At 33.5% G+C, this 72,089-nt stretch overlaps 2 protein-coding genes across 4 annotated transcripts in view; both read right to left on the reverse strand.

Moving 5' to 3' along the window:
* The window catches only part of LOC141380734 (uncharacterized), an 18,542-nt gene extending 12,776 nt beyond the window's left edge, over positions 1 to 5,766 (reverse strand). The window contains exons 1-2 of one of the 2 annotated variants that reach the window (XM_087309855.1): positions 5,486 to 5,766; positions 2,445 to 2,509 (exon numbers count right to left, since the gene is read on the reverse strand). In XM_087309855.1, coding sequence (XP_087165981.1) covers positions 2,445 to 2,509; positions 5,486 to 5,706 — 286 coding nt within the window. In that variant the 5' untranslated portion in view covers positions 5,707 to 5,766. The remainder of the gene's footprint in view (positions 1 to 2,444; positions 2,510 to 5,485) is intronic. The other variant, XM_087309856.1, reaches the window with a different exon arrangement.
* Positions 5,767 to 10,823: 5,057 nt separating this feature from the next.
* snx7 (sorting nexin 7) lies at positions 10,824 to 58,272 on the reverse strand. Of its 2 annotated transcripts, XM_087308445.1 has the most exons (10): positions 58,046 to 58,272; positions 51,148 to 51,339; positions 50,951 to 51,061; positions 50,304 to 50,468; positions 46,126 to 46,324; positions 43,959 to 44,158; positions 41,169 to 41,255; positions 38,392 to 38,493; positions 27,936 to 28,088; positions 11,170 to 11,719 (listed from the first exon to the last, which is right to left on the reverse strand). In XM_087308445.1, exons 1-10 carry the CDS (start codon positions 58,166 to 58,168, stop codon positions 11,642 to 11,644), a joined length of 1,410 nt encoding a protein of 469 aa, XP_087164571.1. In that variant the 5' UTR covers positions 58,169 to 58,272; the 3' UTR covers positions 11,170 to 11,641. The 2 variants fall into 2 exon arrangements, with proteins under 2 accessions (NP_001002229.2, XP_087164571.1); NM_001002229.2 differs by lacking the exon at positions 38,392 to 38,493 and having other exon boundaries at positions 10,824 to 11,719.
* Between the last annotated feature and the right edge of the window lie 13,817 nt (positions 58,273 to 72,089).

Consider the following 72,089-nt stretch of genomic DNA (forward strand, 5'->3'; position numbering starts at 1 on the left):
CAGGCACACATGCATTCATTAAGAACCTAGCCACGTTTACAAGCAACCATGCAGTTTGTTAGCAGTGCTATTCAACCTATTCTTCGCGTACGAGAGGGCGCATCCATTTGAATCATTTTCGCTCGAGACTTACAGTCTCATTCACTTCCATTCTTTTGAAAATAAGGCAATCAGTTTCCAAACTTTTTTTTTTTTTTAGTAAACTATTTTAAGTGAACTGAAGTGCTTGGTGTTGCAAACTGGTATTTTCTTATTATGATTCTGCTTTGTCTTTATAATCATGCAAACACTTGTTTGTAGAGTAAGCAGTTTGGCTGTTTTCTGCCGTTTATTATTCCTATTTCTCCCATAGGCAGCTGAATTGGAAGTTCTAAAACAATCACAAAACGAGCGTTCAATATGGCCCAATTGGACTGACTCTTCACTCATTATGTCATTATTTTAACTATATTTATTGTGTTATTGATAGGATAGAGTGCAGAATATATTTACGTATTCATCAAAGGGCTCCTCTCAGGCACATGGACAGTGTCTGTAAACTCTGTGAAGCAGGCACCCCATAAAAATATTTAATCCCCAAAACTATGCCATTATCATCATTTGTCCTACATTTGTGCTGATGTGTGCCGCAAAAAAAATTAACTTTTGTGCAGGTTTGGGGTCTGATATTAAGCATTATTTCGTTGACCGTGTGACAATACTTTTCACCCCATGTTGCTCAAATCACTCCAAATCAGCAGAGTTAATTTGTGCTCGATGTGCGTTGGTTTGTGCCATTAGAACAATAAAATCTACTTTTCTACACTATCTATTTGTCTAGTGGAGAGGGAAGTCAAGAGTTCTCTCCTTAGACTGCTGCCCCTGCGACCCGGCCCCGGATAAGTGGATAAAAATGATATGAAGTTTTAATTATTTTTTTTTAATTACTAACATGCTCCGTTAAAAACATTGTAAAACTCTTTGTTGAGGTGCAGCTGATCACAGAGAGTTGGAACAGATCTTTTAAATCCCAGTCTCTTTGCAAATCCTGTTCTGTGGACATGTTTATAAGCATTACTATGGAGACATGTTAATGCGCGCATGTCAATCAATTCAGTGGGAGGGGTTTGGATCCTATTTTATTGTCAGAAAATTTTTAAAAGATTTATATCACACTATTATATCTACACATACTTTCTGTCCAAACAGCTTCCAAAAGTAGATTTTCCATGATTGGTGTTCTTTAACATCCATTACATGGCAACTTTTTAAAGGTTACCAAAAGTAATGAAATAAATTGCTAAACTACCAAATCTTGGTATCGAATTCAGAATTTTAGTGTAAATAGTCTCTTTTACAATACAAAAATGGTGTAAAAGTGTGCATAAGTATGTGTAATCTGGGTCGCACCCAATTTTATTTTAGGTGGATTTTATGTTATGATTCTTTAAGCAAGCAGATGAAGTAACTCTAACTTTAAAGATAATCATGATGCTGTAACAAAATGCTGTTAGCTGTAACGTCATTCAAAGCTGTTCAAAATCTGCATTAATGAACCACCTTCAGCACAGAATCAAAAGTATAGTAGCAATAAGCTCATACAAACAGCAATAACCAGTCAAGTCAAAGAGAGAAAGAGAGGTTAAAAAACATTTTGCAAATGAAGCATGCGGCCTCGTGTAAATAAACCTCTACATGCTGAGTGACTGGCAGGAAGTCATATATTTCAGTCTCGATAGTCGATACACACTGTGAGCTGACTTTCAGGCCTGCTGGGTAGTGAAGCACACTCTAGCAGATGAATGTTTTGCACTGCACCTAATAGACACTTCCACATCTCCACAAGGAGTTTCTCATAGCAGCAGGTGAAAGAACTGTATAATTAGACACCAGTCACAAACCAAAAAACACCAGCATAGCTTGTTAACAGATTCTGATTGGCTGTCAGTGTTTTAGCGTTTATCAGCTGGAAAAAAACGGTTGTTCTGAAAGTGATTCCAATGACTTTGTTTCTCTGTATTGTTGTCGTTATAGCTATGATCTGAAATTGTTTTACAAAATAATTTTTAGAGCTCTTTCTGGTTATATTAATAGTTAAACCCTTGGTGTTTTGAAAGAAATTGAGGTTTCTGCAGAGGAAGATGTGGGTGTTTAAGAATTTGGGGGTGTTTTTAAATGGTTTTTGATAAAAATAATCCTGTACCCAAATGTCATAATGACAAAAGCCGATTTGGTAACAATTGTGAAAAATTAGCCCTCTATTTTGGCCTCATCCACCGATTTGGTCACTTCCATTCACTCACGACTGTGGTCTGATATCTGATGTGGCATTAGTGGCATTTCAGAGAGACTATCGATTTTTCTTTGGCAGCATTTTACTCCTTCCAGCGAGATTCATTACAATGGAAGTCATTTCTTATTGAGAGGATCCCCTGACAGAATATGAATGGCTTTGATTTGCTTACCGTAGATTCCCGTATCTGAATCAGAACATTCCCAAGCACTGCACACATCCTCCTTCTCAACTCTCCTGTGGAAACCGGAGCAATTAAACACAGAAAAAGCTGTTACTTTCCAACACCTTTTTTAAAGAAGTATTAAAATGTGAAAGTGACATTTAACCATTGAGGTATTCATGAGTATGCTATTGCTATTGTAATGCTATTGTAGTTAGTAAAATGTTTGGCTGATAGTGTTGTAAATGTCATACTAGAAGTTGTCTGGTTTATTTTAGTTTTGGGGGGAAGGTTGACTTCTAAACCATCACAAACATTTATATCAAAGAAGTTTTTTGCTGACAGTTCTTGCCCTGTACTTTTAACAATTTTCTGAACCTAATGAATAAACGTGCAATTCATAGTGTTTCCACACAGGTGAGTGGGCTTGACAAACCACCTGTAGACACTCTTTTCCTCTCCATATACACCATACACTTTCTTATCAACACTAAATGTTTCTGCAAAAACATTGTGCAATTCTGAGTGTACTTCAGGTGAATGGGCTTGACAAACCACCTGTAGACACGCTCTTTTTCTTCTCCATATGCACCAGACACTTTCTTATTAACACCCCATGCTTGAAAATATGCAATTCTGAGTGCGATTCACACAGGTTGGTGGGTTTGACAAATGACCTGTAGAGACACTCTTTTCCTCTCCATATGGACCAGACACATTCTTATCAACACTCAATATTTCTGGGTAAACATAGTGCTATTCTGAGTGTACTCCAGAGGAATGGGCTTGACAAACCACCTGTAAACATGCTCTTTTCCTCTCCATATGCAGCAGACACTTTCCTATCAACACTCGATGTTTCTAGAAAATCATTGTGCAATTCTGAGTGTACTTTAGGTGAGTGGGCTTGACAAACCACCTGTAAACACACTCTTTTCTTTTTAATATGCACCACACACCTTCTCATCAACACTCAACATTTCTGGAAAAAAACATTTTGCAATTCTGAGTGTGCTTCACACAGGTTGGTGGGTTTGACAAACCACCTGAAAGACAGACTACTCCTCTCTGTATTCACGTAGAAAAAATGTAAACAAAACTTATGCTGCGTTTACACCAGACGCAGATGAAGGGTCAAGTGTGAGTGATTTACATATTAAGTAAATACAAAGACGCAGAAAAACATCCTGCGGTGTAATTCGCACGAATGAGGCAGTGTGAATGACATAATTCGCGATGTGGCGCAGTCTGAGGGCTTTGCGCATTTGATGGGAATTGCTTGAGTGGGAGGATCTGATTTTCATCTGACATTCGCACCGCATTAACCAATCATAAGCTTGCTCTTATAGGGGTGTGATTATGAAGTAGTGCCTGTTGTTGGTGTCCCGAGGGAAAATCCTCTGGCTGACACCAGACAACAACTCATCAAAACTGTGCTCAGTTCAGTCACAAGCACCACTGAAAGCCTCCATCATCCAGGTACAGTTTTTGGAGGAGTTAATGAACTAACAGAGCTGAGTGCACCTCTATAAGGATCTGGTGGACTCAGGCACGGCGCCGAATAAATATATGCTATTTTTCAGCCTTTCTAAAGCACATAAACACAGCTATTCTCTCAATAAAATCCATGTTAGCTATTTAGCAATGAAGCTAGCGTAACCGAGCAGAAAGAAGCCCTGCCCATGAAGCGAATCTGCATCTATTGTGAAGTTAATTTGATGTACGAATGAAGCAAATTTGACGCACAAATGAAGCAAGTAAACTCAAAATGTAAACATGTCTAGTTACATGCGAATAGTGAGATTTTATTTGTGCATGCTGAGTCTGGTGTGAACACAGCATTAGACTTGACATGGCATTTATATACTTCTACTTTTTAATGATTTGAAATGCTTCTTTTATACTCATTTGTTAGTCACTTTGGATAAAAGCGTCTGCTAACTGAATAAATGTAAACACGGTAACAAAAAGTGTGAAAAATTGTGAGTTGTCTAAATAATAATTTTGGGGTGAAAAACTAATTTTAGTTCTATATAAAATTATTGATCCTCACAAAGACTGATAGTAGACAACATGACTTTTAATACTGAACTGCATCTGATGTGATGGCAACATGCAAGAGAATAGACGGTCAAAACAACATAATTTCCTCTCTGGCTAGAAGTCTAATAAATGGAGCTAGTAAAAAGATTCCCAGTGAATGTTCCTGCAGCAGCTCATCAAATCTCTGCTCTGATGGAGAAAGACTCTACAGGACCAATGAGTCGCAAAGTCCGGCTATTATTCCATTACCAAGCCCTCATTTCAGCCCTGCTCCAATCACCTCCAACATCTCTAAAGCACTCTGATAGTGAAAGCGTAATGCAGTCATTCTGTGTGCTCGGTGTGGCATAGAGTAGAAGTGTTGCTTTTGATGAGGTGTTTAGATTGGGTGCAGACACTTTAAGAGATTCGATGCACATGACAAAGAAAGGCAAGCTTTAGATTGGCAGTTATTTATCATGATTTTAGCATTAAGTAGATATGAGCTTCCTTAACAGAGATAACTTACAACAAAAGAAAAGCTACTGTAAAAAAAATATATATATATATATATATATATATATATATAAATATATATTTTTTATTTTATAAATCCAGATTACCAATAAACACTGACAACATTTCATAGCAATTCATGAAAAAATTATCTGTGCACCTATAAATGATTTTATGTATTGTCTCAAATGAATAAAAATAAATACAGAAAATAAAAATATTTCCCCATTTGTGAGCCAACATAAATGGTATTACTATTATTATTATTATTATGAGAATTAAGATTTTTAAAATTATGTAAGGACAATTAAAGTTTACTTAGATTTTTGGCATAATAGATTGAGTGAGGTTATTAAATAGTTAAGGAATAGCATTTACATGGAATATATATGATACAATTAAGGTGGTTCATTCCGATGTGGTGACCTTTAAAACAGAAACTCGATGGAAAATGAATGAATGAATGAATACATTAAAGAAGTTAATTCAGCCAAACTACGGTGATAACTTACCTTTTACTCTTTTGTTTGGTATCCTTGAGCTGCATGTTGGAGCACGTTTGTCTCGTAGTCTCTTTGGAAGTCTTTGACGTGGTCATTTTCACACCCAGGGCCATAATTTGATATACACAACACAACACGCACGTAACCAGGAAAACGACGCACTTCAGGAACTGGAGTTTAGAAAAGAACCTGTTCACAGGAGTCATTTGGTTGTAGAATAGGCTACCCATGCGTTGTTCTATTGATTCACTTAAAAAGAACTTGCTGACAGAGGACTCATGTTCGTGAATCAGGGTAAATATGGCGCTGACTGTATGCTTCTGATTTATTGAAAAAGGGCCTGTTTACAGGAATTATTTGTTTGTTACTCAGGCTGGCGCTGTATTGGCAAAGAAAAAAAAATATGTTTACAAGAGTCAATTGATTATGAGGCAACGATAGTTGAACTAGGATTCCCTAAGAATAACCTGTTCATTTTGCGCGATTCAGGCTAGATTGGTTTGCATGTAGGCGATTTGATGTTGTTTTTTTTTTTATAAGAGGTAGATCAAATACAACTACATGCATATATATAGACATACAATACAAATAAATGAAAAAGTGCACAAATATATGTAGAGACAAACGCCAGCAACAAAAAAATAAAATAAAATAACATTACATCTTAAAGAGACACAAAGGAAGAATATAAGGATACAGTTTTGTTGCTTTTGGATTAAAAGTGTGCTGAATAGTTTCCAAATATTGGTTCAAGTCAATTTTAAACAGATCAAAAAAAAAATAATAATAAAAAAAGGTCAAGAGCCACTAATAAGTTATAACTTCTGTTTGCCAATAGACTTGGCTAATAGACCACATAAATTGATTATCTACACTTTTAACAAGTTTTCTTTAGAATATTCAAACAACCCAAAGAAAATACCTTTTAAAAGAAAAGTCACTCATAATATAAGATTGAATAACATCAACAGATCTGACCAGAATCTCTCTCTGTTGGAGGACTTCCAGAACAAACGAATACAGTCTTCCTCAGAAGAGTGACAAAAAGATCCGCATCAAGCAGTACCTGCAGTTAACCTCTCAGTTGTTCATCATAACACTTTTATCAACCTTTTTTTTTTTCACAATTAACAGCGAGAACAAACATAGAAGTGTTGTCTGGTCGACAAGCGACTTCAAATTGTTTAAAAGTATTTAAAAACGAAAAATGGGACGAATTTATCAACACCAATTTGAAAGTAAAACCTACTCTAACAGGCTATTGTAATTACACAACATTAAGTGCAGTGTGTGGGTGAAATGGGGGCAGCGTTTCGATGTGGTCATGTTATGTTGTGGTTCTGTGACTACTGGTGATGGTTTGATGGGTGCTGGTTCAAAGTTATGACAGATAAAGTAACTAGGTTAATTTAGATTTAAATAAATAAATTAAAATATTAATCTAATATTTTGGATGTTTTGGACTGCTTTTGGGCTGGAAAAAGTCAACTTTATCTGGCTACACTCTCCGCTGTAAGCTTTTGATTCAGCAAAAATCCAAAGAGTCATTTGTTTGTGAAATAAGGCTACATTGGTTGCGCTGTATGCTTTTAATTAACTGAAAATAACTTTTCAAGAATCATGTGTGTGTGAAATCAGTCTACTTCATTTATATGTTATAAGCTATATGTTTTTCATTCACTATTGTAACCCTGCCGGTCCTACTGGTATCGAAACGGCGACCATTCCGCATGAGAATCGGTTGCTTTACCAAGGAGGCTAAAAACCATGGCCTCTAGCATGTGTCGCTAGAGCATCTTTAGAGGTCAGAGGAGTGAGGTTTACATGCACAGAACTTACTAGCTGGCTTTTGCTACACGCACCCCCCTAAACCTTACTCCCATCCAGGTCACGGCACCAATGTAACCCCAACGCTCCTACGCCACCCAACCCGATTCGAGCTGGTATCGAACTGGCAACCTTCTGCATGGGAGTCAGTTGCTCTACCATGGAGGCTAAAGACCATGGCTCTGACCTGCACAGCACTTACTAGCTAGCCTCTGCTACACTAAGAAGAACCTGTTCACAAGAGCCATTCGTTTACAAATTGTGTTACTTTGGTTGCACTATTTTTTTATGCTAAAAATAACAGTTTCATAAGAGTAATTAGTTCTTAAAACAGACGTATCAATCCAAAATACAACACAGGTAGACAAAGTGTACATATATATATATTTAATTTAACTTAGAACATTTGAGAAGAAACATCAGATGCGAATAAGAAGTCTCTTTAGCTTCGAAATGGCAGCTCATTCTCTGGCGGTGTCTCTTTAGTCACGCTGAAGTCCTGTGCTGGAAGATACTGACAGAAACGGAGAGAAAAGCAGGAATCCCTGAGGCTGTTTCATCCATCTGGTTACTCAGGCGTTCACATTCTTCCCTTCTCCAAGTGTCCATGAGGAAAGCCTGGAGCAGAGCCGTTTTCTGCCAGAGTCAGAGAACAGCTGCTGCTGATGGCAGAGAGAAATCAAAAAACAAAACTTCTTTGCTGTTACATTCCTACTTTCAAACCAAATGGAAAGCTAATATTGCTGTGGAGAAACTAACATGTGCCTCTGCCAGAGACTGTAGTGGATTGGGCTTGCTTCTCGTCTTCCCATTCCAGACTTCTGGAATATTTATGACCACATGGACAGACCTCGGGGATCTCATTGGCTTCACAGTAAACAATGAACAGCATAAAAGTGAGATTGTTGATTTATTGAAGCTATTAAATGACTTTTAAATACAGCCAAGCAAAAGCTGCGCTGGTCAAATTCATTAGCTTTAATTTACAATATGTGCTCAAGTAGCATCTGGTATTACGATATGAAATCATTTTACTTACATCTTTAGCTTCATTTGAGATTTTCTGAATGACATGCATGTGGAAAGTGAACTGCTTTGAGTAATCTGGTTACTCACTATGGTTTGGATTAATTAAAAGCATTTTCATGAGAATCATTTGTGGAAAGTTATAATACATTTATTTATTATTATGTAGCAATATTTTTGTTCTCTCCAAAAAATAAAACTTGTTTTACTCAAAAGAATATTCCAAAATTTGAAATTGATACCTCAAAAAATAAGCTTACAGTAAAATTTAGTTTGGCTGCAGTACCAACCATGACCACCAGTTGACCATCTAGTTTCCATTGATCACCATACAAGGGCGCCCCCTATATTTAGAGAAAAATTAACCATATTTTTACATAATTTTGACAATATTTGTAGTTTTTTAAGCCATCACTCTTTTTACGCAACAAAAAAACGGTGGTGTTTTATACATATAAGATTATTTATATATATATATATATATATATATATATATATATATATATATATATATATATATATATATTAAAATTGGGCATAATTAATTTTTTAATCTAGATCAATCTCGAAAGTCATCTAGATTAAAATCGCTCATTTGAATTCTGCCGAATACATTCAGAATGTAAGCTACCCAAATAATAAGTCTTTGAGAACGGGTTTCTCAAGCAAGGTGGCACATTAGACCAAGGGCTCATCTCCTGTTTCCAAAATGCATCACAAACTGCTTGAGCAACTGTTCTACTATGATAATTGGTGATGAAAATAAATGATGTTCAATAAGATGTACTTGTGTTTACTGACTGTTTATTCAGTTAAACATGAATTTGGTACTGTTGGCTACATAAGATCGAAACAGCGATGGGGAAAAACAGACATGAAATTAAGACGTGTGGAGTATGCATATATTAGTGGCATTATTGAAGTAAACATTGCAAGTAAACTATCACCGTCATGAAGGACTTTTCAAAATTTTTTTCAACAAGATCCACATACAAGGCTGTCAGTAAAGGACTACACACACACACAAACACACAGAAAACACACACATCGCGAAATGCGGAAGTTTTTTTCTTTTCATTTGGCATGTGTTATTAAATCCCATAACGCTCTTACCGGTCCTAACTCCTTATTTTTGTCTAATATCCGTGTTTGTCACGGGGCATGAATGAAATATTCATGAGTTAAAGTGAAACTGCCAAACTACAGTTAAAGACATGTGTCCTGCTGATTTAATTCAGAAGGGCACTTTATTGTCAGACGGCTCACGGGTCAGGTATACATCCGGAAAATTCTGTGAAAAGGGGTGGGATTAAACAAGATGATTAGACATTTCTAAAAACCAAGCGATTGCTCCATTTTTTTCAATTTCTGTCCAGAGAGGTCTTGTTTCGATTTTCGATTGGTCTTATGCAGTCATGTGATTGTGATTTCGCAGGTCAGAGTTCACCAAGCTTGAACTTTGCAATGCAGTGAACAGCGAAACTTGTCAGTGGAATGGAAGTCTCTGGAGGCTATTTTTAAGTTTATTTTTTTAATTCCCAGATTCTGCTGGTTGCACTTTCTGAATTTTCATTGCTAATCTTGTGTTTTTTTTTTTTTTTTTTTCAATTTGAAATGTTCCCAACCAATGCAGAGTCCGGGAGATCAGAGTGAGTGCTCCAGCTTGGCTCCACCTTGATCCAGAAAAGCAAAGAGTTTTTAAAGCAGCATTTTAAAGAAGGGGTCTGAGCAGGACTAACTTTTTAGTCCCACTCCCGCAGGGTTTTACTCCCCATGCACACAGGGCGTCAGCGTCAACGCTTCCCATTCACTTTGAATGGGTGACATCAGGCGTTGCGGAACTGCATTGTGGATCCGTTGGCGCCACTTCAGAGGCGTTGCTTGCTGCAGAAGTTGGGACTAGCTCAACTTTTCAAGCGCCGACGGAAGCCTCAGCCAATCAGATCACTGTATGCAAATATACTAGCTAGACAGTGGCCTATTGCTGACTGAGTTTCATTGGCTGACGCTTCTAAGACAATCACTTCTGACACGCCTTCAGTCAAGCTTTGACCGTGTCAATGGGGCGTCATTCTGCACCCAACCGCTCCTGCTATATATTCAGCCATTCTTCAGCCCAATCAGAGATAACATAAAATTGTAGGTTGTGCAAGGATGTTGGCTAAATGTCAGTTTTGTTTACCCATTTGTGATGAGACATGAGTGCTGCCTTAAACTTGAGGTTCCAGTCTTGACTGCTAAAGGCTAAAACTTTGAGGTATTATATGATATGCTGTTCCGAAATAACGTTGGCATGCTATATTATTAGCCCGTCCGCTCCGGTTCAATTTACACTGACCGTTACCGTGTTCGGAAATTCATTTCTGCGCTGCAAGACATCTGGTCGGGGGAATGCAGACCTCTATTGTAATGCTTCATGTGATCATTTTGGGATTTGTAACCTTGTTTAACATTCATTATTCACTTTGCCAAGCAAGATAGAATTAAAACACACTTTTTTTTTTTTTATAACAGCATTTTTTTATATATATATATTCAAAGAATACATAGATAATTCCAAGACAATCATTTTTCTAATCGTCTGTAAAAGGCATAGTTTTAAATCATTTGAAATTTACTCCACATTCTGCTGTTAGTGCACCACATTCAGAAATCACACTGTAAAATGCACTCATTTCATATTCAAAGGCTTTAGTTAAACTCTCTTGATTTCTGCATTTTAGAATCAATGTAAACAGTTGCGGAATGTCAGCATCTTCTTCAATGTTTGCATAAAGACGTGGCTTTGGTAACCTGAATGGAATAGCACGGAGATCAATTCAGTCCAATGCAAAAAAGCATCCATTCAGAGTGCATTTATTTTTTGTTTATCCACTAATCCAATGGTTTTTGGGCATCAAGGCAGCTTTGAAAAGAGGTAAACAGCATTTGCATTGATCAGTGAAAGGCCAAGACATATGAACCTCAAACGTCATGTGGATAAAATCGTCAACAGAAAGGTCACATGACGCAATAATGTATGCATCTTCACTTTCCGGGGATTGCATTTATTATTATTATTATTATTATTATTATAGTTTTAAACTCTTAGAAACAAAAATGAAACGCTAGTCTTAGTATAAAAGATTTGGCAGTATAATTTGACAGGAAATGATTCTTCTATTACAGGGTCAGTTGCTGAACGCTTGTTTTAGGATGACTCTCTCTCTGTCTCTCTTTGGTGTTTCAGTCTCTGAATAGGATATTATTGGTATGTTTTGGAATAAAAGCGGTTTTGGTGTGGTCCCGTTCACCTAAAAGCACCATGGGAGATCAGGAAAAGTCAGCCTTTCCATTTGCTTCAGCGTCTGTCCTTTGAGAATGCAGGAAGGACTCCCATATAGCCAAACACTGCAAGAAAACACAAGTATATTAACCCTTTTACTGGCATCATAATCGACTGTTTGTCATAGGTTATCATTAAAACAAAAAATAATCTAATAAATTTGCTTATAGTGGTGTTGAATCGTATCACATATTTTACTGAATTTCATTTCAGTTTAATCTTCATGGCAAAAACTATTTCATTCAAACAGACACATTTAGATTTGATTCTTAAGATGAGATTCTTAGGGTGCTTTCACACCTACACTTTTGTTTCGGAACGTGTCTCGTTTGCCCAGTTAGCGCGGTTCGATTGGCATATGTGAACAGGGCAATCGCACTCTGTTCCGCGCCAAAGTAATCGCTCCGAGATCGCTTGAGTGAGGTGGTCTCGGCTCGATTGAAACGAACCCTGGAGCGGTTTGATTGCAGTGAGAAAGCGATCCGATCCGAGCGCGGTTATATGACAGTGTTTTATGGATATGTAATAGGCTTACGGCTACATGAAGAGAGAATTATGAGTAGGGCGGGAAGTTTCGCGAGTCTCCAGATGCCCGCAAACGAGTGATGATCTCCCGGTAATCTCGCGTCTCTCTCCCAGTCCTCAAATAGGCATCGTCGCGCACCCTTCTCACCCCTCCCCACCGTGTCTCTCCTCAGACACGTCACGCGCGCGCACCCTGTCAATCACCACCAAACCACCACCTCCTGACAGCTGAGCGGGACGCTGCAAAATAAACCCTGACACTCTGACTAATGTAAGGAGAGTTTACTCGCACGTGACTTGTTTTAGCTCTTTTGGTCCGATTAGAAACTTTGCAGTCTGAAAGCGAACCGCTCCAAGAGCAAAGAGCAACAATGTAACAATTGTAATCTCTGTTTCGGAACAACTGAATCGATTCACAGGTGTGAAAGCACCCTTAGAGTGGTGTCTTTAATACAATTTAACCAAAATAATCGGTCAATTTTGTTCCTTAAAGTCCCCATAACTAGACTTTTTTTTTTTTTGTAATGTGACGCAGTTCCTTGAGAATTTTTTTAATGAGATTTTTTTTCCGGCTGTGAGCAGACTGGATGTAGTAAAGTAGGCATTTTATTCATAAAGCTCACGAAATGGGTTTCCTGCTCACCATTTCTGCTTGTTGTCAAAACGAGTTGTTAGCCATGCTTAACACCTCAAAATCAGGTAATCTGAGAATTTTATTGAATAAAAAAGAAGTGCATTTTCAGATGTTAATTTTAGATTAAAAAGGCAAACAGGGCTGGAGTAGGACTACTTTTCAGCCCTGGAATGTCAAGCCTTAGACCGGCCCACCTCAGTTCACGGCTGACTATTAAAATAACGTCATTTCCAATTCAGTTTCTAATGGCACTCACGTCTTTTTCAAGGAAACAGCTGCTTTAGAACTTCAAATGTTTTCATAAATATGAGAACATTAAAGCGTGGCCAAATCTCCAACACTACTCTTTATAAAACATCAATGTCCTTTCCTGCATTATCTGAATATATATTCTGTGCAAAATTCTTTATAGATATCCAATCCTTTGTAACAGTGGTCACACAAAAACTAAATAAATATTAAATAAAATATTTACACCTACATGAGTAATTCAAACAGTATTATATGTCTTAACACTAAAAATGAAAAAAATTAGTAAATAAAATAAATTAGGTGAGATTCGAATCAGGGGGTCGGCGGCATCGTAACGCAATGGCTTAATCTTGTGTTCACTTTTTCTTATATTCCCTAAGGTGCTGCTGTTTGCGGCTGAATGATAGTTACATCATCATTAACCTGCAGGCTGCATTTTGGTCACAGGGCTGCAAGAAAATAAATAAAAAGAGCGGAACTGCTGCAAAAAAATGAATAAAAAGAGTGAGGCTATGGTCAAATAAATACATAAATGTAAAAAGTGCGACTGCTAAGAGTGCAAGCAGCTAGGGACGCTGGCCCACCGGGAATTCTCCTGGTCCTCCCGATTTGCCAATCCGGGCCTGAGGGCAAACATTTTTATTTCTTAACGACATGCACAGATGAATTGCTCAGCACAAAACTGACTTTTTATTTCATGGGGACTTTAAAGAAGAAAATAAAGGGTTAAAACAACGAGCCACAAAAATTTACTCAGTAATTTAGGCAAACAAAATCTTTACTGCTTTTAGAAATAATCATAACCGCATAAATACATAAAAAAAACTAAAATATTAACAGAATATTGAATTATTTTCAGTATAATTGCAAAATTCTAAATAAATTGCCATGTTGTATGATTACTACATGCTTTGACATGATATATAAATAAAATAAAAATAATAGTAGTTATCATTAAAAATTTGATAAATTATTTATAAATAATTATATTTAAAATAATATATAAACAATGATGCATGTTAAAAATAATAAATCACTTGTGTATTTTTTATGAAGCATATGTGGTATCTGCTCACACTATATGAACCCATAACTAACGTACTTTACACAACATGGCTGTAGCCGGCGCAATAGACCAATTACCATGTTTGTAAACATTTAGGATGCGCGCGCAGGGAGGTGGCAGAAAGCAACCGGGAGCGCCAGCATTTACAGCGAGGGAACGACATCAGATGCGGTGCAGAGTTTGTTGTTGTCTTAGAAATAAGATATATTAATTACATATTATATATATTATTTACGTAATGCTTACAGCATATTATAACAGCTCGACACCCAGTGATAAGCACAGTTATTCAGCAAAATTAACGTTAAAGTGAGCGGCGTTTATCTGACAGGTCCATTTGCGATAGCACCCTCCCAATGAATATTGGATAAGACCAAATGACCAAGCATCCAGCCCGAAATATACAATCTCAATGAAGCTCCGAGTGATTTTACAAGAGAGGAGTTAAAGGTCTACAAGTCTTTGGATGCCAACAATTTTGTTCTTTGAGGTCATGTGCAATAAATATTGCTCCATGATGACCAGATTCAAGAGCTAAACACCGAGATTCTGCCTAGCCAAAGACAAGGAAACAAGACGGAGCTAACGTTATTCAAGGCCTGGGTAATTAATCACCAACACGCAAAACAACTGCATTCTGACAGTGAACTTCACCTGTACGGGAGGGTATGTGAACCTACACATAGAGGTAAAGTTGGTTTTATATTCGCACATTCAGACTTTCTGCTTAATAATATAACTTCATAAAAATATTACTTGCAATCTCTAAATAGCGAAATCATATTGGCAGCAGTCAATGACTATCAAAGTACAACATAGTTCACAATCAAATAAACAGTGTTAATCTTGTTTTCAAGTCACACTTGTAGGTTATTTCAGACCGAATATTCAAAGTGCCGTGGTAAACAATATAGGTAGTGTGTCAAACATTGTCACTGAATGAATGTGTGAATATAAAACCAAGTTTACCTTAATAAAAGTAACTTTCACGTTTCATTCTTAGCATTCAGCGTCAGCAGTGTAATTAACCATATGTAACTGTTTTTGCTGAAATCATTTCTGCAATCAAAAACGAGTGATGTGTATGATTCAGCATAGCGTGAACTGACCTGATATGACATGAGAACTGCAGAGTCCAGCATTTCTAATTAGCTCCTCACTTCATTCAGCTCCCATTTAGCCAAAGACGTCTGCAGTCGGTATTAAAGCAGTGTGTGGTGTATGGTAAAAGTTAAGTTTTCCATTTTTGGACTCAAATTCGGCATCCTACCGCAAAACATCTTTCCCATTGTAGCCTGTCTGTTTTTTGCAACTGGGGACCCGTGTGACGTCATGTGTGACGTAGGTTGGTAATTGGTCTATAATATTATGCAGCACCTGAAAATAGTCTCTACCTAGGTAACAGTGCTGTGTAATATCATTGTGCCTGCTAATGCCATGGTACGGCAGCAAACATTTTTGATTATTATGCCAAAATGAAAGTATACCTTAGTTCCTAGCGGTTTAAAAACATAGCAACCTTTCATTTTCTGTCAGTCTTTGTAAACAATGTTTTAGATTTTTTTTTTTTTTTGTGCAAGATGCTAATGGTCTAATCTGATTAAATGATTTATGCTAAGCTAAGCTAAAAGTGCTCAGACCTGAAGATCGGCTGAATGGATAAAAAAAAAAAAAAAATAAAAATGGTAAAACTCAATCTTTTAACTCTGAGACTTTTATTTGTAAAATATTTTCTAAATTTGCTTATATATTCTCCAAATCCCAAGGTTTTTATATTTGTCATTTGGTTTCAAAGGACTTTTTGAAAGGAATAACTATTTTTTTTATTTATGATTATGATCAACTCCTATGTAATTCATGCTGAATCACCAAAGAGTGTGACAGTGTGTGTTTGTGAATGTAAATATGTATGTGATTTGACTGATTATTTCAGACAGAATGACATTTAAATAAATAAATGTTAAATATAGACTTACTTGAATATGTGTTTAGCACAGAAAACTGAACATAGATTGGATATAATTTATAAAAACGTTGACTCTAGCATGGAAAAAATAACAAAAAATAATACTGAAACTTACTTTATCCAATCTATGTTCAGTGTTTTTGTGCTAAATACATATTCAAATAAGTCTATATTTAACATAACGTAAAAAACAAAAAATGTTTAGCAATCCTAATGAAATCAGCTGTGAAAGTATGCTGATCACAGTGTCTTGCCTTAATCAATGCAGGACTGAGGAGTGATGTGATCTGTTAAGCTCTTGTGACGGGCCGTGTCTGAGGCCGCGGGATAGCTAGATTCATCTCAGCAGCAAAGAGCATAGCTTAAGAAAGCAGCTGATGTCTGTGTCACTCCTGATATTGAGATATTGATTCAACTGCAGCTGGTTAAAAGGCCACTCAGGACTTCAGTGCAAGTTCACCTTCATTCATCTGCTGCTCAAAAGTTATGCTATAGTCTAAATACAGCCGACATAAAGACACATTCAATTTCCCACTGTACAGTTTGCAGAAGTGTGAATTTAGGAATTATGAATATTTGCTACTGCCAATAATCTTGCTACCAGTATAAATTTACTACTACTACTACTACTAATAATAATAATAATGATAAAAATAGTACTACTACAAATACTACAACAAATACTACAACTACTACTAATTAGAGCTGCACAATTTATTGAAAAAAGATCAAGATTCCCTAGACGGCCGCACAAGTCTTCACATTGTTTTACATACGTTGCTCAGCGACATGGAAACCTCCAAATGGTGTTAAATGAGTCACATACTGTAATTTATAAGGTATAATTTACCCAAAAATGTCATTTCTGTCTTCATGTAATGATTTTTTTTCCAGCCACGAAATCACACATGACGTAAGGTGCTGACCGTGAGCAGAGAGGGCGCACGCCCAACTTAATAAATGTGCACACCCACCCACCCTCTCAGCCACCGTGTACTTTAGCGCACAGAATCAGCATAGGCTGTGAATAACAAGTAATAAAGTTGTAAATAACATTTAGTTTGTGACAGAATGATCTACTACTACTAATAATAAAAATACTACTACAAACACCACTACTACTACTGCAAATACTACTTCTACTATTAAACATACTATTACTAATAAAAATACTACTACTTCTACAAATACTACTACTACCATTACTAATACTAAAGATACCACTCCAGTAATAAAAAATACTACTACTACTACTACAAATACTATTACTACCACTACTAATACTAAAAATACCACTAATAAAAAACACTATTACTACTACTACTACTACTACTACTACTACTACTACTACTACAAATACTTTTACTACCACTACCAAATACTAAAAATACTACTAATGATAATAAGAAAATACTAAATACTAAAAATAATACTACTGCAAATACTACAAATAATAATAAAGATACTACTACTACAAATACTAATAATAATAAAAATACTATTACTAATAAAATAACCACTACTTCTACAAACACTAATACTAAAAATACCACTACTGCAAATGCTACAAATACTAATAAAATACTACTACTACTACTACAAATACTACTAGTACCACTACTAATACTAAAATACTACTACTGTAAATAGAAAATAGAAAATACTACCACTACTACTACTATTACTACCGATACTAAAAATACTACTAATGCAAATTCAACAAATATTAATACAAATACTACTACTAATAATAAAATACTATTACTAACCCTACTACTAAAAATACTAATACTACTACTAATAATAAAAAATACCATTACTAATACTACTACTAAAAATTCAATTACTACCACTAATAATAAAAATACTACTAAAATACTACTACTAATTCTAATAAAAACTTCTGATAATAATAATAATAATAATAATAATAATAATAATAATAAAAATAAAATACTACTACTATTAATAAAAATACTACTACAACTACTACTACTACAAATACTATTACTACCACTACTAATAATAATAAAAATACTATTACTACTACAACTACAATACTACTACTGTATTGCATTATAATACTTTTTATAAATATGACTCTAATTATGCAAATTCACATAATGAAATATAATAAAATAATGAATAAATTTTTTTAATTACTTTGTTGTTAATGATATATAAATGACACTTTTTAATTGGAATTTATTTAATAAATGTATAAAATAATAATAAAATATTTAATTTGATATTAATATATATTGAATATATTGAATGCAATATGAGAATACTAATGGTAATTATATTACCAGCAGACACCAATCAGCAATAAAATAATATTATATAAATATATATTTTAATTTTATTACTTATGTATTGTTAGTCCATTAATGATTATAATTCATACAAAAATGATACATAAAATGACACATTTTATACAATTATTAAAACGTCCATAATTTGAATGCAACAATTATATTACCAGCAGACACCAATCATCAATAAAATATTATAACTATACATTTTTATATTAATATTACTTACAGTATTTATTGTTTGTCCATTAATTGTTATAAATCATACAATAATGAAACAAAATAAAGATTTTTTAACAGATTATATTCAATTAAATATGTATATATATAGACATATATACACTATTAGTTATTTTGTTTACCCTTTTAAGTACAACATGGCAAAATATTCAGTAATCTGAAAATCAAATGATCACATTCAGAAGTGGAAAAATGCTGTTTTCTGAAAGCAGACGATGAATTGTGGTCAATTTTCCCAATTGTTGTGAGGAAATTGCTTCAGCTTTTTCCACCGCAAATGTGAATGTTCAAGAATAAAGCGAGCACAAATAAGAAAACCTTTCAAGAACATGTTCTCCAAGCCTCACAAATCAATGACAAAAGCTTTATTTACAATGCAGTTCAAACTAAAGACTATAATAAAAGCATAAAGGCACAACAAAACCCTCCATGACCATGAAAGAGAGAAACACAGAACATGTCGATGCTTATATCAGGTTTGGTCAGCCTTTCTGATGACCGCTGGGATACAGTGACGGGCATTATCTTTGATGGCAGTTTATCATGCAGCCATGCATTAATATTATCATACTGTACATCCACAAAGACACACCTGGGAAATAACCCTGCACATCAGAAGCCAAACAAGAGGAGATGTGCATCTTAAACATCAGTTTAGCTCTGACTCTAATAATAGGAAAACTGTTTCAGCATGTCTGCTTCTGAAATCCGCGCACTGGGTGAATTATATGTACATTTAATGACGGCTTCCCCGGCTTTGCTATTATTTTAGCTACAGCCTTGTTGCTATGGAGTCTCCATGGCGATTCTCTGAAGATGCCATGTTGCAGTGCATGGATGCTGTTTTTTTATTATTGAATGGGATGCTAATGTTAAGCACCCACCTACAGTTGTGTACAGAGGAACATTGTTTGTATTTGAGAGTCTGCATTGTAAAAGCTTAATGGTGTGTGTGTGTGTGTGTGTGTGTGTGTGCGAGGGGGTTAAAAACCAGTTGTGAAGCTGGATTATAATTTATATTGTATAGTAGTGTTTAAAACTGAGGCTATAGTTATTATAGATTTTATTTAAACATATGCATATAATAATACATTATTATTTGATGCTATAACTAATAGTAATGATTAAGGAATGTGCCATGTGAACTGAGGCGTTTACAGTGATCTGTCAATTACAGAAAGCCTTAAAAATGCTATTACTGTTAGTTTTGACGCAATACAATAACGACATTGCTGTGATACCCATCAAAAATATCATAATACTAATACTGAATTGATACTATGATTTAAACCTAAAATGCCACAATAGTGACTGAATAAGGGGGTGTGATCACACCAAATATGTAATTCATTTCTGAAAAATGAGGGGCATTGCATTTTTGTTGACTATAAAAAGATATGTGCGCTGCACATTTATTGTTGCTAGGCAACCACTGCATCAACAGTCTTTGTGCTGGAGCGCATGACATCGGGTGCTTTTTCCACACAGAGTTGACTCTTTTCAAGTGAAGTCAGGCAAAAACAAAATAACTTGCTAAACAGAAAGTAAAACACTGGCTGCAATGTTTGGGGACTAACAGTATGTATTGTAAGTTATGTAATGGTAGAGTATGAATGGGGCCTGACAGATGACCTAACACTTTATAAAAACAAATATAAAAGCGCTTAACTGACATTCATAATTTAACAATTTATATATGCATTTAAATAAACTTTGTGCATATAAATAAATAAATAAATAAATCACACTTGTTTAGCTGAAATGCAAGGTAATGAAGAATAGCGAAAGTTTTTAAAGGTTATACTACTACGACAGTATAACAGATATTATTATACTGTTATACCTTTTGCTACAGCAGGGTTTCTGCAGATATCATAATGTCAAACTTAAGACTTTTTAAGATCATTAAGTATTAAATTTAAGACCTATAGCACAATATCAGAAACACGCATCCACATCAAGAGAAAATGCAAATCACAATATTAGTGGGAAAATAAATGTATTGAAATTGAACAGCACTAAAGACAGGTTAGATGAATCATTGAACAACAGAAAAAAAAAAAAAACATCTTAGGGCTGATTTATACTTTCACCTGGCACCGCATCACGCACCTCACGAAACGGATGAGGCTTTTATACTTGAAGCGTTCACCATTGAGATATTCTTTTAAATGACACTGGGAGGTCAAAAGAAACAGACAGTAAAATCAGACGAATAAACAGAGGTAAAAAGTTTCCGGAACTATGTCATACGATTAATATCATTGAAGATTTTTAAAATAAGTATTGTTTTTATTATTTTAATAATTTATCATAATGATTTTAAAGATTTTTATAACCATTCAAGATTTTATTTTTTTTATATCACTGCCGGTTCTATCTTTAAAAGTTAAATATTAATGACAACAGAACTTGGGTTGCTCTACAATTATATTTTTTATTATGGCAAGAATAAAAAATGAAAAAGTAGACTTACTAAAAAATACTGACGTTTTTTATTTTATTTTGCCCATTCAACAATTGACACATTACTGTCTGGCTAGTTTCTGTCCTCTACTTCTAAGCTAAAAAGGCAATAATGGTCCAACATTCCTGATTATTATCATCAATATAGCCTAGAAATTGTAAGCTGATAGGTTCATATATTCATATCCAGTTATCAAAGACATAATCGTTTACTTAATTTTAGTTTTTAACTATTAAATTGTTTTAAATTAAAAATTGTAAAATATACATCAGTGTTAAACTTATGAATGGTGGAAAAACAGATTCTGTAATAATAAAACCACCTGGGTCTCCACTTTTGCATGGCCTCTTTTTTGTTTTAACAAACTTATCCCTCAGGTTTTTCCAAACTTTCCCCTTTTTCCACGGCTGTTGCAATTTCTAGCCAAGAATTATTGGTCATCTGGTTCTCCCTATGATCAGGCATGGACGGATCATAAGATGTCTGTACAGTCATACCCGTTTAGACTAAATCTCTTCAAAGTGTTTCATATTTAACTCAAATCGAACGTGGAGCCGAGTGAACGGTTCACTCGAGTCTCAAATTTCATGAGCTCCACCAGCCAAAATCATGCCGTGCGCACCCAAAGCGAACCTCCACAAACACAGTGATGTCACATTCACCGCGCGTACTGAGTTCAATAACAGAAAGCTAATTGGCTATTGCATATTGCGTATTGTTGGTCTCTTTGTAGTTGTAATACCGCAAATTACATTTGGACTAGCAAAATAAAGAACTACAACACCATAAAAACCAAGAAAAATAATTTAAATGAGCATTAGATGTAGCGTTACATAGACATCAGAAAAATAAGACCTGTGCAAAAATATTTAAGAACTAGAACAACGAATTTAAGACTTCGATTTTTACATTTTAGAGTTTTTAAGACCCCGCAGAAACCCTGTATAGTATTTAATCCTGAAAAAATACACTGATTCAGTGAGTGATCATTCCTAAACTAATAAGCTCTAAATCCCCAAAATCTGTAAATGAAATTTACACAAATTCATGCATGTGAGAAACAGGTCAAACCGCAGCAATCATGTAGTTTTGTTTTTGTTTCTTGTCTTTTAGTTCCACTTTCATTTTAGTTTTAGAAGTAGTAATGGTGCCTAAATGACTTCACCAAGTCAATATTTATGTGTTTATAGAATTTAAGTACATCACTAAATGTATCATAAAAGTTTAAGATTAAAGCTTTGTTTGTCATATCACTGCAGTATTCATGGAGAATGAAATGAGCTATAAATGTGCCGGATTTAGAAGTGTATTTTCATTACCCTCACTAAATATCTAAGGCTTTTTATGATTTAGCAGCATGGACTGGATTTATTCAGAGAGAAAGTATTGATTCAATAAATTTGTACAGTTTATGGCATAGAATGTTTAGAAAAAAATCCAAAATTTTATGTGAGGCCATGTAGATCAATGTGGAAAAAATCTGTAGAAATCTTTTCAACATTTTCATTCAGAAATTGATTTAAAAGATTTAAGGTAAATAGTACAAAAATCTTGGAGGATATGAAAAGTTTCCTTAGAGGAAAATTACTAAACTAAACAAAAAAATATAAAATAAGAAAATTACTTACAGTAAATCATTAAACTGAAATAAAATAACCCATAGGACATGCTTAGAAAATTACTGGAAACAATTAAATAAAATAACCCATAGTAAATGCTTCGAAAATTACTGTAAAAGAAATTTAATTAAATAACCCATAGGACATGCTTAGAAAATTACTGGAAAAAAATCAATAAAATAACCTATAGGAAATGCTTAGAAAATTACTGGAAATTTTTTTTACAAAATAACCTATAGGACATGCTTAGAAAATTACTGGAAAAAATTTTATAAAATAACCCATAGGACATGCTAAGAAAATTATTTGACAAAATAAAATAAATTTATATAAAATATCCCTTAGGACATGCTTAGAAAATTACTGGAAAAATAAATGTAAATAAAATAAAATAACTAATAGGAAATGTAAAATAACTGCTAGAACACGCTTGGAATATTACTTGACCCATTGAAATTAAATAAAATAAAATAGAATAAAAATAACCCATTGGACATGCTTGGAAATTTAATTGAATCAGACAAAAAAATACATATAAAATAAAATAACTCATAGGACATGCTTTGAAAATTACTTTAATCGAAAAAAAAAAGTAAAGAAAAGAAATAAAATAAAATAAAGAAAATAACTCAGGACATGCTTGGAAATTTATTTGAATCCAAATAAATTAAAATAAAATAAAAGTTCTCCCGGTGTTCGCATGGGTTTCCTCCGGGTGCACCGGTTTCTCCCCCAAGTTCAAAGACATGCGCTTTGGGTGAATTGAATAAACTAAATTGGCTGTAATGTTTGTGTGTGTGTGTGTGTGTGTGTGTGTGTGTGTGTGTGTGTGTGTGTGTGTGGAGGCAAGAGTGTATTTTCCAGTACTGGGTTGCGACTGGAAGGTCATCTTCAACATATGCTGGATAATTTGGCGGTTCATTCCGCTGTGGCGACCCCAGATTAATAAAGGGACTAAGCCGAAAAGAAAATGAATGAATAAATAAATAAAAATAAAAAACTCCTAAGACATGCTTGGAACATTACTTGAATCAGACCAAAAAAATGTTATAATAAAATAACTCCTTGGACACAGGCATCAAAGCCAGTTCCTTTAGGGCCAAAGCTCTGCACAGTTTAGTTCCAACCCTAATTAAACACACCTGATCAAACTAACTGAGTGCTTTAGGCTTGTTTGATACCTACAGATAGGTGTGTTGAAGAATGGCTGAAAGTAAACTCTGCAGGGCTTCGGCCCTCCAGGAATAGACTTTGACACCCCTGTCCTAGGACATGCTTGGAAAATTAGTGGAATTAATAAAATAAAATAAATACAATAAAATAAAATAACCCCTATAAGACATGCTTAGATAATTACATGAAGCATTAAAATAAAAATCACTCAGAACATTCTTGGAAAAATACTTAAATCACACAAAAAAAAGTAATAAAAATAAATTAAAAAAAAAACTCTTATGCATTCCTTTTTGTCTTTAATCATATTGTGGTGAATGCTATTTATTAGTCTTGTTTTTCTTGTTTTGCAAACTCTCATTTTGATTAAAGTCCTGTTTTGTTTATCTTTTTTAATTGTTACGTTTCTGTATAGTCTAAATTACTTTAAATAAGTAGTTTGACTCGGACTCAGGCTTCTTCAACAATGTCAGTTCTCGTGCAGCACAGCTTATTTTTGCTTCTATTTCCACCTGAACACACCCTGTGGACATCTCGACCTCTCTAGAGACGAGAGCAGAGCGCCTGTCATATTCATTTGGCAATAAACTCATTCATCTGTTTCTGTCCGACAGAAGGTTAGTCTCTGAGGGCACAGCATGTATCAAGAGAGCACAGTATTTCCAAAACTTTGACAATGCTACTTTTCCTCTCCATTTTATGACACGCTTTTGCGAAACACTTTCAATTTTGAAGTGGCGATTTATTGTTTAGGACTCAAAAGCAAAGGAGCTTAAAAAAAGGAAAAAGAAGATAAATTAAGCAGAGCACTGGCTTAAACGCGTTCAATCTAGCAAGCAATGTCAACATTTATAGACTTGGAGTGCAATTACTTGTCAGCCGGGATAAAAATGAGATGCTACCACCCTCTGCTGGCACACATCCAGATGGCTGAGCGAATGAATGTGGGCAGATGGCCACACGCTTCCCTCTCCAATCCGTCCAAGTCTTCAACGGGATCCATTTTTACCACCTTTTAGCTTTGATGGTGTATCTCTGGGTTCTGAAATCTGCTCATTTACAACATTATTTTAAACGTGATCAAGTTTAAAATAGCAACAACAGATCAACTAGCTATATTAATCCTGCTGTAAAAACTGATTAGAAACCTCACAGAAGTTTTAAAGTATTCCACTACAAATAGCATTGAAAACATTATCAAACCATCGAATTATGACCATTAAAAGCAGTACATTTTTAATTATTTCTAGTGTAATTTGGGACACAATTGGTGGTTCATTCTGCTGTGGTGACTCCTGACAAATCAGGGACTAAGCATTGTATCTTGGGACACATTCCATTGGAGATTCAGGGATGATTTCATTCTGAAAAATCCACTCAGATTTTTTTTAACATGCCACCAATACAAGGCTAAAAATGATCATTAGAGACCCAGAGGACTATTACAGTTTATATTTAAAACCAATATAATTTCCACTCTAACCATTGCAAATACTACAATGGTTTCTATTCTTTTGTTTTGTTTTTTGAAGTGAAGTTCATTTAAAAGAAGCCAACAAGTAATTTAAACAACACAACGACGTAACTCGCAGCTAAACTATCATAGTACGATGTATCCTTTGGGAAAAGAACGATGTAGTGACGAGTGTTTCTCAAAAAGCATAGTTTCTCTGATCCATCACTTGAACCACGTTAGTCATGACGTAAAACACCCATGATGAAGCTCTAAACTGGGTGGAGTAACTACTTCTTTAGAGAAGAACCCATAACTTCTTTGTGCAAATTATATTTTTTTACACGCACATAAAATGAAATCCAATATTACATTTGGTAAAAACATGCACTCGCTTTCTATAATAACTAAAATATATGTAAATGGCACATAGAGTTTGCTTTACTAATATTATTGAGAAATTGTTCATATTCTATTCTAAAACATACCACTTACAAAAGCTAACACATATTCTAATATCATATAAATCATATAAATAAATGGTGAGGGTATTTATTATAAAATGAAATGTAATATTTATTATTTATTAGTAATGAAAAAAATCTGACTTTAATATTAATGATGATGAAGATACAAGAATGATAATTTATTATTATTATTAAGTAGATATATATATATTTTTTTATTTTTTTTTATTTTTTTAAGTCTACTTTTACAATTTAACACATGTAAACCACAGAAAGTTCAAACCGGCAGGCCCATGTCATATAGAGATACTTAATAAATAATCTACTATAAATTAAAGAATTAACGTATGCTTTTTGTTTTCAAAAGCTTTGGAGATGTAACATAAATTCCCCTTTTAAACAATAGGTCACCTATAACATTTCGTTCAAAATAACATCAATGTTTTCAAAGTGCACTGCGAAGGGAGCACAATTGTAAACATGAAGATCGCTAAAACTGAACTGTAAAAATAGTTTAAGGCAAATTACACCCAAGAGGGATGAGCTTAATGCTTTTTTATTTTTAATCATTCCAACTTTGATTGTTAGAATGTTCTAAATGAATAAGGCATAGGGGGGATAAGTGGGAATAGAACACAGCCAGGAACTATGTTTCAAACTACAGCTCCAGAGGTGTAGTTGCGAGTGCTCAAGTTTGCGACGCAGTTTGAGAATGTTTGTTGGAGCGACGGATTTCGGAAACGGCAAATCAACAAACTATGTTTGTAACGACGGAACTTGCGTTTTTTAGTTGGTTAACGATGGTTTAGTGAAACACACCAGATAAAGTTTATTGACATAGTTTATTGACTTAAAAAGCCCTAACAAGGATTAGATGAAACGCTGGAGGTGTAGTGTAGTTTCAGGTTTAAAAGCTTTTGAAATTGTGATGGAATTTAAAAGCTCAAAGTTTGGTGACACATTCACTCAGATAACATATTCTGGGTTGTTCCTATGGTGTTTTCTATTATTTTTAAAGTGTTGTGGGTAGGTTCTAAAGTTGGATTTAATGTATTAGCTTGTATTAGCATGCTGCTAACATACTTCAAGGTGGTTTTAAATCATTGCTTGAATGTTTTAGTTAACTGATAGCAGGTGTTCTGTTGTTAGCATGTTTCTAGGTGTTTGAACACATTGCTAGCATGGTTTAGAATGTAGTTTGCATGTTGGTTTTTAACCTAAAATGTTGCTAACTATTTCTAGGTTGTTGCTTGGATGTTTTATTATGTTGACTTAACATGTTGTTAACATTTCTGTAGTTGATTATACCACACTGCAAGCATGTTTTATCGTGCTGCAAAATTTCTATATTGTGTTTTAGTCTTAGCACCTTGCTACTTGATTTTACATAGTTGTAGCACAATGCTAAAACGATTTGGTTAACATTTCTGTATTTGACTTTACCACACTTCTCGCATGTTTTAGCATACTGCTAACATTTCTATATTGTATTTTAGCTTGCCTTAGGACCTTGCTACTAGTTTCTACCTTGTTGTTGTTGTTGTACATTGCTAAAATGGTTAAGCTGACATTTCTGTAGTTCATTTTACCACATTGCTTGCATGTTTTCACGTACTTATAACATTTGTAAATTGTTTTAGTTTGTCTTAGCACATTGCTACTCATTTCTACATTGTTGTAACACACTGTTAAAATGGTTTAACTAACATTCCTGTACTTGATTTACCACATTGTTCATATGTTTTAGCATACTGCTAACATTTCTAACCTGTGTTTTAGCTTTGACTTAGCACATTGCTACACGTTTCTACATTGTTGTAGCACATTGCTAAAATGATTTAGATAACACTTCTGTAGTTGATTTCACCACATTGCTCGCATGTTTTAGCATACTGGTAACTTTTCTAACCTGTGTTTTAGGTTGTGTTAGCACCTTGCTACTCGATTCTACATTGTTGTAGCACATTGCTAAAATAGTTTAGCATATTTGTAGCAGGTTTTGTCATGTAGTTAGCTGTTTGAAGGATTTATTTTTCTAAGCAAATAGCTTATTAACATGTTAATCTCCTTTTACACAACAATAAATAACAAGCAAGCAGCTTACCTTTTCATAGTAGCTGACATTCCTCTCCGCTGTGTCAACAAAGGCTGATCGCAGGTCAGTTCTCATGACCTTGTTCCAGCGGGTCCAGTCACTCTTGAGTGCATTATTTGCCCACTCCAGCCGGTCCTCCAACTTTTCCAGGTCATCTTTCATCTGAACACACAAGCATTGGTTGCTTAGCATGATCTAGTTAGCATCTACTAGTTTAGCATCTTACTCTATTGAAGTCCATTCAAAAGTAGCAAAGTATTAAGACCGATTCTAAACAATTCTAACAACAAACCAAAGGTATGTAATATATATTATAATATATAGTGGAAATGAATATGTTGCTTTGCATTTGGCATCTATTGGTAAGAAACTGGTGTAATTGTGTCTAGTGGTAAACAAACCTAAACACTCTTAAACTGTATAGGATTTCCTGAAGACAGACTAGTTGATTAATCCCTCACAAAAAACATTTTGAAAATGTGTAGTTTTGCGCATCCCTAATCCTGAACTGTGACTCAAGAGATGACAAGTCATGTAGCTCTGAATAGACAAGATGAAAGATGGCAATATTATCAGAGTAGCTCTTCCTCTGTCAGACTGCTGACGTACAGAAATTTTAGAGTGTTGTAAAACTTTCATTACCGAGGACTCCTGTAAAAAGCTGCTGAGCGTGCAGAAATACATTCACTGTGCTGGTATCAACTAGACTGGTCACTGTAATTAAGTAAATTCATTTCTTGGCTCACTGCAAGTTGTCTCAAAAGTTTAACCGAGTTGTTTGAACAATGATGTTAAGCATATCTGACGGATCTGAATTTTTTAAACCAGACTATCATACAGCTATTCATTTTACATTTGCTCTGCTACCAAACCTGGTGGTGCCTATACTATATGTTTGTTTTTGAAAAAAAAAGAATATAAAATCATTCATCTATGAACTTTGTATCAGAGGTTTTATAAATATATTAACAGTAGTGCCAGCCGACAATGCAGCTTGTTTAGGTGTTTGAACACATTGGTAACATGGTTAAGAATGTCATTTGCATGTTGGATTTTAACATGTTGCTAACAAATTTGTAGGTTGTTTTTTGTATGTTTTATTATGTTGACTTAACATGTTGCTAACATTTTTGTAGTTTTGAGTTCAACTGTGTGTGTGTGTGTATATATATATGTATGTATATATATGTATGTATATATATATATATATATATATATATATATATATATATATATATATATATATATATATATATATATATCTCACACTCGTAGCATTGTGATATGACTGTATATCAGCAATGGTGGGAGGCCTTAGCGTGCTACCAGTGCTCATATGCTCATATACAGCCATATCGCACTGCTACGAGTGTGATATTGCATTTATACAACAGTTCAACAGCACAATGTGTATATAAATAAGAAAACCAAACACTGAGCGTCTAAAAACCCTTTTTTATTAGGAACTACTTTCTTCCACCATTCATTACATCTGCAGCTGACGTCAAAACTGCAGAAGCCGTTACTAATTCACCAACGTTACATTAGAATTAGTGTTTGACTCTGTGTCTAAAGTGATGACAAAGTAGCTGATTTTGTTCACACTTTAAGGTTATAAGGCTAATTGTGACAGGAAATGCCATCCATCTACAGAGATATCTTCTTAGTGTTACAGTCCACAGTATTTCTCTGTTGCAATCGGGATATTACAATAAAAAAACCTAAAAAAAGGAACGCAATCAATATCAGACTGCTGTTGTGTTTGCGACAAGGAAAAACGCTAAACACATGCAGACTTTGCTTATTTCAATCTGTCAACACAACACATATTCCTGATATGCGAGCAAATCTGTATAAATCCAGCACTACAACATACAAAAGAGAGAGATCATCTAACCTCCTAACATGTCTCTGAAAATTCGAGAGACCTGGAGGAGGGTGTGTTCGGTGGTGAATAACACTGTTGAGAACTGGGATAGGATGCAGCAGGCTTTGGGTGGCCGCTTCAATCGGGTACTGTACCAAAGTTTGCAACACAGGGGTGTTTACAGACTATACCAAACAGGGGGGTGGGTGAAATTACGGGAGTTTTTTTTAGGAAGAAAAAAAAAACTGGATGGTTGCGGAAGACTGGTCTGAAATACGGGATAATCCAATGAAAAATGGAAGTGTTGGCAGGTATTGCTTCCCAGTTTAATAATTATTTAATCTGCTATAGTTAGAAATCAGACTGTTATAAGCTTCTAAGCGTAAGGGCTTATTATACAGTTCTGTCGCCATCTTGTGGAAAGAAAGCATCAACCGTCTTTGGTCTACACTATGGCTGTTAACGAGCACTCTCAGAAAATGTAAATATTCTATTCTTGCAAATAAACTGCATAGTTGCAATCTAAACAACTACATTCTCGACTAAAAAAGCCTCAAAAGTATATTTTTTTTCTAACTGCAGTAGTATTTGTCAAACTGTAGTATCTCTGCTTGTTGCTGGCTGTATGTGGGGGGAGTAATACACAAAGGGTAAAGAGGCTGTACGGGTGCTGATATTACTTAAATATATCACTGCTATCAGCCAATCAGATTCGAGAACCAGACAGAACGGTTTAAAATATATATATATATATATATATATATATATATATATATATATATATATATATATATATATATATATATATATATATATATATATATATATATATATATATATATATATGGCAAAGATAAAATAAATCAGTTATTAGAAATCTTCTCTCCGATAAACAGAAATTGGGGAAAAATAAACTGGGAGGCTCATAATTCTGACTAACTGTATATACATTTATTTTAGGCAATTTTTATTTTCTTTTTTAACAAGATTGATCTTGCTAAACTCTAATAATAACTATATCCACATGATAAATTTACAATTTTTTCATAAAATGCTATATTTTCTTGACTCCATTGTATCTTTGGCATGAGGCTCTGAAGGAACTAGAAGTTTTAGGGCATAACCACCTAGGTTTGTCACCATACTGGAATTCGGTCCATTCCCACTAACATTTGAGCACATTCTTAAACACAGATGATTTGCCATTGTGTTCACGTGCTCAACAGAAATGACTGTGATTGGCCGTAAAGGTCATCAGTGAGTGTGAACACATATACAGGGACACTGGAGCATTTCCAAGTGACGTCGATCAGCTGGTTTGTCTATAAGCTGACATACAAGCGATCTGCTGATGAATCGTGACTTTAAAACGCTTGTGTCCCTGTATCTGTGGTTACACTCATCAAACAGCAGTGAGTTGGTGAACTGATGACCTTCACGGCCAATCACAGTCATTTCTGTTGAGCACTTGAACACAACAGCAAATCAGCAGAATTTAAGAACATGCTCAACATCGCTCAAATGTTAGCGGGAAATGTAAATTTTTAAAACTTCAGTATCGATTGGTACCAAATTCCAGTACCGTAACAACCCTATCGCCACTTATTGGTCAAAATACAATTCATATAAAACAAATGTATAATAAAATACCCGTTAATTTGAATCTAATGAAAAAAAAATCACTTCATATTTTTAAAGAGTAGTGCTGACAAACTTTCGTCCACATGGTACATATTTTTAAAAGTCTTCCTGTCACTGCGTGCTTTCGGATAGACTCACAAGGTTGTGTGTTAACAACTCTATCACACTTCATTATTTGGTTTCCTCTCTGGGGGCAAAAGCACCTCTGGATGACACTCAACAGTATCGTTGTCTAAACATGAGCACATCCGAGCGAGAGATGAACAGTAAACATGCCCAGTGATGTCCACAATGACAGGCCTGTGGGAACGCTGCCATGTCAGATCAGCGGGCCAAGACTGAGAGGAACGTTTAAGAGAGCTAGAAAGAGAGAGACGTATGTTGACAGGTAAGCTAATGAAGGTCAAAGGTGCTGTCTGGTAGCGCTTCGTCTCATTTCCACTGCAGTGTGTGAGAATGAGACGTGAGGCTGTCTTGAGGAACAGCAGTGTGTTTGGTGATTGGTGAATGAACGCAGGGCTCGAGGGATGAGACGTCTGGTTTTTTGACAAGCAGGCAAGATCATTAGTGTTGCTGAGCTGATGCTGTTGTCACTAAAACACAAATATACAGTTAAAGTCAGAATTATTAGTCCCCCTGTATATTTTTATCCCAATTTCTGTTTAACAGAAAGATTTTTTTGACATTTCTAAACATAATAGCTTTAATAACTCATTTCTAATAACTGATTTATTTTATCTTTGTCATGATGACAAATAATATTTTACTAGATATTTTTCAAGATACTAGTATTCAGTTTAAAGTGACATTTAAAGGCTTAATTAGGCAAGCTAGGGTAATTAGGCAAGTCATGGGCTGTTTCTCAATTCCAAAAACGCAGAGAATGGACTTGCGTTCTCATGGAGACCAAGCAGCAATCTCCCGCTTTCCCTGGTGAAGCAAATACGGAAGTAACTGAAACAATTCATCGAAATTCTGCTAGTCCTGGGTGCATAATAGAGCAGATTTCTATTTCCACTGTTAAAATGGCCAACTTTACAGTAGAAAAAAAAGGTCTTTACAGCCTACTACAATGAACGATTTTGGTTAATATAGTTAACAATACCCTTCATGATAACTTTAAGGGGGTGATTTTTTTTTTTTAAACTTATCCTTTCGTTTATATAAAGGTATATTATGTCTGCATAATTAAGGGCATGGCCAGCTAATAATTTTGACTTCAACTGTATATTTGCACAAAGTCAAACAAGCTGATGCCAATATCTTCGGTCTAGTTCACATATTCAAGCCTATCTAGTTTACATATTTTAAATTTAGACACTGTCTGCAATTCAGTCTACACACACAGTAAGAAATGCTGGGTTCCACACAATTCCATTATGTTGCTCCAACACATTTTGATGAAGTTGATCATTTTTACACAATTTATGTAGATTGAACAAGAAACAACAACAAAAAAAAAACTTAAGAATTGTGTTGGTTCAACTCATATTAACTAAGTAGTTTGAACAAGCAGCACAAATATTTTCAAGAGCACTCAAAAAATTTACAAACTACAGGTTGAAAATGAGTTTAAACAACACAATTCTTCATTTCTTTGGCCATTTTTTTGTTTTGTTTTATGTTCAGTCCACCTAAATTTAAAAAAGTTAACTTAACTTAATAGAAAGACTTGTTAGAGTTTAATCTTCACTTAATTTGAAGATTTAGAAGATTTTAATGCTTTGGGTTTTGAGATTTGCACCTTGCAGAAGCACCCATGGTTTGGATGTTGGCAGCTTAATTAGCACAAATGCAGTTTGTTGCTTTGCTCAGTGAGCAATAACGGTCCTAAAATCAGTTCTGATATCAGCCTCAATCAACTGTATATGTGACCCATGAAATACGCTTAAAAATGTCTCTTTTAGTTAATTTAGGATAACTTAATACTAATAATACAAATAAAACTAAGAGACTTCGAAATGTACAACATCATAGGCATACATAATATTGTCAGACCTTTGAGTTTAAATTAAATAAAAATATTATTGCTAAACAAATTTATATGATGGAAATCCTACTCTCAATTAAATTGAGTTCATTCAATGAGTTATTTTATTATTGTTTTTTTTTTTTTTGAGTGCACAGTAAAATAAATGCTGGGTTCCACACAATTGATTTGTTTTGGGACAACATGAAGGAATAAATTTAACTTATTAGATTTTACCCATTTATGTGGATCGACAATAAACCAAAGTTGTTCCCTCAAACTCAAAAATTGTGTTGTATCCACTCAATTTAAATAAATAGTTTAAACAAACAGCAAATGTCTTTTTTTGTGTATTGGAGAGTTAGAAGTGAGGGCTGTGTTTATTTGGTCGTTTTGTAGAGAGATTCCCATAAATGGACGCTTTTTAAATTTTGTATAATGACCTTTACTGCCCTCTATTGGACAGAAACATTACGGCATCTTAAAATATTTTTCTCATTGATTTAGAGTGAGAGTAAAAAGACGACAGGTCACAGGATAATAATGTGGAAAAAAAGATGGCAAGACCTGGATGTCTCCAGTGCTATATTTAATCCAAGTCAATGTGTCTAAAAAGTTTGACATAACTGTTAAATTTCCTGTAATTTGCTAACAAATGCTAAGAATGAAGCTTTAATGGTAAGACGACAAACCATAAGGATGTAAATGAAGTGCAAAAAAAAAAAAAAAAACTATTACTAAAGTGTATGCATTATCTTTGGCAGACTTAAAATGCTAAAAATAGCATTAATAGAAAAATTAATAAATTAATTGAAAAACAAAGAATATAAATGTACATATCTATAATTATAAAACAATTCTGCAACCCTCACAAATAAACAAAAATATATACTTTGTTAAAATGAATGCATTAATTTTGACAACCATAAAATATTAAGCAGAAAAAGGGATTAAAAAAAGGAATACTTTTATCCTTTTTTCTGCTTAATATTTTAGATTATGTAAGGTAATATAAACTAAAAAAAAATACAAAGCAAATAAAACAATAACAATAATGTATTAAACTAAACTCATTAACTTTTGCAATCATACAACAGACAAACTAAATTATTATTTATTCAAATAAAACAAAAACCTAAAGAAATGCTGAAAAAATATATATAATTGTACATATCTATAATTATAAAACAACAATAATTCTGCAACCCCCACAAATAGACAAAATATATTTTGTTAAAATGAATGCATTAATTTTGACAACCATAAAATATAAGGCAGAAAAAGGAAGGGGAAAATGTATTATTTTTTATTTATTTATTTATTTATTTTTAAATCCTAATGAGTAATGTAATGAGCCAAACACAAAGCGAATAAAACTATAACAATAATGTATTAAATTAATGTATGAACTCATTAACGTCAGCAATCATACAATTGTCAAATTAAAAACGGCTTAAAAAGTAAGTTATTTATTAAAAATTCTAAAGAAACTTCAATTTAATTCACAGAAACTGAAACAAAATCTAAAAATACGAAATTATAATTATAAAACAACAATATGTCTGCAACCTCAAAAAATAAACAAAAATATATTTTGTGTTAAAATGGATGCATTAATGTTGTCAGCCATAAAATTTGAAGCAGAAAATGTAGAAAAAAAACTATTTAAAACTTTTATCATGAAAAAGGCCTTGTAATAAACCAAACACAAAGCAAATCAAACAACAATAATGTATTAAAATAAACTCATTAACTTGATATTCATTATCACTCATTAAACTGCTTAAAGTAAATTATTTATTAAAATTTTAAATCTAAAGAAAATGAAAAAAATAATAAACAGAAGAAACTGAAAAAAATATATAAAAATACATAATTATAAAACAACAATTCACCAACCCCAACAAATAAACAAAAATATATAATTTTGTTAAATTAATGCATTCATTTTGATAACCATAAAATAATATTAGCTGAAAAAGGAAAAAAAAAAAACTTTTTTTTTGTTTATCCTGAGAAAAGTATTGTACTAAACCAAACACAGAGCAAATAAAAACAATAACAATGTATTAAAATAAACTCATTAACATTGACAATTATACAATAGTCACATTAAAATCTGGTTAAAAAAACAAAATTCTAAAAAAAAAAAATAAATATATATATATATATATATATATATATATATATATATATATATATATATATATATATATATATATATATATATATATCTAATATAAATCATAAAAACAAAAAAACAACTTTTTAAGTACGAATTATAGCTAAATGTTTACTCCACCTGATGAGTCTGTGGCAACCAGTTCTGAACTAAAATAATACTATTACTACAACAATAATAACACACCTCTAACTCAACAAACCACATGATTTAAGGTTTCATTCATGTCTGCAGCACAAAGTAGAAGAGCCAGTCTGGAAAAAAGTCACATGCACCACACCTTCATTTCTTAAGGGAAAACCTACTTCACTAAAATGCTCAGCAGAGTAAGTTATTAGCCTGTTAACCACTTCAAAAAGCAACAGCGTGTTAGACAGCATTTTAGAGTTGTTAACATAACACACAACAGCATTTAAACATAGAGCCACGTGCTGCTAAAGTGTTGTCAAAAGTATTGATATTTCGGTATGAATCGATACTGAAGTATTTGAAGCATATAAATGTTTTGTGGTCCAAGTGATGGGCAAAATATATGTTAGATAATGTTAAAATAACGCAAATCACCATTAGAATGACCTAAAGAATGTTAAGCGTTACTTTCATCTGTATTTTTGTTCTGATGCACTTATTATTATTGGTTGTAATTTAGCTTATTGGTTTATTACTGATTCTTCACTTGTCTTCAGAAATGTTTATCATTTATATAAAATAGGCTAATAGTTGTTTTTTTTCTGTAATACAAAAATTGGAATTAAGATTCATTTAGTAAGCATGCCAAGGTTACGTGGCATAAATTGTTATACAGTTTAAAACTACAAAAGCATTATTTTACTCTTATATTATTATTGTTTTTATCTGAACCGGAAGTGAAAAAGAAAACTTTTCCTCAAAATAGGCTCATTTTACAAGTCATCTATATTTGAACATTCTCCGACGGGTATGATGGGAGTAGTTTTAGCTTAGCTTAGCATAAATTATTGAATCGGATTAGACCATTAGCATCTTGCTCAAGGATATGTCAAAAAATACTGTTGATTCTTTTGCTTTTCAATCATTAATTTTCCTTTGGCTTAGTCACCACAGAGGAATGAACCGCCAACTATTGCATCATATGTTTAACATAGCGGATGCCCTTCCAGCTGCAACCCAGTACTGGAAAAATACCCATACATACACTCACACACTACGGCCAATTTAGTTTATCCACTGGGTTTCTGCAGGTTTCACAGAGCTAAATTTAGGACTTTCGGACATTTTTGAGACCATTATGAATGAAATTTTAGACCCATAAAGGACTAAAGGTTTTTTTTTTTTTTTTTTTTTTTTTAAGGCCCAGTTGGAAAAGATTTTTATTTGCCCTATCAAAAAAAAAAAAAAAAACACACACATATATATATATATATATATATATATATATATATATATATATATATATATATATATATATATATATATATATATATATATATATATATATATATATAATTTAATACATTTAATAATACAATAATATATTAATAATAAATATAAAAATATTTTTTATTTTATTTCTTAGCTAAATATTTTAAATATTGTGTAAAAACAAAGCAAGCTCTACTTTCATACACTTATCCTTACACTTTTTTTCCCCAAAAAGCTTTCTTTAAAATAATTAACAAAATGGACAAATGTTTTAAAAGTTCTAAAAACTATAATAAACTCAATGTATACACAAGAATCTGTCCAGGGCGGTGTCCTCAGCAGTAAATACATGGAGAACGTTTAAACAAATGTTACTTTAAAGAAAATACTTCAACCATTATGATTAAAAAAAAAAGTTAAAAAATTAACTTTTTAATTAAAAAGTTTAAAGTTTTATTGAGATGGTTGTTGGTGATTGTATGGGTTTTGGCCAGATTTGGTAGCAATACAAGAACAAAGGAAAATTAAAACCTGTTTAAAAAAAATTAAGACTAACAACACAGTATTTCAGTAAATGTAAGACTTTTTAAGGCCTAAAATTTGAATTTTGAGATTTAAGACATTTTAAGACCCTGCAGAAACCGTGATTTAATTAGACTTTAGTACATGTCTTTGGACAGTAGGGGATATCGGAGCACCTAGAGAAAACTCACATAAACACTGAGAGATCATGCAAACTCCACATAGAAATGCCAACTGGCCCAGCCAGAACTCGAACCAGTAACTTTCTTGCAATAGTGCTAACCACTGAGCCACCGTGCCACCCTTAATTTTCTTTTTTAAGACTTGAAGGTTCAAGTAATCTATGTTGAGATGTTTGAGTGAGATGCTTATGATCTAATCCGATTCAATGATTTATGCCAAGCTAAGCTAAAAGTGCTTCGCCAGACGTGAAGATCGACTGAATGGATTCAAAAATGACAACTTTTTAGCAGTTGACTCATAAAATGATTTCAACTTATGAACTTATTTCAGCTTATTTCCAAAAAAAATGGGGTGTTTCTTTAACACTAACCTGTGATTTTAGATTTTTAACAATGGTTAATAAAGAAATGCATAAATATTATCACTTTAAACAATGATGTGTTCATATTCCACAGTGGGATCGCATTAGTATCACGTTTCAATACTTCTGAGGGTATCATATTAAATTTAGTATTTACTCCAGTATTGTGACAATACATATTGTGACTAATCCAAACTAAGTTAAAAATGTGTTAAGGCGACAACACATTCAGGGTGTGTTTACTAAGAAAGTTCATCTAATATGTCAAACGGATGCTTGAGCAGATAAAGACAGAAGCAGCTCGTCAGGCCAAGCCCAAGCGCTGATGGGAAATATTACCTCCTTAATCTCTGCCTTAAGTTTCTGCTGTCTCTGCTGTTTGACCTCCTCAGGGGATCGTCCCACCAAGCTGTCCCATGCTAAACTCAGCACCTTAGAATCCTTTAACGGACACATGAGCAATCGAGACATCAGCACAAGCAAGTGTGGACCAACATCATAGCAGTTGCGCAGTTTTTTTTTGTTAGTTTTTTTGTCACTTTACACTTGTAAGGTTTACACTTTACACTTGAGCAAACAGAAGCAATTTTCAAACGCTCTCACCTACTGTAGATGCCATTTTGCTGAATCATTGTATTGTGTACATGGTCTGCTTAAAAATAATTTATATTGTGTGCTGCTTTAATAGCAGAATGATTCATAATTTAAATTCAAATACTGTGTGTTCTTTACTGAAAAATGCAAGTTGGTTGAAACAGATTTGTTTAAATTTCCACTATTTCTCTTTTATTCAGAAGCCGTGTGCACCCACTGACAGGTTAAATCTGCTTCTCTCTCACTTTCAAGTTCAAAAGCAAACTTGAATGTGCCAAACCGTTTTAGATATGTATTTAAAATAGCCTAAGTAGTATATTAGCATCATCAAATTAATAATATACAGCAAATTTGAAATAAATGGCAGAAAAAAAAAACAAAAAAAAAAAACAGACAATATCTCTAAAAATGATCATAATTACCAGCTTTGAAAAAGGAAAGCAAAAGTTAAATCCCGGACATTTTAGGAGATTTAGAAACCCAGGTCGGAAACATTTTTTACGTCCTAAAAGGCGCATCTTTGTGGGTCTGCAGAGCATGCGAGACAGCATGTGAGAATGTTGACAGATCTCGTGCACACACAACAAAACGGGTAAACTAGAGAAGATTTTCCAGTAGTTAATCCATCGCAGATGTTTGGTTATATTGGGTGGATACAAAAAAATTTAAAGGATGTTAATAACAGCTAAAAAAAAGTGTCACTAAATATAACTGTGACCGTTAATATACCTGGGCAGCCCGCCCAAGTGAAGTCCTTATGTGGGAAGCACTGTGTTGAAGCCAGAATTATTAGCCCCCTTATTTATTTTCCCTAATTTCTGTTTAACGAAGAGATTTGTTTAACAAATATCTAAACATAATAGTTTTAATAACTAACTTCTAATAACTGATTTATTTTATCTTTGCCATGATGACAGTAAATAATATTTGACTAGATATTTTTCAAGACACTTCTATACATTCTATATACATTTAAAGGCTTATCTAGGTTAATTAGGTTAACTAGGTAGGTTAGGGTAATCAGGCAAGTTTTTGTATAACGATGGTTTGTTCTGTAGACAATCAAAAAAAATATATAGCTTAAAGGGGCTAATAATATTGTCGTTAAAATGGGTTTGAAAATTAAAAACTGCTTTTATTCTAGCCGAAATAAAACAAAAGAATTTCTCCAGAAGAGAAAATATTTCCAGACCTATTGTGAAAATTTCCTTGCTCTGTTACACATCATTTAGGAAATATTTAAAAAAGAACAAATAATTCAAAGGGGGTAAAAATTCTGACTTAAACTGTATATAAGAAGATATTATTATTAGTGTAAACTAAGTGTAGTATAGCAGAATAACTAGTTAAAATCTTAGCAGCTTAAAGACGACTCTCATATGGAGAATAAAGTCACATGCATTGCTCAGGTGTGATTTTGTTCACAGACTTTAACAGAGTGTAAAAATCTTGCCGGTTCTGTGGGTTTCGTCTGTAAAATCTTAATTTGATCTTAATTTGTATTTTCTATTGAATTCAAGTAAGGTGAATGGCTGAGCCATTCCACAGCTTGATTTTCTTTCTCTGAGAGTTTCCTTGGATGTGTTTTGGATCATTGTCTTGCTGAAATGTCAACTCTGGTTTCATCCTGCTAATGTAGATGTTGGGCTGAAACAGATAATATTTACACTGACGAAGGGCAGAGGGTTGCTAAAAAACTAAGGAATTTCAGCTGCTGCCTGGGCTTTCACTGCCTTTCTACACATCCCTTTCATTATGTGTTCAATACTTTTTTCCTGTGTCATTTTATTTTTTGACACATTACTTGATTTGTAAACTTATTAGATTTGTTTTCTTTTCAATGCATTCCTTTGGCTGTTACAAACATCTGGTGACAATTCACAGTTAAGACCTTTACAGTTTAAAGATTTTAAAATGACCATTTTGCTATTTGTCCATTTTCTTTAAAGAGCTTTATTCAAATCTATCATATCTTATCAACCGTTTCTTCTATACGCTTTGAGTAAATGAATGCGGAGCAGAAAGTTTTTTGGTTTGAAACCATCGAGGACACCTTTCCATTTCGGAAACGGCCTTTTGTAGTAAGCAGCAGAAGTCATCAGGGACTGCGCTCAATCAAAGAGCGTAATTAAATTGAAGAGTCAAGATGCCATTAAGCTTCTCCGAACACCAGCAGTACTTTGTCCAGCGATGCCCTTTCAGAGCCTCCAAACATCCTGTCACTGATATTTGGTGGAACTGACATAAACAAACCTAAGAATCCAAGGATGGCAATATTAACTCAGCCAATACGAGTAATATTTAAAAGCTTCCCACTTCAAGAGAAGCTGGGATTTAAGGGACATCTACAGCGATCCGCTGATATTCATATAATCTCTCCAAATTCCTTTTACAGCTTAAAAAGGAGGGCTGTCTAATGAAATCCGGGACGACGACTAGAGCTGGCTTTTATTAAAAATAATCTCCATGAATTTTCAGGATGGATTTATGTGGCAAATGGAAAGAGTCAATAATAGACCTACCGCTTCTCTGTCGGCCTTCTTGGTGGCGAGAGCTTCGGTTTTGGCTTCGAAATCCGCCTGGATGTTGTCTCGCCTCCTTATTACTGCCTGAAAAGCCATGATCAATACTCATGAAGTATGAAAATCACAATCGATATATTTTAATGAAATTTCAGGCTGGATGAAATATGTAATAAGCCTGAGAAAAACATAATGACGGCTGTATTGATTTGCGTCAGAGTTTATGTCAGGTGAAGTACAGAATCATATTTTTTCAATGTCGCATTAATTTAAACATGGTTTTTATTGTAGGTAAACGAGCAGGTCATTTGCCTAAGACTAATTCAAACAGAACATAATATTTCTATACTATATTTTTATATTTCTCTTTCTATATTATATTTGTGTATTTTTTCTACTTATACTATATTTCTATTTATTTAGATCAATTGTTGGTTAATTTTATAATTCTATTTTTCATATTTTGTAAAAGCTGTTTTCATATACCTAGAATTACAAAAGCCTGAAAATACCATTCAAAAGTTTGAGTCCGATAAGACTTTTTAAAGCATCACCATATCTGCATTTATTTGACTGATAGTCCAGTTTAAACAGTGCAATAATGCAATTTTAAAATAAATTTTCTATTTTAATTTCTCTTGAAATTAAATTTATTTCTGCTCGTCTTTATTGATGTATATCCACAATTGTTTAAAAGTTTCGGTCAGGAAAGTTTTTTTTTTCCTTAAGTTTTTGAACGAGTCTCTCTCACCAAACTGAATTTATTTGAAGTTAAAATTTTGTGCAATAATATTACAATTTAAATAAATATTTTCCATCTTATTAAATAAAAAATACATTTAAATGCATTATTATTATTATTATTATTATTATTTTGGAGTAAAACTTAAACCACACTGAACTTAACTGAACTTTAACTCTGAAATCTGGACTTTACTAGAAATATGTTAAGCTGCTTTGATACAATCTACATTGTAAAAAGCACTATATAAACTTAAACTGAAATAAATTTATTATTATTATTATTGTTGTTGTTGTTGTTGTTGTTGTTATTATATGTATCCCTGTGATTCTGAACTTTCTGCATCATTCCAGTCTTTAGTGTCAGACAATCTTTCAGAAATTATTAAAATATTATTATATATTTAGTCAAATAACTAAATTTCTATAACTCCAATTTTGTCCAATAATATTACAACATGTATAATATAAAATGTTCCATTTTAATAATTAAAAAACACATTTAAATGCATAATAATAATAATAATAATAATAATAATAATAATAATAATAATAATAATAATAATTATTATTATTATTATTATTATTATTATTATTATTATTGTTTTCCTGTGATTTTGAACTTTCTGTATTATTCCAGTCAACAGCAACATGATTCTTCAGAAATTATTAGATGATTATTATATACAACACAAATAACTAAATTAATTAGAATAATAACTCAAATTGTGTGCAATAATAGTATAATTTTAAATAATTTCTATTTTAATATTTTAAAAAATAAATTTAAATGGATTATTATTATTATTATTATTATTACTACTACTACTACATATATCCATAATTCTGAACTTTCTGTATTATTTTAGTGTACTGTAAATGTAATAATTAAATGAACTTCTTGTTTGGTCTGATACCCACTTTATATCATATCTTAGCCAGGCAGTGAAGATAGCTGCCATTTAAAGAATCAGATCTTAAACAAGGCGATTTTGTATGCATTTAAAAAGTCTGTGTGCACAAACCCAATTGTGTGCAATAATATCATAATACAAAACACCACTTTCGCCAAAAATGAACTGATGGCATTAAGTATATGCTATAGGCACGTAGTACACCATCAATAAATAGGTTTGCTTCTAATCAACCTTCACAAATAACAGTTAAAAGCCGCTAAACGCCTTTTGCCTTTGACAGTAAAAGCCGATATATCCAAAGAACCAATCAGAAGGCACAAATCGAATCGTGTTCAATGTAGCAGCGCGTAAAATAATTTCTAATTGCATCTTAAGTAATTTTTAACTAACTACACTGTCTTGTCCCAATAGGTGGATTTAGAGATTTTTGCAAAAAACAAAAACAAAAAAAACAAGTAGATTTGACTGGTTTTGACGCAAAAGAAAACCTACCTTGTTAAAAACAAAAAAAACGTCTAAAGGGACAGTTTTAAAAAAAGTTATTTTATTTACTAGCTAATGACATTTTCTTTATCTATTAAATGAAACTTAAATCTATTAAAAGAAACTCAGAGGAGCCTAATAGAAAATGCTCATTTACAAGAAAAGAGGTCTGATAGATTTAGAGTTTTGCATATGAACTCTTTATTTATTTATATATATATATATATATATATATATATATATATACTATTATTATAAGTATTATTATGTGTATGCCTGCGATTCTGAACTTTGTGTCATTCCAATTTTCATTGTCACACGATCCTTTAGAAATTATTAAAATGTGTTAAACTGGAGCTCAAATTAATATTTGATATTTATTACAAATGTTAAACAGCACTGCTTAATATTGTTGTGGAACTGTGGGTGTTTAAACCTAAAGAACTTTCTCACTTAGATTCAAAATGCCCTCTGGTAAAAAACAAAAAAAGTAAAAAAAAATAGATGATAAAAACATTTTGTAACATTACCAATTGTCTTTAATGCCACCATTGTTGCCACTTTACTGCCAATTTAAAATAACCATTTATTTTTAGGCTGAATGTTGAGTTTGAGAGAGAATGCAGGAGTGTGTTTTGAGCTGGTTTACCTTGAGCGTCTCTGTGCAGAGCACGTACTCATGAAGAGCTGGACTGAGCTGATCGTTCAGCTGTTTGACCTGCTCGTCTGTCTCCTTATAGCATCTGTCCAGACAGTCGGCCATGTTCTTCAGGGGTTCAGCCAGTTCCTGCTCGGAGTTTGACCACAGTGTGTACGTCGGCCCGCACTCCTTCAGCTCCTCCAGGTACTCTGACATCACAATACAACAACAACAATTCAGTGAAACTACTGTTATAAAAGCTGCAGAGCTATGTACAAATACTTCTATCTTAAAGTGTCAGTCAATTAAAGGAGCAAATGTATTTTTGCATAAAAAAAATCAATGGTAATAAGAAATGCATAAAAATTATGAAAAAAAACAATGTGTAGATAAATAAAATGCATAAAAGTAAAATGTGAATTAATTACAGAACTTATAAATAAAATAAGTGCACAAAAAACAAAAATATAAAAACAAGTCTACTAAATTAAAAATATGTAAATAAATTAATAAAATGTACAAATTAAAACGTGAGGCATGCAGCACGCATAAGCAGCGTGCAAAACAAAACCCACGCACTTGTAATTGCATCGTTAATTTACTAATTCTAAACCAAACCTTCTCAGAAGCAGCATTTTATAAACTCCCTCGCGGGCCGGATGAAAGTGTTCAAAAATCCATGGTGTAGAGCCTCTTTTTGCGGCAATACAGTAACAATTCATCTTAGGAATTGCAAATAGAAGTCCTGCACAGTGGAAATGTCATGATATTGCAGTCCAAACCATCACTGATCCACCCCATGCTTCACTCTGGGTATGCAACAGTCTGGGTAATATGCTTCCAGGGGCTTCTTCACACCGTAACTCTCCCAGAGTAGGAAAAGACAGTGAATATGGACTCTGGACTCTGAGTGTGAACCTACATTAGTCTCACGGTTCGGTTACGATTCTCATATCATTCGTTTGGTTCAGTTCGATATCTCGGTGCATCGATGATGCTGTTCTTCTCTGAGTGATGTGGACATATGAAAAATAGTAACAGTCTGTATGCGTGTAACAAAGTGCACAATGTGCAGCTATCGCAGCTGATCCGTGATGGTGTCTGCAGAGTGAGTTTTCTCCATGGCGTCCAATCATGTCAGGATCCGCAAATATTGCTTTAATAGCAATGAAAACTTACCTTACAAACAAGCTAGCAGTTCAAAGGTCCCAAGTAAGAAAGAGACAGAGAGGCAGAAAGAGAGAAAGCTTTCATTTTCCCCCTAGCAATGAAACGTCAGTATCCATTAATGAACTGATACTGAATTGTCCACATCTGCATCACAATGCAACGAAAAAACAAATAATATTGACACCCCTAGTGGACTCATCAGAGAACAATACATGTTTCATGTTGTCCGTAGCTCAAGATTTTGAACTCTGTCACCCTTAATGTTGTGTGCATTGCAATATTTTAAGCAAAACTGTGCTATTACTCTACTAATTAATTTTATGGTAAGCCAAAAAACCTCAAACACTAAATATTATATACAGCTAAAGTCAGAATTATTAGCCTCGTTTATTTTTTTCCCTAATTTTTGTTTAATGGAGAGAAGATCTCTTCAACACATTTCTAATCATGATAGTTTTAATAAGTCATTACTAATAACTGATTTATTTTATCTTCAACATGATGACAGTAAATAATATTTGACTAGATTTTTTCAGGGCACTTCTATACAGCTTAAAGTGACATTTAAAGGCTTAACTAGGTAAATCAGGTTAACTAGTCAGGTTTAAGTAATTAGGCAAGTTAGGCAAACGATGGTTTGTTCTGTAGATTATCGAAAAAATATATAGCTTAGAGGGGCTAATAATATTGTCCTTAAAATGGGTTTTAAAAAAATCAAAAACTGCTTTTATTCTAGCCAAAATAAAACAAAAGAATTTCTCCAGAAGAAAAAAATATTATGACACATACTGTGAAAATTTCCCTGCTCTGATAAATTTCATTTAATCTAAAGGGGGGCTAATAATTCTGACTTCAACTATATATATATATATATATATATATATATATATATATATATATATATATATATATATATATATAAAACAATGCATGAATAAACAAATTGCAAACTAAAAACAAGTGAATAAACAGGATGAACAGATATGAGATGAAGCAATAAAAGCACCTCTCTGCTCTCTGATGATCCTCTGAGTGACTTTATCGAGTGAGTTGATCTTCTGGCTGAAGGCCTCCACATACTCCTGCATATCATTAAACTCCTCCGGCCGGTTCCTGACACCTCGAACAGAAGCAGCAACGGCCTTCACCGTCTCGCCCATCCGGCTCAGAAACCCCGGACCCTGCTTCTTATGAGAGATCAGCTCCTGTACAAACCAACAGACGAGGGGAAAATCATTTCCAATAATAAGGTTTTACTCAGTAAAAGCCTCTAATGGTTGAAAAAGCATGCTGATGAATTATTAATGAATAATTATGGCCAGTAATAACAGCAGCAGTGTAAATAGCTGATAAAATAGTACAGTATGTCATATTAGCCTATGAAGCGCCAAATAACCATAACAGCAAAAACTGCCTTTATTATGAGTATTTATAAAGCACTTATCTTAGAGGTCACTCACACGGGTCTAAACACTGAAATATTATCTGCATGCATTTGAATATAATCCTCTTGTAAAGCTAACTGAGATCACACATAGTGACACACAGAAGGTCAGAGACTATCATAGAAACACTGCGAGTGAGTGCATGTGTGTGTGTGTGTTATGAGTACAGACGAGTTAAATACACTTATTAGAAGGAAAACAACGGCAAAAGCAAAACAAAAAACTGAATGAATAATTAAACTAATAGATAAAGATAATAAATGTGAATAACAGGGAATAAATAAACAATTTAAGGAAATAAACATCTAAATGGGCGTCACAGTGGCACAGTGAGAAGCACGATTGTCTTACAGCCAGAAGGTCACTGATTCGAGCCTCGGCTGGGTCAGTTGGCATTTCTGTTTGGAGTTTGCATGTTCTCCCCGTGTTGGCGTGGGTTTCCTCCAGGTGCTCTAGTTTCCCCCATAGTCCAAAGACATGCGCTATAGGTCAATTGAATAAGCTAAATTGGCCGTTGTGTATGTGTGGGAATGCAAGTGTGTTTCTCAGTGTTGGGTTGCGGCCGGCAGGGCAAAAATGAATAAATAAATAAATTAATAAATAAATTTGAATACATGCATAAATATATGCAAATGAATGAATAAACAGAATAAATTACAAAATAAATAGTTCATAAATAAATGGGTAGGAATGAATTACGGAACAGGAATAAAATGAATGAAGAATTCTTGAATAAATGATTAAGTAAACGATAAACAACACACAATAAATAATAACATTCAAAAATTTAATTAGGGCGAGGCAGTGGCGCAGTAGGTAGTGCTGTCGCCTCACAGCAAGAAGGTCACTGGGCCGAACCTCGGCTCAGTTGGCGTTTCTGTGTGGAGTTTGCATGTTCTCCCTGCCTTCGCGTGGGTTTCCTCCGGGTGCTCCGGTTTCCCCCACAGTCCAAAGACATGCGGTACAGGTGAATTGGGTAGGCTAAATTGTCCGTAGTGTATGACTGTGTGTGTGAATGTGTGTATGGATGTTTCCCAGAGATGGGTTGCGGCTGGAAGGGCATCCGCTGCGTAAAAACTTGCTGGATAAGTTGGCGGTTATTCCGCTGTGGCGACCCCGGATTAATAAAGGGACAAAGCCGACAAGAAAATGAATGAATGAATGAAAAATTCAATTAATTTAATCCTCGTTGTAGCTGACGTTAATCGGTCAGCTTGTATTTTGTTTACGTTTGTTCTTCTTCCTATTTCGTTATTTGAATGTGTATTTGTGTATGATTATTTTATGAATTTCCTTGTTTCCGGTTGGGATGTTTTAGTTAGAGGTCGCATGATCCTCCCTGATTAATTCAACCTGATAGTCAGCATGGGTGAATATCAATGCAGACACATGTTAAATGCTAGGGATTAATCTACTGCTGCAGGGCTCAAAATTAACTTTTTTGCTTGGTAGCACCGGTGCTCCTAACTTTTAAAAATGTAGGCGCACCAGCCAAAATTTAGACGCATCCACCAAAAACTTTGAGCACCGTTACTACAAGTTTTATATTAACCGATTTATTGCATTTGAAATCAAAACTAACAAACAAAAACAAATCTGCATGCGTCGACCGGCCCTGAACGCACTACTTGACGTAAATGAGATGAAATAAGTTAGCGATAATAACTTTACTGCTCTCACGTGTGGTGTCTGACATTGCACAGATGATATTGACACATATAACTTATCGTTTGCATACGTCATCTTATTAGTAATAACAGTCTTTTCATGAGCTGCAATATTTGTTTAATCTCAGTGAATGCATGCTCTTTTGCAACGGTGAACGCATGACTGACAGCATCGTGACGATTAAATGAAGGATTAACGTTAATGTTAAAACATCTCGTAGCTTAAAATGTGTAGATGTGGCAAACACTAAAACCTGCAAACTCCATCACACCGGCTTTACGGTGAATGTTTTAGTCATTTTCATAGCAGACATTAACCCACTGGAAGTCTTTTATCCATTCTTCGAAAAGTGTAAATGGTGAATTGTTCATCACATGATAACAAGTTACAATAATGGCACATCTTATTAGTGGTTTCTAAAAAAAATCTGAAAATGTTATTTTCATTCTCTATTATCAAGACCTTTACATTTTCGCGGCTGTAGCTCTCTATCATCTAAACTGAGTGATTAACAGCTGGCATTAACCGATCCGTTCGCATACTGTTCTATAGCAGTGGGCCAATAGGAAAAGCTTGAAAGCGGGGCAAGCATTGAGGGATTGGTTTACTGCAGCAAATAGACATGTCAACTTTTAAACCATTCCTGAACACTGCGTTTGCCTTTTTTTGGTGCAAAAATGCATTCTGCATGCATTTCTTCTAAACACACGCATGTGGTCAACATTTAGCAGTGAAAACAGGTCGCACAGCAACAATTTTATGAGGTTGCATAGATCAAATTTCAGGTGCATATATAACAAAACGGTCACAATTTCGAGCTCTGTGCTGGTTTTCAGGCTAACACAGTAAAGAAATTATTGCTTGTATATTCTTTTGTTTATGTGTTGTCCTTTGATTATGTTGTGTGTGAAACTGACTGATTGGTTTGTTTGCCTTCAGTTTTAACTGTGTTTATAATAAATAAAAATATAGACATCAGTATCTTAGAAGCGTTGACTGTTTTAATGACCAGTGAGTAGTTACTAGTTGACGGTTGGATGGGCGGATGGATAGATGAATAGATATACATAGACTGATAGATGGATGGACGGATAGACAGACAGGTGGACGGATGGATGGATAGATGAATGGACGGAGAGATGGATAGATATAAACAGATGGATAGACTGACAGACAGACGGACAGACAGATAGAGGGACAGACAGACGGATGGATGGATGGACGGAGAGATGGATAGATAAATAGTTATAGATAGACGAATAGACAGAGACGGATGGATGGATAGATAGATAGATGGACGGAGAGACGGATAGATATAGAAAGATGGATAGACGGACAGATAGACGGACAGACAGATAGAGGGACAGATGGATGGATGGATGGATGGATGGATGGATAGATGAATAGTTATAGATAGACGAATAGACAGAGACGGATGGATAGACGGAGAGACGGATAGACGAATAGCCAGACAAAGACAGACAGACAGATGGATGGATGGACGGAGACACGGATAGATAGATAGATAGATAGATAGATAGATAGATAGATAGATAGATAGATAGATAGATAGATAGATAGATAGATAGATAGATAGATAGATAAATAGTTATAGATAGACGAATAGACAGAGACGGATGGATGGATAGATAGATAGATAGATGGACGGAGAGACGGATAGATATAGAAAGATGGATAGACGGACAGATAGACGGACAGACAGATAGAGGGACAGACAGACGGATGGATGGATGGATGGATGGAGAGATGGATAGATGAATAGTTATAGATAGACAAATAGACAGAGACGGATGGATAGACGGAGAGACGGATAGACGAATAGCCAGACAAAGACAGACAGACAGATGGATGGATGGACGGAGACACGGATAGATAGATAGATAGATGGATGGATGGATGGATGGATGGATGGATGGATGGATGGATGGATGGATGGATGGATGGATGGATGGATGGATGGATAGACTGATAGATAGACAGATAGACAGACGGGTGGGCGGATGGACGGAGGGAGAGATGAATGGATAAAAAGAAAAAACAAAAGCCTTACCTCAGATGCAGCTGTGAGAAAGATCTTAAAGTCTTCAGTGCTGGAGAAAATGGGATGTTCTGCTATTCTGTTAAGAAACCTGTGCAGAGCCCTTCTTCTGGTCTCTATGAAATCTTCATTAAACCTCTCCACCATTCCCTTCATCACAAACTTCTCTGGCAGAGGCTGATGGGACACAATCACACGTTAGGGTTTTAAATGCGCAAGTAAAAGCACTACTCATCATCCTCCAGGAACATGGTTGACAACCACTGCTCTAATGTAAGCAGAAAATGGACGTTTTTAAAATATCAGTACCGATTTGTACTGAACCTGATACTTTTGACAACACTAAATTGTACACATGACAGAAATCAAAATTTTTGATTTATTACTAATAAACAGTTCACTAAGTGTTAAGTAAATATCAAAGGGTCTGATAAAGATAATCTACACAACATGAGGAAAAAACCTTAAATATAACACAGAACGGGATAACTAAATTTTTGTGGTTTTAAGACCATGACTTTTCCAAACCGTGGTAAAACTTGAAACCAGTTATCGTCCTATTCCTAAATTTAACCTGGTCATCACAAACTGAAATTTCAGAGAAAAGTTTACATTTAAACACTCCCATACACTTGAATTCTAACTTATATTTAACTCACATGAACAATGAGCGTAGGATGAGCTTCTTCCAGGCGTCCCTTTAACCACAGGAAGTCCTGGTATCGTCTTCGCACCTCAAACTCACTAGAGTCAAACTCGCTCCGTGTGGTCTGTCATGAAGGAGAACGATGGAAAAAGGCGAGAGAATTATTCACAGAAGTCGCTCCTGGTGAATCTGTGTTCAGATCTGCTGTACCTTGGTCATGACCCGGTAGGTGATGTATGTCTCAATGGCAGTCACGTGACTCTCAGGGTTATCGACTGTGACGAAAATATCTTTGGTGCCAACATCTTCCTCTTCTTCCTCAAACTTGTACTGGTTGATCATTGAAGCTGGTGAGGTCTGCATGGAGGCGTTGAAAGAGCTCCCGTCTGTGATAGTCGTATCCTACCCAAAAGCACAAGACATGTACGTAAGCAAACATGAAGGATCATGAACACTAAACAGGGCCAGTGTTTTGACATCAAACAAACAGTTTTTTTTTTTTTTGCAGCCAAATGGACATGATATGGCTTACAGGAAAATATGTTTACAGTAATAGATGAGGAGCAGAAATTTAATAATAATAATAATAATATATAAAATAACACTGCATAGTGTAGATTCTTGCATAAATAATTAAATACAAGTAATTTTGGTTTATCTATCATCATAACATTAAGTTAACAAAAGTTCAGCAGCGGAACCACACCTCAATTTGTCTTCTTAACCAATCACCTACTCCCTAAAACTTATTTAAGGCAGACCAGCCCTCTAGCACTGCTCTCAAACTCTCTCTCTCTCTCTCTCTCTCTCTCTCTCTCCATTTCCTTAATTCCCATTCACAATCCTTATAACCCTCTCTTCCATCCTAGGTTGAATCCCCCCCAATTCCACTAATTACACGACCAGAATATTACAGAGATGGTACCCCTAAACTGAGTCTCTGGGAATCATCGTAGATCTCCCGTTCAACCTACCTACCAGTTCACTGTTTATTCTCTTACCATCCCTTTCATCCATACAATAAAGTCTAGCTCAAAGTGTGGCGACGTCCATGCTTGTGAAATCTTGCTTAAACCTTATAGTAAGAGGTCTTAAAAATATATCAATATATATTTTAGGGATTTAGGGTTATACTTTGGAATGACCCGCAAAAAAAAATTACATTTTGTGGTGCTGATCAACTATAATCCATATAATCCAAACTTGACATTGCTAATCATCAGGTGTGACTATTGCAGTTTCATACATTATTTCAATGCTGAAATGATATATTTTGCAGCCCTGGGATATATCATATACTTATTCAGTACTATGGTTTAACATTTATCACAGTATTTTTTTAAAATGCCATCATGCTATATTGATTAATTAATTAAATCATATAATAAATCCTAGAAATCCATGTTTTAACCAAAATATTACAGCCTCATCTTTAATTTTCACTACAAAAATATATTCTATCAAGGCTTGTGCTTTCCTAATAAAATAAAAATAATATTAAATAATGCGTAGCAGTGGTGGAAAGAGTACAGAAAAAAATCAGCACCATTACTTGTCTAAAAATGTAGTGCGAGTATCTGTTGTAAATATTACTCAAAGCATGAGTAAAAATCAGCCCTTTTAAAAGTACTCAAGAGTGAGTAATACGTTGTAAAAAGCTGATACATTTACATGTAATTTGTAAATGTGTGTAAACAAACAGAACATTCTGTAGTGCATTTAGCTACTGCCCAGCAGGCACACAAAGTCATTAGACGTTAATATTATTTTGATGTCCAACAACGACGTGAAATGACTGTATTATTTGGTTAATTTTAGGTTTTGTTAGAAAGTGACCAAAATCCAACGTCAACCCAACATCTTAAATACTTGTCATATCGATGTCAAATACAGGCATTTATTCATCAGGTATGGCAACCAAAATCCACCGTCTGATAGACATAATAGTGGTAACATTCACACAATGTCAGGCTGTAACATCATTAGGCGTTGATCTTAATTTGGACGTTGGACATTGGACATTGACGTCAACAGATTTTCATTTCCAAACAAAATGCAACGTCCCCACGATGTTAGGGTATAACGTCGATCTTACGTCATGTTGACGCCTTGTGCTTGCTGGGTGTTTAAGGCCATTTCAATCATGATACTGTAAACATCCGTCCTCTTTTCATCAGTGACATGCATCTAAACAGTCTCTGGGTCAATGCGTGTAAAGATTTTGGACATATTCTTTTGGATACTTTTAATGCTTCCAAACAGTTTGCTGCAATTATAAATCACCCCTGTCTTGAGGTAGTTAATTATGATACGATTTACCTTCTATTATTTTTCTAATCCCCATATACTGTAAAAAAAAATCAACTTACAGATTGTTAACTCAGTTTAAAATTGTAAGTTAGATAGACATATTTTTGAGCTTAGAGTTTAATTTACTCAAAAACGATTTAACTGCATGTTTGTATGGAAGCATATGAGTAGCATAATTCAATTCAAAATGTAATATGCAAAATGGCAATGCAATATGTTAAATGGCAATGTATTTCTGTATTTGAATTAGCATTTTCCAAGACATATGAGCAATGTTTGGTGCAGAATGAAAATGTAAATTAAATTACATTGTTTGCATTTCTCATTTCAAACACTGTTTTAACATGTAAATTGTATCCACATTTTAAAGCTTTATAAGTAGCAAAATTAAATTGAAAATGCTATACACAAACTGAATTTGATGTGAATAAAGTACAAGCAGAAACTGTAGCAAAATGATAATTTAAATGTTATTTGTCCTAAATGCATTTACACTCGCGTCTAGGAAACGCAGGATTACATTTTCAGCATAACAGCATGGGATGTGTGTAGCAAAATTAATTTTGAAATGTAATATGCAAAACGATAATGCAATATGTAAAAGGCAGTGTATTTCTGTATTTCAGTTAGCATTTTCCAAGACATATGTGCAATGTTTGCTGCACAATGAAAATGAAAAAAACATAATGCATTTTCATTTAACACATCGCGACGAATGAAAGCCGATTTGAAATTGAAAATGCATTCTGGCCTGGCCACGCCCACAGACGGCCACCGTTGCTGCCAGGCGGGTTTTAGGTTATGTCGTCACAGCTGCCGCGAGGACTATTTGGGACATTTGGCAGCATAAACATGGCGAAGTCTGTTCCTCAGCGGCTTCGTGAAGCTGCACGAGCCCTCGAGCTTGAACTGGGAAATACTTTAGAAAACCAATCACCTCCTAGCTCAGTAAACTTGGCTTAAGGTTTGATATTCGCGCACGCAGTTTTAGGGATCATCTGCAAATTACATCGACAGAACCTAAAGGGGCTTTAGCTGATGTGTACTGTATGCTTGTGACAAGAGCTATTGCCTATTTCTGCATTGTATGTACCATATAGTTAGAGGTATAGTAGCTTTGCTACCTGTATTAAATCAGTCTGGCCTCCAACCATTTATTGGAATCTCCTCAATTTTTGTCTGCTTTGAGTTACTGTGCGTTTTGGTTCTGTTGATGTAATTTGCAGATGATCCCTAAAACTGCGTGCGCGAATATCAAACCTTAAGCCAAGTTTACTGAGCTAGGAGGTGATTGGTTTTCTAAAGTATTTCCCAGTTCAAGCTCGAGGGCTCGTGCAGCTTCACGAAGCCGCTGAGGAACAGACTTCGCCATGTTTATGCTGCCAAATGTCCCAAATAGTCCTCGCGGCAGCTGTGACGACATAACCTAAAACCCGCCTGGCAGCAACGGTGGCCGTCTGTGGGCGTGGCCAGGCCAGAATGCATTTTCAATTTCAAATCGGCTTTCATTCGTCGCGATGTGTTAAATGAAAATGCATTATGTTTTTTTCATTTTCATTCTGCAGCAAACATTGCACATATGTCTTGGAAAATGCTAACTGAAATACAGAAATACACTGCCTTTTACATATTGCATTATCGTTTTGCATATTACATTTCAAAATTAATTTTGCTACACACATCCCATGCTGTTATGCTGAAAATGTAATCCTGCGTTTCCTAGACGCGAGTGTAAATGCATTTAGGACAAATAACATTTAAATTATCATTTTGCTACAGTTTCTGCTTGTACTTTATTCACATCAAATTAAGTTTGTGTATAGCATTTTCAATTTAATTTTGCTACTTATAAAGCTTTAAAATGTGGATACAATTTACATGTTAAAACAGTGTTTGAAATGAGAAATGCAAACAATGTAATTTAATTTACATTTTCATTCTGCACCAAACATTGCTCATATGTCTTAGAAAATGCTAATTCAAATACAGAAATACATTGCCATTTAACATATTGCATTGCCATTTTGCATATTACATTTTGAATTGAATTATGCTACTCATATGCTTCCATATGTTTGGAACTGTTTGTTCAATGAAAGTAAAAAAAAAATCATTTGAGAAGACATTGAATTTTATATTCTTCATTTGAGCTTTTACCACTGTAAAAAATAAAGAGCTGAGTTAACTTAAAATTTTACAGCAACTGGCTACAAAGAATTTTTTTTAAGCTTAAGTGGTTGAAGTTGTGCCAAATTATTTTAAAAAGTATGCTTGACTTAAAACAATCGTTTCAGTCAACTTAAAAAAAAAATTGAATTGGCACAACTTTAACCACTGAAGCTTAAACTCAAAATTTCTTTGCAGCCGGTTGCTTTACAATTTTAAGTTAACTTAGCTTTATATTTTTTTTATAGTGTATATAGACAGGAAAAAAATAAGTAGTGACTGCAGGTGGAAGTAGTGGAGTAAAAGTACCAACATTACATTAAAAATACACTCAAGAGAAAGTAAAAGTCCACATTTTTAAAACTACTTGGTAAATTACAATTTCTGAGAAAAACTACTCAATTACAGTAGTTTGGGTTTTTGTAATTTGTTACTTTACACCACAGATGCATAGACATTTTTTATAATGTTCCAACTTTCCACACATTGTAATTATCTTAAACTCACCATAATAAATGGTTCTCTAATTGTTGCTAAACCACCAAACACCTACGTGATGTCATTTCAAGAGTACATCATTATACCATACATATCATTTCCTTAAACTTGCTTTGCAAGCTGTCGTATTTTGATCACAGTAAAAAAACAGATTTTCATAGTGTTTGGCTATCTTTTCCTTGGCCAAACACACACGCATGCAAATCCCTCTCGTTCAGCCACAGCTGCTGGGAAAGAAGCCTGTGCGTCTGTTTCCTGTCATAACAAACCGGTCCATAGTCAGCAGAAACGCCACTGCTGCTTTACCCTACAAACATCCCACTTTCATTCATAACAACCATTGCTAATGTGAACTACTACACTAGCTGTGCACAGCACTTTGGATACATTGTATTGTGCTTAAATGTAATAAATAAATAAATAAATAAATAAATAAATAAATAAATAAATAAATAAAAAATGTTGTTGTGGTAGCTGTAAAAAACTTGAATGCTCATCAAGTCTAACATGCCTGAAAGTTTGAAATCGTTTACCGCTTTTGGTTAAGCGATCTGAATTGTTGTTAGGGTGTTTTAACATTATGCATTGGTATAGCATTTTTGATGCTTGCTCTGTGTTATTACAGTATTCTGCCTAGCTGTTATGGTGATTTAATGATTACTAAGCATTAATCAGTTGTTTTTCTAGGGTGTTTGCTACGCTTTTCTTAGGGTGCACTATCTACTTAGCTTTGCTAGCTGCCCTAACTACTTGCTCTATTTATCAAGCGTAGCTAGGGTGCTCTTTCTAGGTGTTAGGGTGTTTATATTATTGATAGGGTGTTCTAAGTGTTGCTAGAGTGTTCTGTCTAGTTTCTAAGGTGTTAACTGTTGTTAGGTGTAAATAGGATTTGACTACTTTCTTGGAATTGCTAGCTATTAGCTCACCAAAAAAATTAACACACTGTCATCATTTACCTACCTCAAGTGGTTCCAAACACGTTTGAGTTTATTTATTCTGTTGAGCGCAAATGAGGTTTTTACTTTGAACAATGTTGGAAACTTTTAGCAAATGGCATCTGTAGTAGGTTACCAAAACTCTAACACATTTTTTTGTATTCAACTTAATTTTTACTTAGTTTTTCTTTCTTTCTTTTGTGGGGTAAACTAACTATTGCCAAGCAGTTGATGTTCTAACTTCTTGTTGGGTGTTGCCAGGGTGTTTTAAGTGTTGCTAAGCATTGATATAACATTCTGACCACTTGCTATGTGTCCTGCATGCTTGCTAGCATCTCTGGGTGACTGTCAAAGTAGGCATTTATAAGGTCTTCAGCCAATTTGTTAATAGGGTGTACTTCCAAGTTTGCAGAATTCAGGTAAAGTTTAAAAATAAAATCACATTCTTAATTTTAACGGTCCCTATATTGTTTACCATGCTAATTTGAATATTGGCTCTGAAATTTAAGTATGGCTTCAAAACATTATTCACACATTTATTCAGTGACAACTTCTGACACACTCCCTATATTGTTTACAATGGTACTTTGAATATTCGGTCTAAAATCACCGTATAGTACGACTTGAAAACAACATAAACACTGTTTATTTGACTGTGAACAATGCTGTACTTTGATAGTCATTGTTGCTAATATGATTTCGCTATTTAGAGCCTGCAAATAATATTTTTATTAAATTATATTATTAAGGGGAAAATCCGAATGTGCGAATATAAATCCGATTTTACCTCTGTGACCCCACTTTGGGAACCACTGAACTGTACTAGTTACTAGACATTGAATGACTCACTACGTTACTAGACAGATAAGATCAGTGTCAGTGAAACAAACACAGCTGTATCTGTACTTAATTAGATGAGGTTTATTTATTTAAAATGGCATCAAATGGCGTTTAAAGCAGTGAGGTCAACCAGAAACCAACAGTAAAAACTACGCTGGAGTTTTTTAAGGGAAAAAAACATGGCTTGACAGCGCCTGATCGCTGACCTTTGAAACTTCATATCTCAGCAAAACACACTGATTCAGTGAGAAAACGACAGAGAGGTTTGATTAGTCACGTATAAAGTAGAATCAAAAGATATAAACTCTAGTTATGTGTCTGCGATCAATCTCTGTTTTAACCAGTTGATGTTTGATTACCTTACTGAAAACTTCCAAGTCATCGTCTTCATCTAGATCTAACATTTGCCCGCTCATGTCAGCAGGGATCGCGACCGAAGCATTGCCCGATGACACGGTGTTGTCGACGGCTGGTACACTCATCGCTGCTCTTATCGCTACTTTGCTACAAGTTTTCTGGACTTCATCAGTTTTTTTTTCCGCACAACTCTCAAAAAGCTCAGCTGAGGCGGAGCGGGCTCCACTGCGCAGAATCGGAAACCGCGGAACAGGGAAAGAGCCGAGAGTTGAGGCGTGTGTGGACGCCCACGTGAAGGAGTGTGTGTTTACGGTATTTGCCTCAATATTTTGATGGTTGGTTTTTGTCCAGCAGCTTGTGCCTTTAAATGTTATACGAATTTGAGCCGTGAAATAATAGCGATGAAAATAGAAAAAATGTTTTTAAGTTTATATGTCATCTGTTTACATAATTTAAAGTGCACTTTGGATAGTTATTATTATAGTATTAATGTTATGATGGTTGGTTTTTGGCCAACAGCTCGTGCCTTTGACTATTAAACGAATAAGAACCGTGAAATAACAGCAATGCAAATAAGAAAATGTTTATACGTGTAAAGGTTTATATTTACATAATTAAAAATGGACTTTGGGTAGGAAACTATATTATGATGGTTGCAGGGGCGGAGTCAGTGATTTGGGGGCCCTAAGCAATTCCAGCTATGGGGCCCAAAAGTTTGTACTTTAATTTATTCTTAATTGATTTATTTTGCTTTTTTCTTATGTCACTCAATCTCCTTTTCTATATTTTGTCTTAATGCAAAAATAAAAATAAAAAATGCGTGTATAGAATCTAAATGATTTGTCTTTTTTAAGTTTATTCACAACTAAAATAAATATAATTTTTTATAGTTTCAATTACAAATAAATTTTAAATATATATAAAAAAAATTATTACGTTTTTAAACTAAACCCTTACCTAATTTGACTGCTGGACTGCTCCATGATTGAGGGTGGGGGGAAACATTTGCGCAGAAGTAATAAAAATTAAGCTTTTATTTTTTTAGACCGTCGCTATAAAAAATATGATTGTAAACGATGTTAAAAATAATTTATAGATACAATTTACACTTCTAGGTATTTATTTAGGGGCCCTCAGATTTCCTGGGGCCCTAAGCATCCGCTTACCTTGCTAATTGGTTAAATCCACCCCTGGACGGTTGGTACAGTGTTAATGTTATGATAGCTGAAAACTGTTCCTGTTTTTAAATGCTATTTGAACCATGAAATAGGGAAACTATTTATTTTGAAGGTTTATTAAGTTTATTTACATAATTTAAAGTGCACTTTGAGTATGAAACTGTATCATGATCAGTTTTAGGATTCCAGTTTGTGTTATAATCTGTGTGCAAACAAACATTTACTGATTTTAGTTGTGGTCATGTAGGCATATATCTGTTTTTACAGTAAATGGTATTTGTTCATGGTTTTTATGTGTGAAGTAATGATTTAATTAAAATGACTATGAACAGGGTGTCCGCTGGATCTTAATGTCTTAAATTTCCAAAACAAAATTCATAAAAATGTTGTGCTGTAGGACCTACAGCACAACATTTTTATGAATTTTGTAGGACTTAAATAATGTTAAACAGGTCTTAATCTTTACTATGTCTGAGTAAAGTTACTCAGTTAGGGTGACATCCATCCAATGACCTACAATACATCCTAATAAAACCTTGTTTTTTTATATTTAAGTTTTTTATTGCAAAGAGACACAATTTACAACAGCTATTAGACATTTTTACAGCAAATTCTCCATTAAATTCTCTAACCAGGGAAGGAAAACTAAAAACAATTACACGATTCCTGATCATAATACAAGGCCATTAGAAAAAAAAAATCCTTAGTGTTTAACCTTGTATAAGTCTAAAATTGAATTCTTAATGGTCTTAAAGTCTAAAAAGGTCTTAAATTGACTTGATGAAATCTGCAGAAACCCTGAATGAAAGTGCTACTATATTTTCATAGTTTTAGAGGGTCACTTGATAACCCAAGGTTAGTAAAATATAAGTACGCCCATCCAATGACCAACAATACATCTCATTAAAACCTTACTTTTTAAATTTAAGTTTTTTATTGCAAAGAGATATAATTCATAACAGCTATTAGACATTTTTACAGCAAATTCTCCATTAAATTTCCTAATCAGGGAAGGAACACTAAAAACAATTACACGATTCCTGATGATAATACAGGGCCATTAGAAAAAAAAATCCTTAGTTTTTAACCCTGTATAAGTCTAAAATGAATTCTTAATAGTTTTAAATGGGTCTAAAAAAGTTTTAAATTTGTCTTGATGAAATCTGCTCAAACCCTGTATGAAAGTGCTACTATTTTATCATGGTTTTAGAGGGTCACTTAATAACCCAAGGTTACTAAAATATGAGTAAACTAACATTTAGTTGATTTTAGATGTGTTCATGTATCTTTCTTTGTTTTTATTTTAATTTTTTTTATAATTGTAATTTCATGCATAGCCTACTTATGCCTATGTTGGTTTTGTTATGAACAATTATTATTTTGTTTTTGAACAATTTATATATTGAATTTATATTGGATGAACAGTAGCCTATTAAACATTTAACACAATATAAAAATAAACTTTATTTTTACGATAAAATATACAATAATTAACCATAATATATATAATAGAAAAAAATATTTTAACACTTTTTTTTTAAATAGTTTACTTTTAAATATGAAACGTTTTAACATTAAAATAAGAATTCTGGCACTTTTTTATTTTGGTAACAAGAACCAGTACAGTTTTCTTATACAATAAAATCCCTTAACATTTCTTAACAAGAATAAGGAAGAAGAGAAGAGAAAAATAACAGAGACGGTACATAATTATCAAATTACATACAAATATATTACGCACATTTTCCAATTTTAGATATTAACTAGAGATATTATGCACTTTTACTACAAAAAAATGCATATCTACAAACATGTTTATGTAAAAATGTTAAAGGAGGAGCATATATGGATTTTTTTAATTGCTTTTCTATTTTTAGACTTGGAAATCACTTTTATATACATTTGAATCTCTTTTTCCAGGACCATGAAGAGAGGTTTGCTTTTGGCAAACTTGGATTTATGTATGTGAAATTTACATAATAATAAAATAAAGTTTATAATAAAACCAGCATCTTTTAAAAAACGATCCTTAATATAATAACCCAAAATCCTCTGTTTATAAGATAAGGAAAATTATTTTAAAATATTACGAGAAATAAAAGCTTAATCCAAAAAAGTTGAGTATATTGGCAAGACCAAAATAAATGTGAAAAAGTTTCATTAAAGCGTTCACAAAAACAGCATTTTAACTCTATCAGTTTAAAATTTTTGAAGATATAATTTTATGGGATAAACTCTGAAGTCATTTAAATTATATTTCTTTAGCCTTATTTATAAGAATACTGGCACTTGTAGAATTGGCACTGACTTCCTCCTTAGTCCTTTTACCACCAGCAGATGCCACTGTTGCTCAATTTAAAAGCCTTCATAATTAAGACTTCATCTGACAGTGGCAATTACAAACCTATATAGCTATGCAAACACTCTGGCATGTTTTTTTTTTTTTTTCTGGCAGTGTGAGACTGTATTATAGGACAAAATCGGGCATATCTAATAAGAGACTTATTAGGAAATATCTAATTAGGGACATGCCAGTCAGCCTATATTGAATTTAACTACTTATCATGCGACCGCTCTCGTCATTAATATAAAATATTCTGTCACCGAATTCCTCATTAGCTGGCAGTTATTTCATTTATTTAATCAAATAAAAACTGTCCCCTTGGATATAATGAATGCAGGACTTGATCACATTTGGACTTCATCCATAATATCATCACAAATAATAATGCTTTACGCTGCCAAATTGAGTTTATTAGTGAAAACGGTTCTAGATATTGCTTTTTTTATAATATTTTACATATCTTTATTTATTAGATTACCTTAATATGAAACTAAATCAAGATCACTTCCTCCATCAAGATAAAATAATGCAGCTTTTTCAAAAACAGACACTGTTATATAGAAGAAATGGTGCTTATATTGCATTATAAAGGGCAGCATGAAGCAGGCAGCTGTAATGCTAAGCACAGAAAAGGTCAGCTCCACCCCGATCACATTAGCGTTCTGTCGTTTTATATCATTTGCTTTCGTAACTGATTTAAAGCTCAAGCTGGGAGCCTTTTTTTTTCTCGTTTTGATGTGTGACGATCAAAGCCTTTCATAACTGTGTCACCGTATCAGGCTGTGTGATGTATGAGCTCCTGTGAAACAATCTTTATTTAGGCACTGCAGTGAGCATATTCAATGCCAGCTATTAATTAAAACTGGTTTTAATGTAAATGATAAATAGCCTGCTGGAAAGTCATTTGTAAGGCAGGGGGATTGGGGATGTGTTACGTAATGGGATTCGGATGTTTGATATATGCTCATTAGATCAGATTCAGCGCAGACCACACCCATACTCACTGGTCCTGCTTGGAGATTAGTGGATAATGCAATATATGAACTGAAATCATAACAGAAATGTTGTTGTTTTTAAATATACATTAACTGGGCTGAAAACAAAAATCCAAGAACTATATATTTTAGCTAGCTGTGGAAACGTATCTCTATTATTTGATTTTGTTTAAATTGATATACTAAAGTAACTACTGCAGAAACAAAAACATGCAACAAAATGGCTGAAAATAGCATGTTCTACTGAAAACAGAAATTCTGAAAACTGCCTGAATTAATACGTTTATTGAAAATGAAAATAGAATAGAATAGAAGAACAGTTGAAATGTAGCGCGGATTGCATTATAAAGAGATGTTAACTTTATATAAAACGTTTTCAAATACATTTTATTTTAGTTTGATCTTGACAACATTTCTAATGTTATTAGTTTAGATTGATGCAATAAAAAATGAACACAAACTAAATGTTTTTTAAGCAAATTATACAAATTAAAATGTAAAAAATAAAAACTTAAAAAATAGTTGTTGTTTTTTGCTTTGTATCCCTTATACTGGGAAAATATGTTGAATATAGAATAAAATATATATAGAATATAGAAAAAAGAGAAAATTACAGGGGAAAAAATACTTCTACATGCACAGAAGTACTCATATAGACACAAATACACAGATGTTATATATATATATATATATATATATATATATATATATATATATATGTATATATATATATATATATATATATGTATATATATATATATATGTATATATATATGTATATATATATGTATATATATATATATATATATATATATATATATATATATATGTATATGTGTATATATATATATATATGTATATATATATATATATATATGTATATGTGTATATATATATATATGTATATATATATATATATATATATGTATATATATATATATGTATATATATATATATATATATATATATGTATATATATGTATATATATGTATATATGTATATATATGTATATATATATATATATATATATATATATATATATATATATATATATATATATATGTATATATATATATGTGTATATATATATGTGTATATATATATATATATATATGTATATATGTGTATATATATATATATATATATATATATATGTATATATATATGTATATATATATATATATATATATATATATATATATATATATATATATATATATATATATGTATATATATATATATATATATATATATATATATATATATATATATATATGTGTATATATATATATGTATATATATGTATATATGTGTATGTATATATATATATATATATATATATATATATGTATATATGTATATATATATATATATATATATATGTATATATATATATATATATATGTATATATGTATATATATATATATATATATATATATATATGTATATATATATATATATATATGTGTATGTATATATATATATATATATATATATATATATATATATATATATATATATATATATGTATATATATATATATATATATGTATATATATATATATATGTACACAGTTGAAGTCAGAATTATTAGACCCCCCCCCCCTCCCTTTTTTTCTTTTTTAAATATTTTCCAAATGATGTTTATCAGAGCAAGGAAATTTTCACAGTATGTCTGATAATATTTTTTTCTTTTGGAGAAAGTCTTATTTGTTTTATTTTGGAAATCGGTTATTAGAAATAAGTTATTAAAACTTTTATGTTTAGAAATGTGTTGAAAAATCTTCTCTCCGTTAAACAGAAATTGGGGAAAAAGTAACCAGGAGGATAATAATTTAGGGCGGCTGAAAAATCTGACTTTAACTATACAAACATATAAATAACTGATTTATTTTATCTTTGTCATGATGACAGTACCGGGCGATGTGGTGGCGCAGTAGGTAGTGCTGTCGCCTCACTGCAAGAAAGTCACTGGTTCCAGCCTTGGCTGCGTCAGTTGGTATTTCTGTGTGGAAGTTGAATGTTCTCCCTGCGTTTGCTTGGGTTTCCTCCGGGTGCTCCGGTTTCCCCCACAAGTCCAAAGACATGCGGTACAGGTGAATCTGGTAGGCTAAATTGTCTGTGTTCTATGAGTGTGAAAGAGAGTGTATGAGTGTTTCCCAATGATGGGTTGCGACTGGAAGGGCATCCGCTGTGTAAAATATGTGCTGTATAAGTTGGTGGTTCATTCCGCTGTTGTGACCTCAGATCAAAAAAGGGACTAAGCTGAAAAGAAAATGAATGAATGAATGAATGAATGGTGACAATAAATAATATTTGACTAGATATTTTTCAAGACACTTCTATACAGCTTAAAGTGATATTTAAATGCTTAACTAGGTTAATTATGTTAACTAGGCAGGTTATGGTATTTAGGCAAGTTATTGTATAATGATGGTTTGTTCTGTAGACTATTGAAAAAAATTTGCTTAAAGGGGCAAATAATTTTGTCCTTAAAATGGCTTTTAAAAAATTAAAAACTGCTTTTACTCTAGCCAAAATCAAAAAAATAAACCTTCTCCAGAAGAAAAAAAAAAATTATCAGACATACTGTGAAAATTTCTTTGCTCTGTTAAACATCATTTGGGAAATACTTAAAAACGAAAAAAAAAAGATCAAAGGGGGCTAAAAATTCTAACTTCAACTGTATATATCCTCACCTTTGGAATAATAAGGTTCTATCTGCGTTCTGAGTGATTTTGAGATATTGAGCTTCAAAGTTTTTGCATTACATATAGCAAACAGTATGTGTGTAACATTTGTTTTTAAATAAGTCTTAAAGTAAACAACTTATTAATAAACATCCCCATAATGTAAATAAGTCGTCATTTAATACAAATATTTTAATAACTCAATTTTGACAAAATTTTCAGATAGAACCTTATAATTCTAAGGTGACGATATATTTAAAGAATATAAATAATATATCAGTTACATTTATTTGTGAAAATAGTAGAATTTTTAAAAATAATTGTTTCTACATATAATGTAACTTTAGAATCAAACTTTTCTTTTACAAGACTTTTCTTTTATAGCAAAAAAAGTGTTGTTAGTTTTATAATGTTATTCATTATAAATGTTATTCATTTAATGTTATTCATTAAGTCATTGCATTGATTGCATTATTAAATAAAATAAAAATTGTGTACTAAAATATAAATGACTAGTTCAGCATTTTATTTTTGATAGTTGCCATGGCAACTAATTTCCATTTAACTTGATGCACAAAAATAAATAAATAAATAAATAAATAAATAAATAAAATGTATGCAAGAAAACTGAATTCAAATTACAATAAAAAATAAATACTAATAAATAATTTTGTCAATAAATACAAAATAAATACTGATAAATTAAAATGGCTAATAAAAACCATAATAGTATTTCACTACTACTGAAATAAAACTCTCTCTGCGTGATTTTATACAAACAGCACTACTTTGCTTAAAAACATAGCTGTTTACCTAGCAGTAGCTGATGTATCAGTGAATGTAGTGTTTTGTGTGACTGTGTGTGAATGAACGACATTCTGGCATCCCACACTGATTTTGTGGCACAGTCCCAAATCCTTCCTCCACCAACCTCCATCAACGGCAGATAATAATTACATCAGCATTACCCCACAACAATGGCGTACATAGATCAGCTCCTTTCAAATTACATTTCCTTCCTGTTGGGCCCATTAGCGATGTCGACCAGACCATGTTTTTTTTTTTTTTTTTAAAGAAGGAAAAAAACCTATTGCTGTTGTTTCTGAGTGCATTTGCTGGACGATGCCGCAGAGAATTTCGACAGTCCTGTTAAAACCCCCTCAGATGTAGAATAGGCTTGATTTGGGAAAACCGCTTGCTAATCTGCAGTGTGCCATAATAAACTGTGTTTTGGCAGGAAGAAAAAACCTTCACATAATGCACACAAAACATCAAATAGAGAAGACTTGAGCCACCTGGAGCGAATGCAGAAGAAGACAATTAAAAATCAATTTACTGTCAAAAAAGCTTTGCTTTCTAATTAAATCCGCACACAGCCGAGTCTCTCTCGTTGCTGGCTGATGCACAGTTGCAAAGCACACATTTATTTATTTATTACCCCCCAGACGGGTGCAATAGTTATTATCGCTTTTACGATATTCGCTCGTTTTTTTGTCTTCATCTTCGACTCTGTTTGAGATGCTGTGAATTCTGACGAGGATCATTATACCTTATTTTTATAGGGTTGTAATCAGGCTTCTAAATGCATTTTAAATGTGACTGCTGTTCAGTACTTACCAGGTGTCCAATCTAACAACTGTGCCGTCATGATCGCTTTCATTAGCAACTAGTACATGTCGTAATAATGGCCATTCATTATAAGACACTTTTTTTTGTGTGTGTGGCTGAGCAGCTGGACACTACTTTGTCTTTTAATTCATCTATTAAGGCCTTTAGAAGGTTCAGCTTCCTCTCCAGATCTCCATTAGAAAGATATGGAGGATTTGAAGAAGGCTTGAAGTTGTAATGGGTCTTTGAGGAATGCAGTTTAATGGATTTGTGTTAAATGGACTTATAGTTTTATCAACGTGCTGCTCCAGATTTGTGTACCGGTGAAGTGTTTGCTCATGTTGAAGATGCAAACTAAAATGATCTATTGTGTTGAATTTACAGTTTAACCCTTGTGCACTGTTCTAATTTACTACTCTTTTGTTAAGTTTGGGATGAAAACATCCCCTGAAATAAACTGCTGTAAAAATGCCTCCGATTAATTAATTTTTTTTTCACATTTTTTTTGCATAAATCTGTTAATCAACCTCAGTCCTGATCTAAACTACTAAATTGTTTAGAAGCACACAGGATTTTAATTATTTAATTGGCAAATTCACAAATGATGTCAGTGATTTGGTGAGAAAAAAAAAAACACAAAATGACATATTTTTAATATTAAAAGTAATTATGGACTGGATTTTTTCCCCTTTTATCACAGTCTTGGACATGTGAATGATTAGTAACAACATTGGCTTTGGTGCATTGTTAGATTTTTCTTTTTTCTTTCGAATTTGCTGTTGGTGGCTGTTTTTGCCCCATTGACTTCCATTATAACCACATTTGATGGTGAATAAATACACAGTCTTTGTTTTTGTTTACTCCATGTAGTTCTGAGTGCTGAGATGCATATTTTGATTTTCTCAGACACAGCAAGGTAATACACAAAGAGAACTCGCACAATCACAGACACACATACACATACTTTAATTTGCTCTTATACTCTATATAAAGTCCAGTAACTAAGCTTTTATTTCCCCGACGGGGAAATCATTAACAAACAAAGATGCATGATTATATGGTGTCAATAAATTTGGTTGAAATGGAAGTCAATGAAGCAAAAAGAGCCACCAACAGTAAATTAGAAAGAAAAAAAGAGAATTAATTAAAAACAATGCATCAAAGGAAATGTTGTTTCACATGTCCAAGACTTTGATGAAAGGTTAAAAAAATTCAGTCCACAATTTCTTTTTATATTGACAATACTTCATTTTTGTGTTTTTTCACCAAATCAGTGACATCATTTGTGAATTTGACAATTAAAGAGTTAAAATCCTGTCATTTTCTTTAGCAATTTAGTAGTTTTGATATCAGGACTGAGGTTGATTTTATAGATTTATGAAAAAAAAAAATATATATATATATATATATATATATATATATATATATATATATATATATATATATATATATATATATATATATATATAAAATGTTTTTTTACAAGTTTATTCAGTGGATGTTTTTTATTCCTAACATAACAATAAGGTGGTAAATATGTCTAGTGAATCGTTGAGTTTTTTAAATTCAAAGCATTTTCTCAAGATAAGTGTCAAAATAAGATTTGTCACCAAAAATTATTCTGCTAGCTGAAACAGAAAAAGTTATGACCCTAAGTGGATGAAAACATCCCCAAAAGTACTTAAGGGTTAAGTCGAAATGATTCGCCCTCCTGTGAATTCTTTTCTTCTTCAAATATTTCCCAAGCGATGTTTAAAAGAGCCAGAAATTGTACATTTTTTCATATAATACTTTTTTCTTCTGGAGAAAATCTTATTTGTTTTATTTTAGCTAGAATGAAAAAATGTGAATTCAATATTATTAGCCCCCTATTTTTTATTTTTTTTTGGGATTGTCTACAGAACAAACTATACAATGACTTGCCTAATTAACCTAGTTATACTATATTAATATCTTGAAAATACCTAGTAAAATATTATGTACAATCATCATGGCAAAGATTGAATAATTTAGTTATTAAAAGTTAGTTAATAAAACTATTGTTTAGAAATACTAAAAAAATCTCTCTTAAAAAGAACTAAGAACTATCAATCTGAAACGCACACATACAGAGAGAGAAAAAGAGAGAGATGAAACTTTATTACTTTCATAAAAATAAAAATAATACAGAGCTTCTAATATGCCGTCACCGGTGTCACCACTTTGCATTTGCACTAGTGAAGGGTCTGGAAAAGTGCCCACAAAATGTAATATTTTGACCAAAACTGATGCTGCATCCCAATTCACGTACTTATACTACACCCTAAAAGTATGCACTTATTTGTGTGAAGGAAAAGTATATACTTTTGATTGTGAAACAGATGCAAGCTTTAGGACATACTACTCACTCGTTAACAGATCGTTATGTTGCTTAGTTACGAGCCTGTCAATCATTCACACATCATCCACATTACTTTAATTTTTAATTTCCTACCTTATTTAAGAAGCAGCAGCAGGATAATCTGCCATTCCCAAGTATTTCATGCAGAGAAATCTCCTCAGGTTCTCACGTCTCACGTCCAACGCGAAATGTATTGTGGACATTATCAGCGCGTAGAGTATGGCCGGTTCTACACTTCGAATGTTTACCGGAAATCGCAAACCATCTGGGAACCTTTTGGCATACGCTTGTCAACATGTTATAATTTGGGGCTAATTATGGTGGCTGGAGAATATCTGATATTCTACTTAAATGTATTATTATTCTTCCTTCTTCTTCTTCTTTTTTTTCTGAGACTAATTTTTAAGTGTATCTCCACTTATAAGCTTTTCAAGCTACATACTTCAAACTTTTGTCAGACTTTCAATCTGGTCTGACTCATGTTGCTATATCTTTTCTAATTAATCTTACTTTCAGTTTTCAGATAAACGACCCAGAAAACTCCCAAAAGTCACATTGACTTAACATTGGGTCAAACTTGGTGAGCTCATAACTCTGCATCAGAGTGTCATACAGACTTATGGCTGTGTTCAGTCTATCCAGCAGCCAATTACTAATGACCTTTAAACTTACTAACTAGTCCCTAGCAACTGATCTCAGCACCATAGTAACTGTCCCATAGACTTCCATTGTAAAAGACTGTCATTGACTTAACATTGGATCAACCTTTGTGAGCTCTTAACTCTGCATCAGACTGTCCTACAGATTAGAGTCTGGCCTCATTCAACTCAGCCTAGCCAGCAAGCCAATCACTGATGACCTTTAAACTTACTAGCTACTACCTAGCAATCAATTTTAGCACACTAGCAACATAGACTGTAACTAGCTGTTCTAACACATGCTAATAGTTTTAACATCCTATTGACATGCTAATCTTGCTTAGCAACATGCTATTGACATGCTAGTCATGTTAGCACATGCTAATTCAGGCTAACAACATAATAGAAAACAAGCTGCTGATTTATGCTAGTATCATGCTAACAACATGCTAATCCATGTTGGGATCATATTAACAACATGTTAATTCATGCTAGAAACATGTTAACAATATTATTTCATGCTAGAAACATGCCAACAACATGCTAATTCATGCTAGAATCATGCTAACAATCTGTTAATTCATGCTAAACATGCTAACAACGTGCTAATTAATGTTGGAATCATGCTAACAACATGCTAGTTCATGCTAGAATCATGCCAACAGCATGCCAATTCATACTAGATTATGCTAACAACATGCTAATTTGTGTTAAAAACATCAAAATTCATGTTGGAACCATGCTAGCAACATGCTATTTCATGCTAGAAACATGCTAACAATATGCTAATTCATTCTAGAAACATGCTAACAATATGCTAATAAATGCTAGATGCTAACGACATACTAATTCATGCTAGAAACATGCTAACAACATGCTTATTCATGCTAGAATCATGCTAACAACATGCTAATTCATGCTAACAACATACTAATTAATGTTGGAATCATGCTAACAACATGCTAGTTCATGCAAGAATCATGCCAACAACGTGCTAATTCAAACTTAAATCATGCTAACAACATGCTTATGTGTGTTAAAAACATGATCATGTTGGAACCATTCTAGCAACATGCTAATTCATGCTAGAAACATGCTAGCAACATGCTAATTTATGCTAGAAATATACTAACATGCTAAATCATGCTAGATTCATGCTAATAACATGTTAATTTCTTAGAATCTTGCTAATTCATGCTACCAACCCCAGACACAGGGATCAACTTTAAATCTTTTTACTGGCTTGATTCAGTCTTAACAGTGGTTGCATTGTTGACTGGAGGGATCTTAAACATTCTTTTAGCCAACTTGATACTTTTTCAAACCAAATAAACTACTTCCAAAAGGCTTCCTAAAGCCACCGTAAAGTTTGTTCTCAAACTTTATCATCTAGTTCTATTTTCAAATACTATTTAGGACGGATAGTATGCGCATTGGGAAGCAGCATAAGTAATATATGGTGACAATGGCTGCAACATCACAAATATTCCGCACCAACATCCAAACTTTGATTGACTAGATTGTTAGGACGTGCTTTTAGACTAAAAGGCATTTTCTAATTGCACTCAACATCAGGCTTAAGAGCATTCGGTCTGGATGCGTTTGAGGCCTTTTGAGATTCTCAGTATTATTTTATTGACTATAATTCTCATCGAGTCAACAGGTGGATCCACAGCACTCTATAAATGTCCATGTACACAGCACTTTTGCTCTCTCCTAAAGAGCATCTCATTTGTGACGTTGGGTTTTAAAGCACACACACGCACACACATGCAGAACTCCATCACACTTTAATGACTGCCAGTGCTGGCCTTCCCTTCTCCCAAATGTCCCTCAATAACCCGCTTTAATGGCACAATCTAATTAAAATAATAATAATAATCTTGAACTTTCAGTATGTAGACCTCTAACCTGTGAAATCTAATTAAGTCTCAGTCACAAACAAACAAAAAAAGGCATTACTAATCAATCAACCAGAAAGAAGATAAATTAGAGGAGGGGCAGGAGAGATGCAGGGCTGAGAGAGGACGATAAGCAGAGGTGAAAACAAAACGCTTCTCAATGCAGTCATTGTTCAGGTCTGTTTTTTAACTTCTGTAATGTCTGATGTTTTAAAACTTCCCAAATGAGGGTATATTCCAACCGTTTTCATGAGGTTTAATTTAATGATCATGGAAATGGCAAGAATGTCACGTTTGAGAGTTGTCTGTT

The sequence above is a fragment of the Danio rerio genome, chromosome 24 (genome assembly GCF_052040795.2).
Source record: "Danio rerio strain M-AB ecotype USA chromosome 24, GRCz13ab, whole genome shotgun sequence".
Lineage (NCBI taxonomy): Eukaryota > Metazoa > Chordata > Actinopteri > Cypriniformes > Danionidae > Danio > Danio rerio.

What these genes read in the sequence shown, in the direction of transcription:
- snx7 (XM_087308445.1), bottom strand. Translation starts at nt 58,168, where the DNA reads ATGAGTGTACCAGCCGTCGACAACACCGTGTCATCGGGCAATGCTTCG. An exon ending in AGAAGGCCGACAGAGAAGCG is followed by an intron (nt 38,494 to 41,168) that starts GTAGGTCTATTA and finishes TGTCCGTTAAAG; the next exon opens with GATTCTAAGGTGCTGAGTTT. An exon ending in TTAAGGCAGAGATTAAGGAG is followed by an intron (nt 28,089 to 38,391) that starts GTAATATTTCCC and finishes TTGTGTGTTCAG; the next exon opens with ATGAAAGATGACCTGGAAAA.